The sequence below is a fragment of the Phascolarctos cinereus genome, unplaced genomic scaffold (genome assembly GCF_003287225.1).
Source record: "Phascolarctos cinereus isolate Bilbo 61053 unplaced genomic scaffold, phaCin_HiC Scaffold_5;HRSCAF=322, whole genome shotgun sequence".
In the NCBI taxonomy this organism is placed as follows: domain Eukaryota; kingdom Metazoa; phylum Chordata; class Mammalia; order Diprotodontia; family Phascolarctidae; genus Phascolarctos; species Phascolarctos cinereus.
In genome coordinates this window covers 421,977,381-422,049,469 of record NW_027555958.1, presented here as the reverse complement: position 1 = coordinate 422,049,469, position 72,089 = coordinate 421,977,381, and the positions used below count along the sequence as shown (strand labels likewise).

The 72,089-nt window shown below is 38.0% G+C and overlaps 1 protein-coding gene and 1 pseudogene across 1 annotated transcript; both read left to right on the top strand.

Moving 5' to 3' along the window:
* The first annotated feature begins 27,289 nt into the window (after positions 1-27,289).
* On the top strand, positions 27,290-53,277 carry LOC110202722 (flavin-containing monooxygenase 5-like). Its single transcript, XM_020979006.1, has 8 exons — positions 27,290-27,424; positions 31,960-32,148; positions 33,010-33,172; positions 37,887-38,029; positions 38,661-38,860; positions 45,930-46,279; positions 50,600-50,672; positions 52,926-53,277. The coding sequence occupies exons 1-8, from the start codon at positions 27,290-27,292 to the stop codon at positions 53,275-53,277; spliced, it is 1,605 nt and encodes a 534-aa protein (XP_020834665.1).
* A 9,252-nt stretch (positions 53,278-62,529) lies between these two features.
* Positions 62,530-72,089, top strand: part of LOC110202733 (flavin-containing monooxygenase 5-like) — an 18,148-nt pseudogene continuing 8,588 nt past the window's right edge.

Here is a 72,089-nt window from a genome sequence, read left to right as displayed (position 1 = left end):
CAAAGCTGATCTTGGAGTCAGAAAGAACTGAGTTCAAGTGTTGCCTCTGACATATTGACTATGTGACTGTGAACAAATTGTTTAACCTCCAGGGGCCCCCCAAAAATGCTTTTAAACTACAAGTTATAAAGAAGCTGCCTGTATACATCAGTGGAGGGAGTCTTCAAAAGAAGGATTTTCTCTCAACACTGATGAAAATCCCAAGTCAATTGAAAAAGAGTCAGTGTAAGGTCTAAAAAAAAATTTACAAGCAATCTATTTTTTAAAATTATTGCTTGGCTTGCTATAATTCTTATCAAAAAAAGTAAAATGAGTATAAAATCTAGAATTTTTACTAGAAGCCTATTTTTAAAAAAAAATCATTGTTCAGCTTACTTTTTTGTACATAGTAGAAACAGTGTAGCCAAATGCATATTTGTTTCAAAAGTTTTGTTTTTCTTTTTCCCAATTGGGGATTTGGACAGATGAGACGGAGTAGCCATAGAAAAAGGAAGAGAAAGAAAAAGTAAAGGAATCAAAGAGAGTCACTGAGGCATCTTTTTTTAAATGCAGAAAACAGAAGGAAAGCCAGAAAGAAGCACAGATAAACAAACCACCTTTGAAAGTTATGGGTTGAATTTCTTATATGCTTAAAAAGAAAAAGTAAGCTATATACAATAGACAGCTTCATTTTCATATACAATCCTTTTTTCCCATTCTACTATATATGTGGAAATGCCTTTTTTTGTTGGTAGTATTTGTCAAATTCATATTTAAAAGAAGTTTAAAAAATTTAGTCCTACCTCTGTTCTTACCTAGTTTGGAGTAAATCATTTCACCCTATGAGCCATTATTTCCCTCACATATAAGATGATGGCCACTAGATTCCCCCATTTTTTTTTTTTGCTTTTTGCTAGGCAATTGGGGTTAAGTGACTTGCCCAGGGTCACATAGCTAGTATGTGTTGTGTGTCTGAGACCGGATTTGAACTCAGGTCCTCCTGACTTCAAGGCCAGGGTTCTATCCACTGTGCCACCTACCTGCCCCAATTCCCCCCATTTCTAACATTCTTCTAGGGTATGGTATGAATCTATGGTTATAACGTTTTAAATGAACGTGGTGAAGGAGCCCGCTCTTGCTTAGTGCTTTGTGAGTACTGGACTAAGGATTAGAAGTTCTGTGTTTGAGTCTCAGCTCTAATATTTCCTATCTTTGGGACCCTGAACAAGTGCCATAATCTCTCTTAGCTTGTTTCCTCATCTATTATGATTGAACTACATAATAGGCTAGGAATACTAATAAATAACATGTTTATCAATCACTTGCATAAATGTACAATTGCTGTTAATATTCTTATCCCATTATGTACTTCTATCATAATAGTAGTATTTCATTACAATCATATATACCACAGCTTGTTCAGCCATTCCCTAATTGATGAGTGTCCCTTCATCTTTCAATTCTTTGCCACCATGAGAAGAGCTGCTATAAATATTTTTGTCATATTATTTTCCCTTTTTCTTTGTCCTATCTGGGATACATACCTAGTAGTGGTATTGCTGGGTGAAAGGGTATATGTAATTTTATAGCCCTTTAAGTATAGCTCCAAACTGTTCTCCAGAATGGTTGGACCACTCACAACTCTACCAATAGTGCATTAGTGTGCCTTTTTTTCTGCTTTTTCCCAGCATTTGTCCATTTTCTTTTCTATTGTGTTAGCCAGTATGGTAGGTATGAGGTGGCACCTCAACTGTTTTAATTTCCATTTCTCTAATTGTTAGGGATTTAGAGCGCTTTTTGATATGACTATCGATAGCTTTGATTTCTTCTTCTGAAAACAGCCTGTTCACATCTTTTGACCATTTATCGATTAGGGAATCGCTCTTAATTTTACAAATTTAGCTCAATTCCCTATATATTTGAGAAATACCTTTATCAGAGAAAATTGTAAAAAAATATTTCCCAGTTTCCTACTTTCTAATTTTGACTGCATTGGTTTTGTTTGTACAAAAACTTTTAATTTCATGTAATCAACCACAGCTGTTATCTTATCTAATTCCCTAATTTTACAGATAAGGAAACTGAAGTCCAAAGAGATGATATGATACAGCTGAGTTAATGCAGATAGTAATTGGAAAAGTAAGGATACAAACCCTGGTCATTGTGCTTTAAATTCAGAGCTCTTTCAGCTACACCATGGTTACAGAATTGCAGACTGCACAGAGTTGGTAGGGATCCCAGAAACTATTTAAAATAATATTATCCTAGACCAAACTTGACTCTGGCCAGACTGATGGTTCAATCTTGAGACTGAGAAACTCAAAAACCAGATAAACATTTAACAAAAAGAGTTGACTTCACAATAGCATGAAGAGCACATTCAGCAAAGACAGCATTGGATTACATGGACCTAAATCCCATTGTCTCCATAAGAACACTCAGAGTCCTCAAGTCTAAAGATCTCCAACTCCTCATGCATTGAACTTTTTATGCCTTGGACCAGTGGTCTCTGAACTTTTTTTTTTGATTATGAACTTTTATCCATAAAAATTTTTGAGCATATTTATTATTTTAACTTATAAATGTGTGTACTAGGGAAGTGACATGGTCAGACTTGTGCTTTAAGAATTTCATTTTGGCAGCTTAGTGGAGAATGGATAGGATGGGGGAGAGACTTGAGGCAGGGAGAACAAATAGCAGGCTATTGCAATAATCCAGGAGAGATGGGGTAAGAACCTGAACTAGGGTGGTAGCTGAGTGACTAGAGAAGAGAGTTAATGCAATCGATATTGTGGAGGAAGAATGGAAAATTTTGACAACTGATTGTATGTGTGGGATGAAAAAAAAAATGAGGATTGAAAATGACCCCAAGATAGCATTAAAGATCACAGTGAAGATGAAAACCTAAATGACTGGAAGGAAGGATGACAGTGTCTTTGACAGAAACAGGAAAGTTCATTCAGAAAAGGGGGCAGGGCTATGTAATAAGATGGATTGCATATTGCAGTCCAACCATGTTGGTTCATGCTGTGCCACTCACTCGGTCCTACCCAAAACTAAGAGGAGAATAACAGCAAGCTGACTCTTCCTGATCACTTCTCTAGGACCAGAATCTGTTCTCTTATTTCTATTTGATTTGGGTGGGAGGAGGGGAGGGGGGTAAGTATAATTATCAAAAGGGTTGTGGCTGTGCCATAAACTAGTTATGTGAACTTGGACAAATCACTTACATGCCTTTGTTTTTGCCTCAGTTTTCTCATCTATACAATGGGTTTAACACATATTTACTGACCTCACCAATAAAGACCAAATAAGACGGTCCAATGAGATAAGATATGTATAACTGATTTGTACTGTAGAAGTGAAAGTTATTATTATTGTTATTATTATTGTCATTCATTGACTTTCTGACAATATACAGAGTATCTATTGCACCACACCTACAAATCTGTGGTGGTAAACGAAATAAGAAATCTACTTAATATCTGTTAGCAACAGTCAAATGGTTCCTTGCAACATGAACAAAATATGTATCAATGCTTTGTGTGGTCTAGAAATATTTATTAGTGGTTCTTGATTCTTGCTTCGTTTCCTGGTAATATTTGCTTTTTCATTATGCAAGATACTATAACCTCTCTCTGAGGAGAGACAGGTGACTAGTTTATGACCCCAATCTCCTTTACTAGCAGGAATCAGAGCTTCCCCTGGAGAAGAGTAACAAGGAAGAGATTCTACGGATATGTATTCTTGCCCCACTGAGAGCCACATCTGCACAGACTTATGTGGATATATGCATATTCTACAAGAGCAAGAAGAACCCCACACAACACCCTCTTACACTAACAACTGACATTTGTTGTTTTGTGAGGTAGTAAGTTCTGTATCACCAGTGCAGTTCAAACCGATGCTTGATAACCACTTCTCAGGGATGCTTTAGAAGGCAATTTATGTATCAGGAAGGAGGTTAAACTAAATTACTTCCCAAACCTTACTAAATCCATTGGTTTATGCCTCTTTGGATGTCCTGCTGGAAATGTAAACTCAGCATGTCAGACTGAACCTATCATTTTCTCCCCCTTCGAAAAAAATATTTCCTCTCTAGAAGTTCCTATTTCTTTTGCTTTTTGGTGATGCAGTTGGGGTTAAGTGACTTGCCCAGAATCACACAGCTAGTGTCAAGTGTCTGAGATTAGATTTGAACTCAGGTCCTCCTGATTCCAAGGCCAGAACTCTATCCGCTTCACCACCTAGCTGCCCCTGAAGTGCTTATTTCTATTAGTCACAGGACCATTCTCTCAGTCTCTAGGCTTTAAACTTCATACTTGAAGTTTTGCTCTGGAGTAGAGGGGTAAATGAATATTAACTGTGGTAGAAAGATTTTATGATTCTTAAGCTGTCTTTAATTTAAAGAAAGAAACTTGACAAACAGCCAACACAAATATTTCCCTATGTTAAGAAGAAAAGAAAAAAGAGAACTACATACAAAACTATGAATTTCCACTATGTATATCTTGAGTGTTGTTTTGGTTTTATGTGTCCATAGAACATGGCAGTTTTAATATTTATCTACTTGTTTTTGACACCTTCTGAGCTTTCTTCTTCTTTTTTCTGTGCATACTTTAAATCAATTCAAATTCTTTTCTCTTTTTTCCCATTTTAGTATCATTGTCAGTGTTCTCCATTCTCTTCCTGAGTCCCTTAAAAATAATAATAAAAATAAAAGCCCTTTCTTGTCACAACTAAGTATGGTCAAACAACACAAATCTCCTTCGGCGTCCTCAATCATATCTTGATGCAAAGTTATATTCTTTTGTCTAAGATTTACTTCAGATGAAGAATGAGAGCCTTCCCTCATTTAGAGGATAGTTTCTTCTGTTCCTGTTGCAGCTTGAGGTGAGTATTCAAATGGTTATTAAGGAAACGAGCCTGAACTTGGAAAGGAGGGAGGGGGAGATGCTACCCTCTGACGTGACTGGTGCCATTATCCTTGGAAAAACTAGGGCTACTTACCTTTAGCGTTGATTTTTTTGAATATGTCATCTTTGAAGTTTTGTCTAATTACACTATATAGGAAAATGTGCTCACTTGTGGGTAGAGGTAGACACAACCTGTCTGCAGCCTACGTTTCCAGACTTATTTCACGCTACTGACCTTCTGACCCCTCTACCTTAGCCAAGCTTTTCTCAGAGCTTGGCATTCCACCTTGCTCCTGTGTGTCTTGGACTAGATAGGCTCGCTCCTATGTCTCAGTGAAGTCTCCTCACCTTCCTCTTTTCAAATCATTAGCTTCCTTCAAAACTCAATTCTGGTGCCACCTTCTGGGGAAGCTTTGCCTCATCCCTTTAGCTATTCATGTTTATTCCCTACTCAAGTTCTTACATACTTCAGAGAATCATAGAATAAGAAAATTGCAAGAGACCTCAGAAATCGTCCTTAGCTAGGTCAACCCCACCCAGCCCAGATTTATTTGTTTCTGTATTGTATCCCCAAGATCCTGGGTGATATATCTAACTCAACATGTACCAACCTGAACTCATTATCCCTCCCTACAAATAGTCCCCTCTTCTATTTTATTCTTTCAGTCTCTCAGGTTCCTAAACTTGGTGTTCACCTCAAATCCTCACTTTCCACCATCTCACATATCTAATTACTTGCAGTCTTGCTATTCTCATCTCCACAGCATTTCTAACATCAATCCTTTCTCTTTACTCACATAGTTACTGTGTTCACTCAGATTTTCATTGCCTCTTGCTTTAACTGTTTCAATAGCTTCCTACTTGGTCTCCCTTTTTGAATTCTGTCCTCACTTTAATCCCTCTTGCACATAGTTGTCAAAATTATTTTCCATAAGCGCAGATCTGATCACATTTCTTCCCTACTCAATAAATTCCAATGGCTTCCTATTGCCTCAAAGACAGCAAATAAATGCTTCTTTAAAATACCTTGACACCTCGACCTCAACTTATCTTTCCGATCTTATTATATATTGCTTCCCTTTCCATACTCCAGGGTCCAGCTAAAGTGGCCTTCTATCTGGTCTTCATACATGACATTTCATCTCCTTGCTCTGTGCCTTCGCATGGCTTTCCCTCATACCTAGAACACCCTCTCTTTTCACTTCTCTGTCATAGTATCCCTCACGTCCTTCAATATGCAATTTAAACATAGCCTTTACTTGATGTCATTTCTGATATGTGCCTTGGTGTTTGCAAAGACTTGTTCCAACCCAAAGACAATAAAGAAAATAGAAAAAAATATCACCCCACTTTCCTCAGAGGACGAAAATCTATTTAACAACAGGACTCTCAACAGGGGTAATAGATAGTTGACTAATCCAACTATACCAGGAGGAAATTCCTCTGGGTCACTGCAACATATAGGGCATTCCATCTGGAGATCTGACCTAATTTCTCACCAGGACCAACAGGATGGCTTAAAAGAAGTCAAATAAACTCAGGAAATCTCCCAAAGAGGTATAGTAACAACTCATAAAAGGGAGTAGACACCTGGGGTTGATTACACAGGACTTCTGGCTCATCAGGCAAACCTTAACTCATGGTCATGCAGTCCATAAGGATCCCAGGCAAATCATCTGGAATCATGTCACAATAAGGTCTAATCCTTCTCCTTAAAAAAAATATGAACTCTCACAGTATATTCTGGGCAAATTGCTAGACACCAGTTTTTTTTAGGGAGGTAACATGTAGTGCCTATATATAGGCTTCCGTCCTTGCAACAGATAAAGTAATATAATGGATATCAGCAGTTGAACACGAAACAATTCAGAAGTGACTTCAGAAAAACTGGTCTGACTTATAAAGTAAATACATTGGGGAAATAACTGTTCAATGACAATCTAAAATAAAAGAAGAAACAATGCCCATTTTTCTCTAGTGGATCTTGGGCATCCAGAAAAGAGAGGCCAGGAAAGAAAATGTCTCCAGTCAGTCCCTGCAAATGCCAAATTCCTAAGTCCCCCCCTTCAGGCTCCACCTTCAGAAGCTACATCACTCTCCATCAGCTTGGTCCTCAAGGGTTTGCAGGCTGGGTCACCAGCAGGGTCTACTCGCACAGGTACAAAGGCTACTCCATAGGTCTATACTCCTAGAACTGTAGTTTGTGAGTTCCTTCTAATGAGTTTACTTTTAGCAGTCAGCTAGCAGCTATAATTAACTCAAGGCAAATGTATTTACTAAGATGACGTACTAAAAATGGTCATTGCAAAACATTCATCCTTCACCATAAACCTCGGCAGATTCTTCCACATATCCACATGGTGTCCCTAGGAAGAGTGGACACAAATTTAGAGTGTGCTGGTAGTGAGGGACACGTATAAGGAGTACATATGGCCAATGCAACTCAAGCCTCTGATAATGTAGAGTCCTAATATCCTTTCTCTTCTCATGCTGTCATTAGGTTACTGTCTCCCATCCAATGGTGAAGGATCTCTGCTGGGCAGATTGCTCAACTGAGTTCTTTGGGTCTACTCCTTTTCTCAAATAAGTTTTCAACTGCCAGGACTAATTGTCTATTGGATCCACAGTTAACTCTCTTCTCAGCTGTCAGAGTCACATTACTTTGAGCTGCTTGCTGCCTTAAATATCTATTGAGCAGTGTAAAATTCAAATAGAAATAGGTATCACTAAACCATACATAAGGATTCCCATGAGTGCATATTGACTGAGAAAACCACATACTGACATTATCTAGGTTTTATTGTATTTTTATTTATTTTGTTAAATATTTCCCAACTCTCCTAGTAAACAGGCCTGTCACAGTCTTATTGCATTTCACCCAAGCCTCTACCTGAAAACATTGCATTCTTGAGCTTCTTTTTCCAGTAAGGGAATTTCTACCATTGTCAGCTCAGAAATGGACCTGACTTATCCAACAGCTTTTTGAAACCATCATTTATGAAGTTACTTTTCCCAAGACATGATTTTCACATGTGGGAGGTAGGGCATGCATGACAGGGTCATTTTTTTTTTACACATTTTGCCCATATTCACTATTTAAATTTTGATCTAGCTTTTGCGAGGAGGGTAATGAGCCAGGGGAAAACCTTTCGATAAAATTTTATGTGTGGGTGAGTATGTTTGTGTGTCTTTGTATAAAATCTGTGACAGACCTACAAAATACACCAGCCCTTACTCTGTGAAAAGAAAAAAAATCAACTAAACAAAACAAAACACAACAAAATTCCATGGATCTGCCTTAATCTAGATCTGCTTCAGATCACTGGTAGATTTTCAACATTTTTGTATCATGGAAATAAAAATGCAAATGAAAATTAAAGAAATTTTCATAGGATAAACATTTACCAATGATACTTAAATCTGGTTTCAGCCCTCCCCAAGGAGTGCTATGATACACATAAGGTGTTTGATGCCTCTGTTCTAGAAAGTGAACATCTCTGCTCATTGCTGGATATGGTATCTCCTAGTATGTCCAGGAACCCAGTGGAGAGAGGTACCTTTCTCATTTTTTGTCTTTGTATGTATGGCACCTGGTTCAGTGTTTGGTACACAGTGGGTGTTTAATATATGCTTTGTGATTGATTCATTTATTTTTATCTTTACACTCCTAGTCCAAGCATGGGGTCTTGTATATATTAGGTGTTCAGTGAAGGGTATGAGGTATTCTAGCCCATATTTTTTTTTCTCTTCGCTACTTATTTATTCTATCATTTTTTTTTAAATTGGAACAATGAACTCTTTTGCCCTATGTAGTTTCACTTATGATTTCTTGAAATAGAGCAATGGAAAACCAGGCTTTCAAAAGTCCTCTGGGATTCAAATGGAGTTACTAGACCATGTCTTAAACCCAAATCACCGTGGCCAACAATAGGTCCCAGCCCAGCCTCACTTACTCATTTTTTGGGCTTAGATGGCCCAGAGTGAGTGCAAATAACAATTGTTTCTGTTCTGGCCAGAAACCCTGAGAGTTTTCCACTTCCAGACTGATTTTTTTTTATAGGTAAAAGAGATCATTTTTTTTTGCCTCATTTTTTCACGTAGCTTTATTAACTGATTGAATGTTCCTTCAGATAAATTGAGACCTGGGAAAGACCTTCGCTTAAAAGGCCAAGGTCTCCCATTGCATACAGGGCCATGTCCACTCATCCTGATCTATATCTTACCACTGGACTCAGTTGGCTCTGGAGGAGAGAGTGAAGCTTTGCACAGCCCTGCCTCACTTAAATCCAATTCACTTGCCAGTCAAGACATCACCCTCCTAATGCCATTGGTCTTCTTCATTCAGAACTTCAACTTACACTATAAAATTTTAGAACATGTTACCCTACCTGTTCTTTCTCTGGATCCTAAAGAATCTTTTTTCCCCCACATTTATTTATTTTATTTTTAATTTATGGAATAAAACAAGCATTTCCATAACATAGTATAATAAAAAAAATGATTGCACATGAAATTACAAATCTATTATGTACAAATTGTACAACTTGCTATTCCTTTTAAATATATAATAAATATACAATATTTCACCCCATCCCCCTACTCAAACATGCATTTTACTGATCTTATTCCTTAGTCATGAGTCTCCTCCTGTTAAATTTCAATAATATTTATATTGTCAAATTTGCCTCCATAGGTTAATATCTGTAGTTCATTCTGTTACCCATACTTTGTGTATTTCTAGATAGAAATCTCAGATATGACATTTTGCTTCTGGCTTCTTTTTTTTCCCCCTTATGATCTTAGAGTTTCTTTCTATATTGCTGTTCTTTCTACATGGTATTTACTAGCTTAGTGGCGATCCAAGGCCATTTTCTCCCTCCACTTTCCTTTCAGTTAAAAAGCCCTTTTGCGTTAGGTATGTGGGAAGTCTAAGGAAATGCATTTTTACTTTCCTTCTTGATGTTCCAAAGTTCTGCTTTTCTTATGTATTAGTTTTCCTATATATTGGCAAGAAATTCACCTCCTTCGAGTCCCTTTTCATTTCCTTATCCATTGTTCCCTTAGACTTCTTTTCTGCGTCCTTTACTATCTACATCTCCATTTCCACCTCTCACCTGCTGCCCTGCTTAAGGCATCACAGCTAGTGTCTTGCAGCCTGGTGAAACACCCTTTCCCACTATGGATAGCATCTCAGATTTGTATCCTGAAGGCATTTTCCTATTTTAAAAAATGGTATAAAAGATGTTCAGTCTCTATAAGATTTTTATTTTGTAGCTTGTACTTATGCTTCAGGTATTTTGGGGGTTACATATGTTTTAATGGGTTGGTCTAAAAATATACCACCTGATATGACCTGGTATATTTCTGTGGGAAAATCCCCTGGGAATTCCAAGCACCTGATTCAGTAAGTCAAAAACAACCTGTTCTGCTTTCAAGAAGTTGAGGAAACATCTGTAGAACTTACTTGGTCTTTCTGCAAAAATTACCAATAGAGCTTCCTTTGCTATTTCTCAGGAAATAGCACTAATCAATGGAGAGCATTAAACTTGATGTTTTGGCATGAAGTGTTTATACAGACAGAATCACACAGCAGTCTTCACACTAATTTCTCTTCAATGGCTCTAAGTACCTGCTATTCTATAAATCTTTGGAAAGGTTTTGCTCAGTACTTTTACTACTTGTTAGTATAACAGCACTTGGAATATAGTAGACACAATGCTTTTTGATAGATTGACACTGAAAACTAGACATTTTCTCATCCTACATAATTTTTCTCAAATCAGGGTCCTTAACATAGGGTTTGTGAAACTTTAATTTTTTTTCAAAAAATATTTAATCACTCTCTCTTGATATAATTCATTTTCTTTGTAATCCTAGGTATTTTCTTCATACATTTAAAACATGCTACTAGTCATACCCCAACTGATAAATGGTCAAAGGATATGAACAGGCAGTTTTTGGAGGAAGAAATCAAAGCTATAAATAGTCAGATGAAAAAATGCTCTAAATCATTATTGATTAGAGAAATACAAATTAAAACAATTTTGAGTTATCTTATACCTATTAGAATGGCTAAAATGACAGAAGGGGAAGATGACAAATGTTGGAGGGGATGTGGAAAAATTGGGACACTAATACACTGTTGGTAGAACTGTGAACATTCTAACCATTTTGGAGAGCAATCTGGAATTATGCCAAAAGTTATTCAGCTGCCTATTCCCTTTGACCCAGCAATACCACTATTAGGTCTATTTCCCAAGGTGATCAGGAAAAAAGGGGGGGCGGGAAAAACCTTTATCTTCTAAAATATTTTTAGCAGCTCTCTTTGTGGTGGCAAGGAACTGCAAATTGAGGGGATGCCCATCAATTGGGGAATGGCTGAATAAGTTATGGAATATGATTGTAATAGAATAGTACTGTGCTATAAGAAATGATGAACAGGTTGATTTTAGGAAAAAATGGAAAGACTTGCATGAAATAATGAATAGTGAAAAGAGCAGGACCAAGAGAGCATTGTATTCTAATAGCAATATTGTTTGAAGAGTAAATGTGGCTGACTAAGCTATTCTGAGTTACATGAATATTCAGATGAACTACAAAGGACCTATGAAGAAAGATGCTATCTACCTCCAGAGAAAGAACTGATATGTGGAAGTATATACTGTATAGTTTCACACAAATGTTGGCCTTCTCTAGTGCAGGTTGGGAGGGAGGGAAACAGCTTGAAACTCAAATGTAACCAAAAAAATAAAAATAAAAGAAATAAAACATTATGCTTACAAGAAATGATTCTGTAGGAATCACCAGACTGCCAAAGAGGACTATGACCCCTCAAAAGTTAAGAACTGCTATGCTGGATCCCCAGACAGTTTTATTTTTACCATTTTTAGAAAAAAATAAATAAATGAGATTCTCTCTCACGTTTTTATGCCATATTAGGCTGTTTGTTCAGTTGTTTCATTCATGTCTGACTCTTTGTGACCCCATTTTGTGGTTTTCTTGTCAAAGATACTGGAGTAATTTGCCATTTCCTTCTCCAGCTAGTTTTTTTTTTTGGTTAAATGACTTGCCCAGGGTCACACAGGTGGTAAATTTCAAGTGTCTGAGACTGGATCTGAACTCAGGTCCTCCTGTCTCCAGGGCTGGATCTCTATCCATTGCACCACCTAGCTGCCCCCCCCTTTTTTTCTCCAGTTCATTTTATAGATGAAGAACTGAAGGCAGTGGATAGAGCCCAGAGTGTGGAGTAGGGGAGACATCTTCCTGAGTTCAAAGCCAGCCTCAGACACTTACTAGCTATGTGACCCTGGGCAAGTCTCTAAACTCTGTTTGCCTCAGTTCCTCATTTGTACAATGAGCTGGAGAAGAAAATGGCAAACAATTCCAGTATCTTTGCCAAGAAAAGCCCAAAATGGGGTCATGGAGAGTTGGAGATAACTGTAAAACCACTGAACATACACTACAGGCTGTGATTATATAACCATACCCAAGCCAATTCATCAAACTGATTGTTCAATGTACATAGATTGTTTGTACATCATTGTTTACATGTTGTCTCTCCCATTACACTGAAGGTACCTTGAGAACATAGACTTTCTTTGCCTTTCTTTGTATAACCAGCACTAAGCACAGTGCCTGACACATAGTATGCATTTAATAAATGCTTATTGACTGACTAACAAAATGTTTATTGACTGACAAAAGTTGTCTCCTGCCCCTCCTTTAGAACGTGAGCTTTTGGAAAACAGAGGCTATCTTTTGTTTTTCTTTGTATTCCCATTGCTTAGCACGGTGCCTAGCACATAGTAGGTTGTTCATACTTCCTTTTCAAAGAGGACCAATGATGGGTGATGTCTTGGCTTGTGTATGAATTGGATTTAAGCGAGGCAGAGTTGTGCAAAGTCATTAACCTTACTCTCTCTTCCTGAGTCATTGAAGCTCCAGTGACAGGACAAAAGTCAAAACAATTGCAATGACCCAGGATACAGTGGATGACCTTGTGTCTTTGATGCCCAACCAAGTTCTCCACAGCACCTGCTTCAGGTGCCTTCATGGCAGTTAGAACGGATTGTTCTCATCTGCCCAGTCCCCAGGAGGATATACTTAGTAAATATTTATTGACTGACTGACTGACTGACTCTGTTCAGCTGTTTGCTGAAGAAAGCAATTTATGAAAACCAGCATGTTCCCTTTTCAAATCCTCCACTTTCAGCTGGATCATTTTCATAAAGAATTTAAGAGGATGAGAGAAAGTACGAGCATGGCTCTGTAGTTATTCTGTTCTCCTGATTACTTGCTTTGGGATATTGTTATCACCCTGAATAAGCAGTTATTGCTATTCTGTGGGTATGACTCCCTCTCTGTTACATCATAAAATGATCACCCAGTAAGTTCAAGAACCTGTCATCTCCAACATGTATTTCCTTTCTGGGTGTGTGGTCTTGTCAGGCTGGTTATTTGTTGTTCCTGAATATGTCTCTGTAAGTGCAATTTCTACTTCTTATGTCACCTTGGAATCCAAATATAGTAGTTTTTGCCATGATGATTAAAAGTGGGTTTTGATCATTCAAGAAGTTGACATCTTTATTACTTTTCCTATACTCACCTTGCCTCTCTCAGTCTCAGTTTCCCCATCTGTAAAATGGGAATGATAATAGCACCTACCTTACAGGGTGATTGTGAGGATCAAATGAGATAACATGTAACTCACTTTGCAAATTTCAAAGCTCTACATAAGCACTAGCTCTAATTATAATCATAATTATAATAATGATCACATAATTTCATCTTTGAATGTGCTAGGGATTATGAGGACTGGTTGCATTTCAGGTCAAGCTTTCTGTAGAGTTATATTTTCCCTTACTACTTTGTATTGCTTTTTAAGCAATACTGCTCATACTATCCTGCTGTCCTCAGGATCAGACAAATGATTTTGTATGCTAAATGGGTGCTGTGCTTGACTTCCTTCTCTCTCCACTTTGGCAAGGAGATCAAGCGTTGGCTGACTGATGTTTCTGTGCTCTGTTGTTCTCCTCATTGTGGCAACTGTATCTGGATGGAACCTGTGCTTTCACTGGTATAAGGAATTCCTTAATGAGGAAATACCCTCTCCCATGGCATGCCAGCCCCTCCTGTGCAATTGATAGTCTCAGAGGATGGCCTAGGGAAACTGAGAGGTTAAGTAACTTGCCCAAGGTGACACACAGAGTATGTGTCAAAGGGAGGACTTTGAAAATAGGTCATGTTACCCAGACATTGGCTCTCTATCCATATGCCCTGCTCCTTCTTAATAGCATTTAGGTAGATAGATAGAGCAATTGATCAACATCACAGTGATTTCCCAATCTAGTCCCCTTGAACCTCCATTTAACCCACGTTGGAGCAAAACAAACAGTCAATCATGACTGACAACATATGCAACATTCTACTCCCGTGGTCCCCCATCTTTTTTCCAAGAAGAGGAAAGCTTTTTATTGCCTGTTTTCCATGAATTAAGTTTTAGAGTAAGTGGCAATAACCACGCTTATTGGTTTCTTACGGGTGTAAGGCCCTCACCATTTCTAATCTTATCCAGACGCCCTAAGCTGCTGTGCTCCAGACTCCCACTCAGGCCCAGCAACTCCACCAAACTAACCTGGGTCCCTTGTCTTCTGACTGGTGAACATTCACTCTTTCTAGCCTAACCCAGATCCCCACACTGTTTTTCCTTAGTCATCTTCATATCATACCATTGAATCCTCCACTCTCTTCCTTTCCTCCACTCCCCACCTCTAGCTCTAGGAATGATATTTAATTTAACACTATCATTCCTAGAAAGGTTGTGTTAATCAACCACTCTATGTCTCCCTTGGTCATCCTTATGACTCTCCTGAACAAAATGTACTTCCCAAACTACCAACCCCACATTTTTGTTGTCTTCCACTAGAATGCAAGCTACTTGAGGGCACGGTCTTTCCTGTTCTGTTTCTATTTGTTTCCCCATGACTCAGTGTCTGGCACACTAAGATATTAACAAGTGCCTTTTTTTTTCAACATTAACTCATTTGAATACATCATACTGAAGGTTTGTCAGCTGTTTCCAATGTTTCCTAGTCATCTTTAGATTTTCTTCTAATCTGATATTGATTTTGATCTTGTCTTTAATAAGGTAATGGCTTGCCTACACATCCATAGTAGAATTTGATACAATTCACACACAAGTAATTAATCATTTTCAAACTGAAAATAGTCAATGTAATGTAATATTTATGATAGTCAGCATTTACATAGCATTTTAAGGTTTGCAAAGGACTTTACAAATATCATCTCATTTGATCATCATAGTGACACTGGGAGATAGGCGCTATTATTACCCTTGTTTTATAGATAAGGAAACTGAGGCACGGAGTATTGAAGTGACTTGCTCAAGGTCACGCTAGGAAAGATCTGAGGGCAGATTTGAATCCAGGTCTTTCTCACTTCAGATCCATGCTTTATCCCCCTTAGTTGTCTCTGGATCACATCATCTTAAGACCACAGAATCTCATTGAGAGCTGGAAAACACTACAAAAGTCAACTAATCTGATTCCCTTATTTTACAGATGAGAACAGTGAAGCCCAAAGAGTTAAAATGACTTGTATAAGGTCACAAAGGCAAGTAAGAGGGAAAAGCCAGGGTTTGTTGATATGCAGGCTAAAAATTGTTTATAACTTGGCACTTTCTTCCCCGTTTTCTACCTGTCTCTCTGAAGAAATGGTATACTGAAGTGAAGACACAGGATGAAAGATGATGTCTTTTTTGGCTCTTTCTTGGATTGCCATGGTCAAAGATTTATCAGTTACCAACCTACTGGTGTGTTGTTCTCTAGTTAGGTTGATTCCTGGATAGCAGACTTAGATTTTACTCAAAATCTTCCCAGCATGGTAGAAGAAACTGCAAGAGCTTATGTGCCATTGGTATCATGTTGGGGAACCCAAGGTCATCTACATGACACCAGGAGGCCCTGGAATAGGATTTTATGGATTTTTTTTGTCTATTAAGCTACAGCTGTCTACCATTTCCTGCAGCCATTCTGGCCTGTACTCTATGGGCAACTCTGATGTCCTACCTGGTAGTGACTCGCCCGTTGGCTTTCTGTCAAGGATGTCACTGCCATTTCCATTGACAATTCTTAGCAGTGTCTTCTCAGGTGGTCTTACAGGAAAAGTACCTATGATCTGGGTGGGAAGGTATGAGGAAGGAGCAGTGCTACAATATCTTCCCTGGAGTCATTCACTGGATCAATAAGCATCTATTAAGCACCTAACATGTACTGGACACTGTGCTAAACACTAATGCTATAAAGAAAGGCAAAGGACAGTCCTTGCTCAAGTAAGGAGCTCAAGTAAGAAAGGACAAGGTAAATGATGGCATGCTTTTCATTAAGGCTTCCTGTGCCATGCACATGAAGCTAATCTTCGCTGGAGCTCCACTCCAAAGACCTTCATCTACATTTAGCATGGCCTTATGGGCAGCAGTGTAGTGTAGCAAAAGACACTGTCAACCTCCCTCAAACTCTGAGGTTTTATTATTGTTGATTTTGGGGCGGGCCTTCCCTTCTCTAAAAGACTACTTCCTCCAAGTCCCAAAGCTTAGAAAATACCCCGATTTCCACTAAGTTACTATCCTGAAACATTTACTGACATTAATCACATCAATTATAGTTCTGATTAACCTCAACTCTTCAGGTGGGGACTTTGTCTCTCAGCAGTAACTAAATTCCCACCATTCCCTCTAGCTTATGGGGGAAAAAAAGGAACTCAGCACTAATAGTAACAACCCTGTCATGAGAAAATGGTACAGTGAAAAACCCTCTAATGTCCAACTGATTGGCACATTTGTGTCTGTAGTTGTAATAAGTGAATCATGCTTTAGTTATTTCATAACATCTCTTAAAAACACAAACAAAAATAAATAATTCCCTGAATTTTCAGGGCACTTAAAGGCTCACCAAGTGCCTTCCTCATAAGAGCCCTATGGGTAGATAGTATAATTACTATTTTCCTCATTTTCCAGTGAGGAAACTAAGGCTCTAGGAGGTCTAAGGGATTTCCTTCTCACTAAGCCAGTTAGCATAAGAGATAAGGTTGGAAGACAAGCCTTCTGGCTAACACCTTTACGAAGCCCATTAGCTTTCTTTTGGTTTCCCTCAGTTGGCTTTTGTCGTGGCTAAAGGAAATGTCCTGAGTAACTGAGTGAACATCTCCTTGACAATTGTTCCTTAAAATTTTTTTCAATGAATTGACATTTTAGTTCATCCATTTCTTTTGAGTTTAACTAGGGCGAAATAATCTGATCACCTCTGATTAAGATGATGAACTAGTGTCCCTGGACTTCCAGATCTGCGGACTGAGACCTTGAATGCTTGGTAAGTAGAACAAGGTGCAGGCCTGCTGTGGTTCTCAGTCTGAGCTGACTCAACTTAGAAAAGAAAAAAAAAACTGATGGCATGCCAAAGTTCTCCCTGTATACTCCACTTATTAAAGCCAAAAGAAGGAGAGGAGAGAAAGAGGGAGGAGCTTTTGCAACATTAAGCATCATATAAATATAACATTGGTGGGCCGGCTCAATCCAGGAGAGAACAGTAGAGGCAATATATCCTCGACCGGCAAGCACCAGGAAGCTCCTTCCTTTGTTATACCGTTGGACACACCTTTGCTCCAGGTTAGTTTGGTAAACTCTGTTTTCTAAAATGTACAAAGAATGTACAAAAACAGGTTAAATGTTATTTTATGCCTACATCATTGCATTGTTGAAAAATATCCTTTGTTATCTCGTAACCAATAATATTTAATCCAGTGTGCAAAATCTGTTAAGTGAGAGGAGTTTTGGGACTGAAGAGGTCAAAAGCTCTCTAAACATTGATCTATGTCTTTTTCAGTGGAACTAAAGAATAGGATGGCAAATGTCTCATGTTATTGCTCTGACCCTGCAAATTACTTTCTATTTGCTTTGCATATATTTTCCATCTATTTAACAGAATACATGTTATTTTTCCCTAGTGGAATGCAATCTCTTTGAGGGTAGGGGCTATTTCCTTTTGTCCTCATATCAAATGAAATAATATTTGTAAAGTGCTCAGCACAGTGCCTGGAACACAGAAGATACCCGTATACTGCTTCATCTGCCCCAATCCCCTCCTTCCCGTCATATCCCCAGCAGCTAACACAGTTCCTGGAACATAATATATCCTTAATAAATGCTTATTAGATTGAACTGAAGTAATGATGGAGATGAAATTTGTTCCTCCTTTTCTTCTTTTGTTAGGGAAATTAGAAGTCCAGAAAAGATAAGGACATAGAAGTCACTTAAGAGGGGCAGGCAGAGATCATCGCAGAGAAATGTCTTGAAACGTTTAATAAATTGAATTAATTTAAGATTACCACTCCCACATTAATAGCACTGAATCTCAAATATATAGACAAAAAACATCAGACTAAACACTTCAACTTTTGAATACTGAATTAAAAATTAATTTATACGTCCGCTTCCGGGAGCCAAGATGGGGGGTGAAAAGGTAGTCGCTCTCACTCTCCCCTATCAACTTCTGAAAACCCAGAAAATATCACCCCAGAAAAACACCCTGGACCACCTGAACTAGAAGAAAAACGAGGAGCAGCAGTGCAGCAGCCCAGCAAATAGGTCTCCCAGTGCCTCAGCAAAAATAAGGGGCCCCAGGCAGATAAGTACCCTGCGGCATTCATCTGAAAGGAGGTGAAGAAAACAACCTAAAGGCTTCCTAAAGCCCCGCTCTTGCTGATTCCAACCCAACACCAGGTGAGCTGTAGGAGCCCTGAAGCCCCAATTGTGAAGAAATCCTGAAGCCCAGGTGGTAGAGCAGGCAAACACTAACACCTGGACCCCCGAGTGCCTCAGTGAGGGCAGGGAACCAGTGGAAACCAGCTCAGAAAACCACCAGGAGCCTTGGCACTCCACTGCAAAGGAATCTCCCGGTGCATTAGCAGAAACAAGGGAGACAACACTGCAGGGGGCCCCAGGCAGATAAACATCCTGCAGCACCATCTAAAAGGAGCTGAAGAAAGCTAAAGGAAAGGAAAAGCAGGCAACCTAGAATTGCCTGAAAGTTCCAGCCTTGCTGATTCCAGCCCAACACAAGGTAAGCTGCCAGAAACCTACAGCTCCAATTCCCAGCATAAGAGGCCCCAGAAGCAAAGCCAGTGACCAAGACCTAGGCTCCCAACACAAGAAGCTTGGGTCAGTACCCTCTGTTCCCCAGCAGGAGAGCTCAATCTCTTTAAAGGCCAGGGAATAAAGAAACACCATGAGTAAAAAGAAACGTACCATAGATTCATATTATGAGAAGAGTGAAGATCAAGACAGAAATTCTGAAGAGGACAACATTGTCAACAAACCCACATCTGCAACAACAAAAGGGAATATGAACTGGTCTGAAGCCCAAAAAGCCTTCTTAGAAGAGCTCAAGAAGGATTTTAATAGTCAAATGAGAGAGGTAAAAGAGTCCTTCAAAAATACAATTGGCCAGTTGGAAAAAAAATACACTGAAGAAAACAAGTCCCTAAAAAACACAATTGGCCAATTGAAGAAGGAAGGACAAAAACTAACAGAAGAGTACACTGAAGAAAACAAGTCCCTAAAAAACACAATTGGCCAGTTGAAGAAGGAAGTACAAAATCTAACAGAAGAGTATGCTGAAGGAAACAAGTCCCTAAAAAACACAATTGGCCAGTTGAAGAAGGAAGTACAAAAACTAACAGAAGAAAACAATCTGTTAAAAACTAGAATTGGACAAATGGAAACTAATGTCTCTATGAGAGAGCAAGAATCAGTCAAACAGAAACAAAAAAATGAAAAAATATGAAAATGTAAAATACCTCATCAGTAAAACAACCGACCTGGAAAATCGACTCAGGAGAGACAATTTAAAAATTATTGGACTACCTGAAAATCATGATGAAAAAAAGAGCCTGGACAGTATCTTTCAGGAAATCATAAAGGAAAACTGCCCGAAGTCCTAGAACCAGAAGGGAAAATAACCATAGAAAGAATCCACCGATCACCACCTGAAAGAGATCCCAAATTGACAACCCAAGAAATATAATAGCAAAATTCCAAAATTACCAGATGAAAGAGAAGGTGCTGCAAGCAGCCAGAAAGAAAGAATTTAAATATCATGGAACCACAGTCAGGATTACACAGGACCTTGCAGCTTCTACATTAAAAGACCAGGGCATGGAACATGATATTCCGTAAGGCAAAGGAGCTTGGAATGCAGCCAAGGATCAATTACCCAGCAAAAATGAGCATCATTTTTCAAGGGAGGAGGTGGATATTCAACAAATAGGAGACTTCCAAACTTTCCTGATAAAAAGACCAGAGCTCAACAAAAAATTTGATCTTCAAGTACAGGACTCAAGAAGGACTTAAAAAGGTAAATGGGACAGAAGGATACAATATGTTGTTAATAAGGGGGGGGCTGTTTAAACCCCTACAAGGGAATATGAGACTTGCAACCCTTGAGAACTGTATTGTTATTATACCTTGTTAAAGGAGTATACATAAAGAGGGTGGAGATTAGTTGACTTTGATGTAATGATAAAAAAAAATCTAATCAAGTGGGTTAAATGGATCCAAATAAGTGGATCAATCTATCTTAGAAAAGGTACTGAGAAAGGAGGAGGCAGACAAGGGTAAATTACATTACAGGAAAAGACACAAAATCCTTTTACAGCAGAGGGAAAGAAGGGAGGGGGGGAGCATTGTTTGAACCTTACTCTCATCAGATTTGGCTCAAGAAGTTAGGTATAGAAATCTAACTTGCCCTATAGTCAGTAGGGGGGAAAAGGGGAAAGAAAAGGGGGGGGAAAGAAAAGGGGGGGAAGAAGGGAGGGAAGCAGCAGTAAGACTAAAGGGGAAGAAAAGGGAAAGGGATAATAAAAGGGGGAAGGGACTGAAGGAGGGTGGTCAAAAGCAAAACACTAGCGAAGGGGAGAAAGGAAAAAGGAGAAAGAAAAGCATAAATAGGGGGAAAAAGGATGGAGAAAAAGACACAGATAGTAATCATAACTGTGAATGTGAATGGGATGAACTCTCCCATAAAACGGAAACGGATTGCAGAATGGATTAAAAAACATAATCCTACAATATGTTGTTTACAGGAAACACATTTGAAAAAGAATGACACACACAGGGCAAAGGTAAAAGGCTGGAGCAGAATATATTATGCTCAGCTGAAGTAAAAAAGCAGGGGTAGCAATCCTGATCTCAGACAAAGCAAAAGCAAAAATAGTTTTAATCAAAAGAGATAAGGAAGGAAACTACATCCTGCTAAAAGGCACCATAGACAATGAAGTAATATCATTACTAAATATATATGCACCAAATGGTATAGCACCCAAATTCTTACAGGAGAAGTTCAGGGAGTTACAGGAAGAAATAGACAGCAAAACTATACTAGTGGGGGACCTGAACCTCCCCCTCTCGGCACTAGATAAGTCTAACCACAAAATAAACAAGAAAGAAGTTAAGGAGGTGAACAGAACATTAGAAAAGTTAGGTATGATAGACCTCTGGAGAAAACTGAATGGGGATAGAAAGGAATGTACTTTTTTCTCTTCAGTACATGGCACATACACAAAAATTGACCATGTACTAGGGCATAAAAACCTCACAATCCAATGCAGAAAGGCAGAAATATTAAATGCATCCTTTTCAGATCATGTCGCAATAAAAATTATATGTAATAAAGGGCCATGGAAAGACAGACTAAAAAATAATTGGAAACTAAATAGTGTAATCCTAAAAATTAATTTATGAAGCTAGAAGAATGTTTTAAAGAACCTCTGTGTATTTCTGTTGATTATTCTCATATTTTTTTTCCTTTAAACTAAGAAATCTTACCTAGCATGACTACTAAATGACAATGTGACCCTGGGCCAGTAACTTCACCTTAGGTTCTTCAGGAAAAAACTCCTCCCCAGAGAGCTGTAACTTCATTATCTCATTATTTCTAAGTTTCCTTCAGGTGCTAACATTCTGTGATCATTCTTTGCTCTTTTCCCATTAGCATACCTTCATGTTGTTGTGAGATGACACAAGTTGTTAACTACAAAAATTTTTTACCACTATATGTAGAGGCAACTCCAGGGGGTTCCATAGTGTACAGAGTATTGGGCCTAGAGTCAGGAAAGCCTGAGTTCAAATCTAACCTGACATTTGCCAGCTGTGTGACCTTGGGCAAGTTACTTCACTGCTGTCTGCCTTAGTTTCCCCAACTGTAAAGTGGGTATCATCATGGCACCTACCTCCCGGTGTTGCTGTGAGGATCAAGTGAGATCATCTTTGTTAAGTGTCTGGTACCTAGTAGGCATTATATAAATGCTAGCTGTCATCATCATCATCGTTATTATTATATGTTATTACCACCTTTCTGTAGAGCCTGTGAGATCACAGGTACAGGACACAGATACGTAAAATCATGAGATCATACAGTAAATACCAAAGTGATTTAGGTTCTTGACCAATTCTACAGGCATAGCAGCCCTAGCAATTGTCTATAGCATCTGGATCTATTTTCAGTCCAAAAAAGTCAATGCAAGAGTGCGGCAGCTGATCAGCACTTAATCCATGATTGGAGAAGAGGGAAGGGAAAGTCCTAAGAAGTTCTCAGAGAATTTTAGAGCTAGAAGGAACCTTATACATCTACTAGTCCCATATCCTAATTTTATAGATGGAGAAACTGAGGCTCAGATGTTTTCTAACTAGTAGAAGAATCAGAATTAGATCTGAAGTACTCTGACTACCAGGCCAGTGTGCATGCCCCCATATTATACTCTTTAAGAAAATGACATTCTGCTAGGAGGGTAGAATATGTAAAGAGTCTCTATGGATCTGTGCTTTGCCCTGAAACACTGAACATTTTTAGCAACGATTTGGATAGGTGGCATGCTCTTCAAAGTCACATACACAAAGTTTCAAGCTGATGTAGAATCATTACTAACTCCTCTTTGAGTCCAGCCATTAACCAAGTCTGAATCCATCTAATTGTTTATTTTCTGGCCTATATTTTTCCTCTACAAGAATAATATAGGATACTTTCTACAGCATCCCCACCCCACCCCCTACATCTACCAGTTTAGTAACAGTGGGAAAAAAATGAAATAATGAATTTAACTCATTCATTTGACAAATATTCTGTGTGTCTAGACACGAATACACAGCTTTCAAAGAGTTACATCCTGTTCCTCTCATATCAAAAGGTCACATACCAGCCTGGACCTTATACAGCACAAAAGTCCTTCTCTGGTACCTTAACAAAGCATCAACGTAACATTTAGGTCTCAAAAACCATAGCAGGGGTATGTAGGATCATGCTATTTCCACCAAGCTAGAAAGGTTTTTGAGTATGGTCCCACCTTTTAAAGGTTAGTGTAGCCATATGTGGAAAAGTCCATCCTCAGAAAGTTATTCACAGCATGGTGAACTTTTTGGTTATAACAATGCATGAGTGTATTTGTGACCTCATCCTTATAACTACTCTTTCCAATAGTACTGATTATAATCCAGGCACACTTTCTCAATCCTCTTCCATTCCTGTCCACGTCTCCTTCTCAATCCTGCATATAATATACTAGGGATCTTTCACCAGGTCTCCTAACATATTCGAGTACCAACATAATGTGCTGTTCATCTAATAGTTCACTCTCCTATGTGATCAGCCCATCTCCTTTCCCTGTCATCTGTGTCATTAATAACAGCTTGAGAGGCAGCATGGCATAAATGGTGAGAATGTTAGATGTGGCATCAAAAGATCTTGGTTCAAATCCCGCCTCTGACATTTACTGTATGTGTGAACATAGGAAATCACTTAACTAAACTCAAGTCTCTCATTTGAAAATGGAAGCAATAATAAAAACCTTAAGCACTTACCTTAAGAGCTAGTGAGATTCAAATGACCTAATGTATGTAACAGCTTGGAATCATTAAAAGTGGTATGCAATTTCCCAAATACAATTCATCTTGTTGTTTGTCTACAATTCAGTTTTGAATCCATCTCATTGTCCAACGGCTAGCCAAGATATGTGGACTGATGTATTAACTCAATGTCCTATCTAGTCAACCATATAATATAGTCTGGAAAGAATATATTCTTCAACTATTTTGTTTTTCTTATGTGGAATACCAATGGAAACTCTTTAAATTGGTTTGAAATCTCATTAAAAGGCTCCATAGTATTTCAGGGATAGATATGGTCAGCTATCTGTGAGACCTCACAACCTATGGGGAATCCCTCTTTCATTTGGATTCTGTGCTAGATTTCTCCAACGACAGTGACAAACACCTTTGGATAGCAAATGTTTCTGGCTCTGTATCTCACTTAGCATTTATAGTCAGAATGTTATCAAAGAAAGAAAGATCTCTATTTTTTCTATCAAGAAATCTTTTCTGATCTTAATCGATGCATAGGGAACAACATTTTTGAGGAGAGACTGGTAGGGCAAAAGGTAGGATTGCAAAATTGGTGAAGGGAAGTGATATGAAATAATCTAGAACACCGCCACTTGGGGGATCATTACTGGGCTCAGGTCAGAGGCCTGATGGGGTAGGGGAGGCATGGAGACCAAGCTACATCAAGCATTGCTTAGAAAAACCAGAGATATTTAATCTGAAGAACAAACTTGGGAAGGGAGAGAGTGAAGGGAGTCATAGTAACTGTATCCAATAATACTTAAGGCCCTCTACAGAGTGACATTTTAGGTATTCCACAATCCAGCTCTAACCTAGCTTTTGAGGATTATTTCATATTACTTCCCTTCACCATTTTTGCAATCCAACTAAACTCTATTAGTGGTTCCCCAAAATTGATCATATCTTCTCCTGCATCCATACATTTGTACAGACTGTCTCCCAGGTCTGGAAAGTATAGCCTAGCATACAGTTTTTGTTGTTCAGTAATTTTAGTTGGGTCTGACTCTTCATGACTTCGTCTGGGATTTTCTTGGCAAAGATACTGGAGTGGTTTGCCATTTCTTTTGCCAGCTCATTTTAAAGATAAGGAAACTGAGGCAAACAGGAGTAAGTGACCTTGCCCAGAGCATTCCTTGAAGATGCTGCATCTAACAGTGGTCACACTTTGGGATCTATAACTTTGCTCATTCAAAATTCAATTCATTTAGCACTTATTAAGAGCCTACTGGGGTAGCTAGGTGGCACAGTGAATAGAGCACTGGCCCTGGATTCAGGAGGACCTGAGTTCAAATCCGGCTTCAGACACATAACACTTACTAGCTGTGTGATCCTGGGCAAGTCACTTAACCCCATTGTCCAGCAAAAAAAAAAAAAAAGAGCCTACTGTATGAAAAATACTATACAAGGGGCTGGGCTACAAAGATAAATTTGGAAAATTATTCCAGAATCCTCTCTGTTCCTTTTTTTGAGATCTTTCTGTGTCCCAACTGGAAGAACTGAAAAAATAACCCCACCCTGGGCCCAAGAAAGATATTATATTTTTCTGTGGCACAGCTGCTTCTTCCTCTGTTCTCAGAGTAATGAGTCATGATCCATGTTCCCTCTCCAGAAGAGTCATTTACTAGCATCCTCTTCTAACACATAGCATTTTTGTCCCTGTGATTTCATTGGCATTGAGAATGTCCAAGAAAACCCCTCTACCAATGCAGATCAGTACCTGATACACAACTAGTAATCTTAGAAATTGCCAAGGGTACTGGATGGGTAATTGATTTGCTCAGAGTAACACAACCAGCATGCTTCAGAGGTACCACTCAAACTAAGGACTATCTGATTCCAAGACCAGCTGTCTATCTATACATTATGGCAGGTTGCCATTATATATTTATGAGTTTTTAAATGCTTTACACATATAATAGTTAATAGTCAGTATTCCTACCCCACCTCCTCTAACACAAACGTACACACACACACACACACACACACACACACACACACACACATATACACACACACCAGGGTTATGGCACTATACCTGCATATTGAGAAATTTAATTATAGGCTTTCTGGTGCTTTGCACAGTGACTCACACACAGTAGGCATTTAATACATTCATATTAACTGACTGGCTTAATGATAATTCACTAGCTCCAACTGCGCATGGGGGAGGAGGGGTGGCAAGTTGGAGAGGGGAATTATGGGCCAAAGGTACTTAGAAAGATTGCAAGTAGAATGGGACTCAGAACTCATCCTGTGAGTAGGGCTACAAAAATCATAATAAAAATAAAGAAGTCAATTTGTTTAATTGAATTTTTTGACCAAAAAGGAAAATAAAATAATTAATCATATGTTGCCATTTAGATGACTTGTAATCAGCAAAACTAGCTGATTATTGTGGCCCTGACCACATTTATAACACCAATAGACTCATTTATCAGTGCAACTCTTCTGTGTGTGAAGATGGGAGTTGGGGGCAAGAGGCAGGGTATAATTCTTATATTGGAAATAAACAACTATGAACTGGAGAGAGGTTGTTAAGCAATCTGATGACTTTGGATATTTTATACTTGATTATCCTTGATTTGGAAATTCTCAGAAGCATTGCTGTTTAGCACACTGTGTCAGGAACTAAGTTTCTTGGTGTAGGGTTAGAATTGGGAAAAAGCCCTAAAATACAGTAATAAGTGAAAACCCATAAAAACTTAAACTCTCAGAAATGTGAAAGCCTGAACATAGTAACCTGTTTGCAAATAGTAACTTAGACACTAAATCATAACTTACACACTGAGTCAAAACTTGAGACTCTATGACCTATGAAAGCCAAAACAAAAATACTCTGAACAGAACATGATCAATGCAGAAATTTATTGTGCACATTCGCTTAACTCCCAAGCTCATCACTAAGCAGAAAACCGAAAATATCCACCAATCAGTGGTGATACACTTTTTAGCTCTGCCTGCCTTTGTTTTCTGTAATTACCATGGGGATTTGGGGGTTCGGGAGTGAAGGATCCACAAAACTGTCTGGCAGCCCCGCCAGATTGCCCCTGTTTGTAAGTATCCATAATGATTGATTAAACTACTACCTATAATCGATATGGAGGTACTTAGCCTCTTCCTTTGATATTAAAAAGAACACCCCACAGTTACAGCAGACATACAGGGTTCCTCAGCCAGAGGAATTCCAGACCTTACACTTGGGATTCCAATAGAAGTGACAGTGGTCTTTGATCTTATCTGATGGTTCTAAGGATGTTGTAAAAGTAGGGATTGCATGGGTTTGAGCTGAATCTAGAAATATCATAACAGTCTGTTCATTTTCGTAGAAATTCTGAAATACAGAATAAAGTACAGGGTGATAAAATGTCATTTTATTTCCAAAAGTCAGAAATAAAAGACCTCTTTCATCATGTTTCTGATATAGAAGGTCATGCCAGTGAAAAGAGTTGCAGTGATTGGAGCTGGGGTCAGTGGTCTAAGTGCCATTAAGTGCTGTTTAGAAGAAGGACTGGAACCTACCTGCTTTGAAGGAAGCAACGACATTGGGGGACTATGGAGATATAAAGTAAGTTTAAACTTTTTGCTAAGGTCTGACATCTTTCTGTATGTGAGGATTTTATTTTTTACCCTCCATTGTCAGAGAAGATAATCTGACTAAAAATCTATCGATCAACAAGCATGTATTTTAATCACTTCCTGTGTGCCAAGCACTGTGCTAAGCTCTGGGTTTACAAATAAAAAACAAAAATAATTCCTGCCCCCAAAGAGTATATATTTTAACGAAATATATGAGCTAGTTTATATTTTGATTATAATATGATACCCAACTGAAATGCAGAATTACAGAAAATATCAAGGAAAGATAAGAAGGTTTTCTTAAATGACCACTGAAAAGAAATAGAAGAAATCAATAAAATGGGAAAGACTAGTGGTCTCCAAGAAATTAGAGCTATTAAGGGAAGGTTTTATGCCCAAACTGGCATGATAAAAGACAAAAATGGTAGGGATTTAACAGAAGCAGAAGACATAAGATGGGGTGGCAAGAATACACAAAATAACTACACAAGAAAGATTTTTATATCACCAAATAATTACAATGGTATGGTTATTGACTTAGAGCCAGGCATCCTGGAAAATGAAGTCAAATGAGCCTTAGGAAGCATTGCTGACAATAAGGCTAGTGGAGGTGATGGAATTCCAGCTAAGTTATTTAAAATCCTAAAATGCTATTAAAGTACTGTATTCAATATGCCAGCAAATTTGGAAATCTCAGCACTGGCCATTGGATTGGAAAAGATCAGTTTGTACCCCTGACCTAAAGAAGGGCAATGCCAAGGAATATTCAGATTACTGAACATTTGTACTCATTTCACATGCTAGCAAAGTTGTCTTTAAGATTCTACAAGTTAGACTTCAGCAATCACTGAGAATTACCAGAAAAGCAGGCTGATTTTTGAAAGGGCTAAGAACTAGAGACAAAATTGCCAACATTCACTGGATTATGGAAAAAGCAAGGGAGTTCCAGAAAAATAACTACTTCTGCTTCACTGGCTACACTAAAGCCTTTGACTGTCTGGATCATAACAAAATGTGACGAGTCTTCAAAGAGATGGGAGTACCAGGTCATCTTACTTGACACCTGAGGAACCTGTATGCAGGCAAGAAGCAACAAGTAGAACTGACCATGGAACATGGATTGGCTTGAGATTGGAAAAGGAGTACAACAAAGCTATATATTGTCACCTTATTTATTTAACTTATATGTGGAGCACCTCATACAAAATGCCAGGATGGATGAATCAAAAGCCAGAATTAAGGTTATCAGAAGAAAGATCAACAATCTCAGATATGCAGATGATATCACTCTGATGGCAGAAAGTGAAGAAGAAATAAGAAATCTCTTGATGGAGAATATAAAAGCTGACTTGAAGCTTAAAGTAAAAAAAAAAAAACTAAGACCTCGGCAACTGATCCCATTATTTCCTGGCAAATAGAGGGAGAAGAAGTGGAAGCAGTGTCAGATTTTATATTTTTGGGTTCAAAGATCACTGCAGATGGTGAATGCACCCCAGAAATTAAAAGACTCTTACTCCTTGAAAGGACAGCTACGGCAAATCTGGACAGCACACTAAAAAGCAGAAACATTACCTTGCCTTCAAATGTCCATATTGCCAAAGCTATGGTTTTTCTAATAGCAATGTATGGCTGTGAGAGTTGAGCTATAAGGAAAGCTGAGTGCCACAAAATTGATGCTTTCAAATTGCAGTACTGGAGAAGACTTTTGGAGTCACTTGGACAGCAAGGAGATCAAATCAGTCAATATTTAATTCAGGCTGTTCACTGGAAGGTCCAACACTGAAGCTGAAGCTTAAATACTTTGATCACATAATGATAAGGTGGGACTCATTGGAAAAGACCATGATGTTGCAAAAGATTAAAGGAAAAAGGAGAAAGGAAAGAAGGAAGGAAGGAAGAAGGGAAGGAAGGAGGGAAAGAAAGGAAGGAGGAAAGGAAGGAAGGAAGAAAGGAAAGAAGGAAGAAAGGAAGAAAGAAAAAGAAAACCAGATTACATGCCTTTTGCATTACATGGAATTCAGGAATTGGAAAGCTTTTATATGAGTAAAATAAATGCAATGAAGATAAGAAAGGAAGCTTTTCGCTGGGGGGAAAAAGTCCTTGTACCAATTATCACTGAAAAGAGTCTGGTAGCTAATATATAGAGAACTAACAAAAATATATAGGATGAAAGTCCATTTCCCTATGGGTAAGTGCTCAAAAATGTGAACAAATAGTGTTTTAAATTGTAAACTATTTGTAATTATTAGAAAGACTGCTTCAAATCACTAATAAGATAAATGCAAATCTGAACTCTGAGGTTTCATCTCATAACCATCAAGTTGGAAAAAATGGAATAGTCAATGTTAGAGAGACTTGTGAAGACAAGCACACTAATATACTGTTAGTGGAGATATTAATTGGTTTAATAATTATTCTGGAAAGCAATTAGGAATTATACTAAAAATAAACTCTCCGAATGTCCATACCTTTTGGCCCAGCGATCTAATTACTAGGCATATATTCCACAGAGGTCAATAGTAGAAAGGAAGGTTCCACATACACCAGAATATTTTTAGCAGTACTTTTTGGAGTAGCAAAGAACTAGAAACAAAACAGACACCTATCATTTGAGGAATGGCTAAACAAACTGTGGTACATGAATGTAATGGGACATTATCATGCCATAAGAAATAATGAATACTAAGATACAAAAAAGTATGAGATGACATAAATTAATGCAAAGTGAAATGAGCAAAACTCAGGAAACAGTCTACAAATTCTGTGTAATGACAGCAACAATGTAAAGGGAAATAACAAAAAAAAAAGTTGGATTTTGTGTGCTGTAATGAATGCACTTAGTTCTGAAGAAATGATGAGAAAACTCATCCTCATCCTCCCTTCTTTGCAAAGGTGGGGGGGATTACGTGTTTGGGAACATTGAAAGGTAATGAATTGGTTAGTTTTACTGAACTGATTTTTTAAATGTCCTTTCTTTTTTGTTCTTTGTTATAAGAAATGAATCTCTGGAAAGGACAGATAGTAAGGATATATTTGGAAGTAAAGATTATTTGTAAAGCCCTTAACATGTTGCCTAGATAGGAGGAGTTATGTAAATGCTAGCTATAATTATTATTATTAATTATTATTATTATGTTATATATCAACAAAATTAAGCAAACACATGTAGGTGACTATAAATCACTGAAAGTTCTAAAACCTAGAACAGATTATATTTTGTCAAGTAAATTTTTTAATCAAAAATTTAAAATATGATGCAAAAAAAAAAGATTGGTTAGTACTTACATAATCAGAGGCAGTAGGGAGCCAGGCAGAAGTACTAGGGCTTTGCTCCAAGATACAGAATTTAAAGAGTTCTGATAACTAACAATCACAGTCCTTCTAAAGCACAGAAGCAATAGAGACTGGCACCTACTTATCAAGAAGAGGTCATTAAAATAGGAAACTACTAAATGGAAAAATGGAGAGCACTCCTCACCTAACCTACCCTGGCCCTCCTTGCCCTTCCTTATACCTCACGCTTTCAAATGAGTATGTTATTCATGACCCTGGACCCAGGCACAGTTTGTGGTATTTTCCCTATGTGAAAAAATTCCAAGTTCTAGATCTGGTATGAAGGATATCCCAACTAGAGAAAATAAAAAGAATATGAGGGGAGGGGAGGAGATGGTGAAATGCACATAGTTTATTAATTGAACAATAATTAGACTAGCTGGTCCTTGTACAGAGGGTGGAAGAGAGGGTTGTAGAGATAATTAAAGCAGTCATCCATAATCCTTGTGATCAACTTCATCTCTTCCCTTTTTCCTGAAAATAGCATGGAAAACCTCTGTCAAAGGCTTGTTAGTACCTTGTGAATTCTCTAGCTGCTATATTTCTCCACCATCTAGGTGGTATAGTGAATAGAACATACGGCTTGAATAGAACATAAGTTAGAAAGAGCTGAGTTTGAATTCTGCCTCAGACACTTACTAGCTGTGTGATCCTGGGTAAGTCACTCAAATCTCTGTCTGCCTCAGTTTCTTCACCTGTAAAATGAGGATTATAATAATACCTTCTTCCCAGGATTGTTGTGAGTATCAGATGAGATAATATCTTTAAAGGGCTGTACAAACCTTAAAGAATTATATAAATGCTAGTTGTTGTCACTATAATTGCCAAAAGAACCATAATTATAATATTATCCCCTCTTCCCCACCCCCCCATTGAATAGATTGCATGTTACTCTGCCTAGAAAAAGCAGAGAACAAAGCCAGTTTCTTAACTTTTAGCTGTGCCCCTGAGCCATTTCAGTAGGTGAATATATTTCCCAGCACAGGGAAGAGAAGGGCTAAAGCCTCGAATTAGCTAAGTGTATTATTTTCTATTTTCAGTTATTTGTCCTATGACATTTCTTTCACTACTGCAGATAATTGAGAAGGATGACTTTGTCTCATACAAGGAAAGTAGGAGACCGTTGAGCTTCATGTCTTATATCATCTTTAGTGCTTTCTTCACATTGAGAATCCTTTTTTTTTTTGGTAGGAAAAATCAGAAGTGGGGAGACCCGCTATCTACAGATCTCTGACCTGCAATACTTCTAAGGAGATGACAGCCTTTAGTGATTATCCTTTTCCTGATGATTATCCCAACTACATGCACAATTCCAAAATGATGGAGTACTTACAAATGTACGTCAAGCATTTTGAACTTCTGAAGCATATTTGCTTCCTGGTGAGTAAGGCAAGAGTGAATACATAGATTTGCAGATTGCTCATGGGTAGCATAAGTAGTCTTATGTGATCAGACCATAAATGGAGAGAGTTAGTTCAAATTTTACTAATTTACTCATTTTACAAATTTACTAATAATGAGAGCATGCCATAGAAAACAAAGCGGGGGGGGCGGTGTTAATCTAGGGAAGCTCCAGTTTCCAGGAGTGAAGATCATTTCATTTTGAATAAATTCTGCAAGGAAATGTTGAACTAGAATAAAGCCTCTTATTTTATTTTATTTCTTATTTAAATAACTTTTTTATGTTTCATCCTTTGATAGATGAGAAAAATACATTATAAAAAACGTTGGTCAGGGAACATCGCATGGAGCACACTCCATTAAAACACAGCCAGGGCTGGTAACAGATATTAGAAGAGGAAGCAACAGAGGCCTTGAAAGCCAGATTCCTCCTCCTCAGAATGAGATTTCCACTATGTTCCCTGTTCTACAAAACTCATCTTATTCTGATGAAGGTGGGGTTAGAGCAGCATAGAATAAAGACTCTCAACCTGGGTACATGAACTTGGCTTAAAAAATTTTTAATAACTATATTTCAATATAATTGATTTCCTTTCTAATTCTATGTATCTTATTCTATGATTTGAAAACATTATTCTGAGAAGGGATCTGTAAACTTTACCAGACTGCCCAAGGAATCCAAAAGAGATTAAGAATCCTTGGACTAGATATTATTATCTGAACTAGAGAGTTAAGAAAAAGATGGTAGTAGGCATATACCAAGGACTAGAACTCTACAAAAACAGTAGAGATTTAAAGATACTAGGCCAAGTGATCTGTGTTTTTTCCTTTTTTTCCCAGTCAAAGGTATGCAGTGTGAGGAAGCGCTCTGATTTTTCTTCCACTGGCCAGTGGGATGTTGTGGTAGATACTGATGGTAAGCAGGAATCCTACATCTTTGATGGGATCATGGTTTGCAGTGGCCATTATACTTACCCTAATTTGCCACTAAAAGACTTTCCAGGTAAGTCACCCATAAGGTTACAAAAAGCCATTAAATTTTTAAAAAATATTCCATATGTATTCTATTACAGATCAGAACAAGAAATGAGTGACCTCTGTATTGCTAGTCATTTGGAGTAATTGAATAGTATAACAAAACCCATAGAGAATCTTTGTATTATTTCAATTCTGAATAAATTCAGATTTATTTTAGTAGGTAAGAAAAAGATCTTATATATTCATGGGTCAGCTCACATTATAATGTGTATGTATATATATATATATGTATATATGTATGTATATATATATATATGTATATTATATATATAGTACATATGTGTGTGTATACACACCCACACACCCATATATATGTGTGTGTATGTATGTATAATATATATATATAATATGTATATTATATATATTATATATATATAATATGTATATTATATATATTATATATATATAACATGTATATTATATATATATATATCATATATACATATATTAGAGAGAGAGAGAGAGAGAGAGAGTGTGAGAGTGGCTACTACATGGCTTAGCAGTAGAGCGCTGGGCTTAGAGTCAGGAAGACCTGAGTTCAAATCCAACTCAAACACTTACAAGCTGTGTAAGCCTGATAAAGTCACTTTAACCTCTGTTTGCCTTAATTCACTGGAGAAGAAATGGCAAATAAGTCCAGTATCTTTGCCAAGAAAACCCCACGGACAGCATTGGTATGCTAAAGTCCATGGTGGGAGGTACAAGTGGTACAGTAGATAGAACGCTAGCCCTGGAATCAGGAGGACCTGAGTTCAAATATGGCCTCAGACACTTACTAGCTGTGTGACCCTGGGCAAGTCACTTAACTCTGTTTGCCTCAGTTCCTTAACTATAAAATGAGCTAGAGAAGAAAATGGAAAACCACTCCAGTATCTTTGCCAAGAAAATCCCACATGGGCTCACAAAGAGTCAGACATAACTGAAAAATGACTGAACAACAAAAATGGTCCATGGTGTCACAAAGAGTCAAATATAACTGAATAACAAAACAGCAACAACAATATATATTTATAATTTATATTTATTATATTATATATAAATTTATATAATTACATATTATATAATACATGTATTATAGAATATATATGTATACATATACATATGTATATGTATATGTATGTGTGTATATATATATATATATACATGTATTAACAAAATACAATTATCCAATCTACATTTTCAAAGGCCCAAATGCTGCCTTATACAGTGTGCATAAAAATTATTTTAAAAACAAGCAAAAATCTCAGAGTGCAACATATAGTCCAGGAGCAATTTATTTACTTAGGACCTCATTGGTCATCTCCAAAAGCTATAGACTCCCCTAAAAAAATTGCTCAGTTCTTCCTAGTGCTCTATCCACTCTATCCACAGAGCCCCCAGCTGCCTCCTTTCCTTGGGATGATTGAATCGTAACTGCATTCATGTTCCCTAATATTCTGTTGTCTCTATAAAGCAGTTAAGCCATTATTAATTAACATTCTAGTAAGTTATTTTAGGTTTCTCTAGAGAAGATACCCTCCACCAAGGTCAATTCATAATGAGAAAAAGAAAATGGCCTCCCAAACTCAGCAAACAGAATAGCTTATGAAATATCTTCCAGCTCCCGATGATTTTAGATACTTCTCACTTTGAATGGTATAGTGAACCTTGGAGCTTGGAAGGCCTAGAATCAAACCCCACCTCTGACTCAAAATGGCTATGGGATCCTTGATAAGTCATTTAACCTCTACCTGTTCCAGGAAAGTCTGTAAGGTTCTAAGTTGCAAAGACGGTGCCCCAACCTACAGTAAGGGGGTTTCCTCATCTGGGAATTCCTTGTATCAGTGAAATCACAGTTCCAGTTTCTAGTTCTACCCTCTCAACATTGAGTAGAATAAATAAGAATTGTGACATGACTGAAAAAAATAAAAGAATATTGTTAAAGGGTATATGGTAATCAGTCAACTAGCATTTATTTATTAAGCATCTCCTACATACCAGGCACTGTGCTAAGCACTGGAGATACAAAGACAGTTCAAAGACAGTCCCTGCTCTCAAGGATCTCACAGTCTAATGGGAGATGCAATATGTAAATTGCTGTGTATAAACAAGCTATATGCAGGATAAGTTGGAAATAATCAATGGAGGAAAGCAGTAACATTAAGGAAGATTGGGAAATACTTTTTGTATTCTTGTAAATACTTTCTACAAGTAGTATTTCCCAATCCCCCTTAATGCCAGTGCTGAGTTGAGCCTTTAACTGAGTCTTAAAGGGGTATAGGGAAACCGGGAGGTAGGATGAACAGGGAGAGCATCCCAGGAAGGGCAGCCAGCCAGAGAAAATGCCCGAAGTAGTAAGATAGAGTGTTAAGGAACAGTAAGGAGGTCAGTATCACTGGAACACAGAGTATACGGAGGTAAGAGAAAGGGCTAAAGGAAAAATGGAAAAATAGGAAGGGATCAAGTTGTGAAGCTCTTTAAATGACAGAGGATTTTATATTTGATCCTGGAGGTGCTATGGTGCCACCAGAGTTTACTGGTCAAACAAATTTGAGGAAGATCACTTTGTCAGCTGAGTGAATGATGGACTGGAATGGGAAGAAACCTGAGGGAAGGAGACCAATCAGCAGACTCTTACACTAATCCAGGCTTGAGGCAAGGAGGTTCTGCACCAGAGTTGTGGTCAGAGGAGAGAAAAGAATTTATATGAGGGTAGAAATGAGTGGACTTGATTGTATGAAGGGTGTAGCAATGTCAATATGAAAAGCAACTTAAAAGCACATATCTGACTATTTACAGATGGACACAGGTCAAAGTGAATGCAAGACAAAAAAGCCCAAGCACTAAATCGTTACCCTCAGGTTATTAAAAGATGCAGAGGAAAGCTTCTGGGGTTTTGGGTGATCCCTGTCCATGGAGCACTTATGGAAAGACATAGATAAGAATCCCACAAGATGAAAAGGCTTGAATGGATTGGAATCTGACCAGCGAAAGGATCACTGATATCTAAGAGATTATGGATCAATCTAGTTAATCAGCCAACAAACATTTATTAATTGCTTACCACTTGCCAGACACAGTGCTAGGTGCTGCACATACGAAGAAATGGTGCCTGCCCTCAAGGAGCTTACATTCTAATATGGGAGATAACATGCAAATAACTGTACATAAAAAAATAAGTACAGGATGTCCTGATAGTCTTAGTGAAGTTTTAAATTGTAATAGTATAAAGCTGCACAAAGGCTATTTGGACACCATATATGTTATAAATGGAAAGTAATCTCAGAGGCAAAACACTAGCAATAGCAGTAGGCAAGAAGGAGAGACTGGGAAAGGCCTTCCTAATTCCTTAATCTCTTTCTTTGCTTGGATAGTAGATCTTAAACATACCCTGACTTGACTGGGCTTGCTGTTTCCTCTGGGTGGCCATGTTGTACAGCACCAAAGAAGTTTGTTGTACCGGCAAAGAAGTTTGAGTAGTGTGTATTTTAATTTTTAAAATAATTTCTGTTTATAATGAAAAAAAATGAAATCGTTTTTGGAAAACATATACCCAGCTCTCAAGGACCTGCAATATTGTCAGAGTCAGAGTTCTCACCACCAATGCAGACTGCCACTTATCTATACATCATAGAATCTTGAGACTTAGATATCGTCTTAAATCTTGGAAGCCTAGGACTACTGGAGTGCTTAACCGACTTGCCTCGGGTCACGACGATCAATTAATTAATCAACAACCAGTTCGTAAGCACTTTCTAGTGTCAAATACTAAACTAGCTGCTGGGGATACGAGTATAAAGAATGACACTATCCCTACTCACAAGAAACTTACATTCAAATGGAAAAGGCAACAAATACTAATATTATGATGTAAAACAAGTAAAAAGTGAACACATGCAAATATGTTTATATTAGTTCAAAATAAGGTAGTCTGGGCTGGAGGGCACTGGAAGTTGGGAGATCAAGAAAGGCTTCAGTGCAAAGGAGGACACTTCACCCAACTCCTAATGCCTTCTCTCCCTAACAACCTTGTATTTAACTAATTTGTATATTTTGTTATTTATTAACTTTAATGTGTATATACATACATACATACTTGCATACATATATATAGGTGTGTGTGTTTGTGTGTGTATGTGTGTGTGTATGTGTGTGTGTGTGTTTGTGTGTGTATAGTTGTCTCCTTCATTAGAAAGTAAACTCTTTGAGGGTAAGGATTGTTTCATTCAATGGAATGTACTCATATTCCCTAGAAGCTATAAGGTGGGGATGGAGAGAGAGGGCATTCTAGGCACTGGGGACAGCCAGTGCAAAAACACTGAGGCAGGAGGTGAAGGGGAGTGTCTGAGGAATAGAGAGAAAATCTATTTCACTGGATTCACTCTCTCTCTCTCTCTCTCTCTCTCTCTCTCTCTCTCTCTCTCTCTTCTCCTTTCTCTCTCTCTTCTCTCTCTTCTCTCTTTTCTCTCTCTCTTCCCTTCTCTGTTTATCTCTCTCCTCTTCCTACTCCTCTCCCCTCTATCTCTGACTTTCCTTTTTCTTTCTGTCTCTGTGTCCTCTCCTCTTCTTCCCTATCTTCTTTCCTCTTCTCTCTCTGACTCTGTCTCTGTCTCTCTCCTGTCCCCTTTCTCCCCTCTCCTTTTCTCTTTCTCTGTGTGTCTGTATGTGTCTGTCTGTCTTTCTCTTTTCTTTCCTCACAGGAATCAGGAAGTTTAAAAGACCCTATTTCCACACCTGGGAGTATAAGAATCCAGAGAAATTTTCAGGGAAAAGAATCGTTGTGATTGGCATTGGGAATTCTGGAGCAGATGTGGCTTGTGAGCTCAGTCATGTGGCTAAACAGGTCTGACTTTATTAAATACACTATTCTTCAAAGGAATCCATTCACCACCATCCATGAAGTATATGCACTTCCAGGCATAGCTGGAACCCAAAAGACTCTCTGCTTCCCATTTTTGTTTTGTTTAAGACCTTGAGAATATAGTACTCCAGGAATCTGCTCCTACTATGAGGAAATAGTTTGGATCATGCAGAGGATAACTTGATGAAATGTGACTTTAATAAATGTATTTCCGAAAGACAGTATGGTATAGTGGATAGAGAGCTAGTGTCAGAATCAGGAATACCTGGTTCAGGTTCGCTCTGACACATACAAGGGATTAGCTAGGTGGTACAGGGCATAAAGTGCTGCATTTAGAATAAAGAAGATGAATTCAACATGCCTCGGATACTTATTAGCTGTATGACCATGGACAGGTCACTTAACCTCCATGAGATTCAGTTTCTTCATCTGTAAGTGGAGCAAATAATAGATCATCTACCTCCAAGGATTGTTATGAAGATTAAATGAAATAATATAAGTAAAGCACTTTGCAAACCTTAAAGTGCTATGCAAAATCAAGCAATGGTGAGAATGAGGATAAGGATGAGGTAAGGAAAGTAGGTTATAATATAGCAACTTCTTCCTCATCTAGGTGTTCCTCAGTACAAGGCGAGGTGCTTGGATATGGAACCGTGTTTGGGACAATGGGAATCCCATGGACACTGTACTCTTCACACGCTTTTATAACAACATCAGTAACTGGCTAACAACCTCTGTGATCAACAACTGGGCAGAGAATAAACTCAATTACAAGTTTAATCACACAAATTTTGGTGTTCAGCCTCAGCACAGGTATGGTCAAGGGGGGGGGCTATTTTCTTTTGTTTATTGCAGTGGGCTAGTCAAGTAGGAAAATTGGAGCTGGATTAAAGTTACTATAAGAAATCCACCAGAGATCATACCCTAGGCACAAAATGCCAATCTTAAAAATGGGAAGCAAAGGAAGATGACCACTTATTGGGTGGGTAGTAGAGTGTTATAATACAGCCTTTGGGGGAATGTGTTTTGGATTAGATGACTGTTGATATCCCTTTTGGTTCCATAACAAGAATGACCACCATAGCCTCTTCCCTCATGAGTTTCTGGGCCATCTTACTCTATTTTTACTTAGAATGAAGAAATGGAGATGTTACACTGCTATTTTTCACATAGAATTACAGTGTCACTTTGAGAGTGTTTGAATCCAAAGTGGTCATTATAGATGGTTCTTGTGCAAGTCAGGAATATGTTCCTAGATCCCATCCATAATTGTCTACCCTTAACAAAGGATCAGATCTAGATAAATTATAAATTAAGAATAGGCTGATGGGGGGGCGGAGCCAAGATGGCAGAGTGAAAGCAGTGACTTTCTTGAGCTCTCCCTGAAACCCCTCCAAATACTCATAAAAAATGGCTCTAAACAAATTCTGAAGGAGCAGAACCCACAAAAAGACAGAGTGAAACAAATTTCCAGCCCAAGACAACCTGGATGATTGATCAGAAAGAAAGGTGTATCGCACCGGGCTGGGAGTGCAGCGCAGCATGGTGTGGGCGCGCAGGCCGCAGCAAACCTGGAGCAGGCCTCAGAGGACTGAATTGCGGGCAGCTGTGGAGGTTTCCAGACTCCTCAATCCACGAATGCCAAAGACAACTTAGAAGGTCAGTGGGAAAAGCCTGTTTCTGTCAGTGGTCAGAGAGGAAGGCGGGGTTTCAGCTCAATTCCCCAAGAGCATGGCCCTGGGGGGGCAGCTGCTTCCCCAGCTTCCGGCCCACAGACTGAGAGGGAATCCAGTGGCTGATCAGAGAGGGACTGCAGGGATCTCTTTGCCAGTGCTGAGGCAGGAATCGCTTGCTTTGCCCGTGTGTGGATCTGGGTCACAGTTCTGGGCGGCAGTGCTGGGGTGAGGAGGATTGCTGGCATGGTGGAGCTTGTAGTGGCTGTGGAGAGGAACCCTCCTCACAGTTACAGGACAGAAAGGAATACTTGTGGTCACAGGCCAGGAAAGGAGTAAACACCTCGCCCCTTATACCACCTTGGAAGAAATGAAAATTTACAGGTCCCTGCAAGTATCTCTGAAATCAGCTACACAAACCCCTGAAGCCTGGGACAGTACACTCTCCACATTGGAAGCAGACTCTTAAAGAGTTTAAAACTAAAGTAATTGGCTGGGATCATGAGCAAGCAGCAAAAAGAGTCAGACTATATTATCTTACTTTGGTGAAAAAGAAGATCAAAATATACAACCAGAAGAAGACAACAAAATCAAAGCTCCTACATCCAAAGCCTCCAAGAAAAATATGAATCAGTCCCAGGCCTTGGAAGAGCTCAAAAGGGATTTTGAGAAGCAAGTAAGGGAAGTAGAGGAAAAACTGGGAAGAGAAATGAGAGTGATGCAAGAAAATCATGAAAAACAAGTCAACAGCTTGCTAAAGGAGACCCAAAAAAATACTGAAGAAAATAACACCTTAAAAAACAGCCTAACCCAAATGGCAAAAGAGGTCCAAAAAGCCAATGAGGAGAAAAATGCCCTAAAAAGAAAATTGGCCAAATGGAAAAGGAAGTCCAAAAGATTACTGAAGAAAATACTTCCTTAAAAATTAGAATAGAGCAATTGGAAGAAGTGACTTTATGAGAAATCAAGACACTGTAACAAATCCAAAAGAATGAAAAATTAGAAAACAATGTGAAATATCTCATTGGAAAAACAACTGACCTGGAAAATAGATCCAGGAGAGAGAATTTAAAAATTATTGGACTATCTGAAAGCCATGATCAAAAAAAGAGCCTAGACATCATCTTTCAAGAAATTATCAAGGAAAACTGCCCTGATATAGTAGAACCAGAGGGCAAAATAGAAATTGAAAGAATCCACAGATCTCCTCCTGAAAGAGATCCCCAAAGGAAAACTCCTAGGAATATTGTAGCCAAATTCCAGAGTTCCCAGGTCAAGGAGAAAATATTACAAGCTGCCAGAAGGAAACAATTCAAGTACTGTGGAAACACAATCAGGATAACACAAGATTTAGCAGCTTCTACATTAAAGGACCACAGGGCATGGAATATAATATTCCAGAGGGCAAAGGAGATAGGATTACAACCAAGAATCACCTACCCAGCAAAAGTGAGTATAATCCTTCAGGGGGAAAAACGGTCATTCAGTGAAATAGAGGACTTTCAAGCATTCCTGATGAAAAGACCAGAGCTAATAGAAAATTTGACTTTCAAATACAGGACTCCAGTGGAACATGAAGAGGTAAACAGGAAAGAGAAATCATAAGAGACTTATTAAGATTGAACTGTTTACATTCCTGCATGGAAAGATGATATTTGTAACTCATGAGAACTTTGTCAGTATTAGGGTAGTTGAAGGAAAAAAATTGTATGTATGTAGATATAGATAGATAGATAGAGGGCACAGGGTGAGTTGAAGATTAAGGGGTCATATCTGGAGAATAAAATTAAGGGATGAGAGAGGATGATACTCGGAGAAGAAAGGGAGAGGTAGAATGGGGTAAATTATCTCACAAAAAAAAAAAACAGAAAAAAAGTCTCTCACAGTGGAGGGGAAACAGGGGAAGGTGAGAGGGAATGAGGAATCTTATTCTCATAGGATTTGGCTTAAGGAGAATAACATACACATTCAATTGGGTATGGAAATCTGTCTTACCCTACAGGAAAATAGGGGGAGAAGGGGACAAGAGAGCAAGGGGGTGATAGAGAGGAGGGCAGATTGGGAAAGAGGTCAGTCAGAAGCAAATACTTCTGAGGAGGGACAGGGTCAAAAGAAAGAATAGAATAAATGGGAGGGCAGGATAGGATTAAGGGAAATAGAGTTAGTTTTTCACAACATGTCTATTAAGGAAATGTTTTGCATAACTGCACATGTACAACCTATATTGAGTTGCTTGCCTTTTCAATGAGAGTGGGTGGGTGGGGAGGGAGGAAGGGAGAAAAATTGGAACTCAAAGTTTTAAAAACACATGTTTTAAAAAAAATGTTTTCACATGCAACTGGGAAATAAGAAATACAGGAAATGGGGTACAGAAGTCTGTCCTGCTCTACAGGAAAATAGAAGGGGAAGGGGATAAGAGAAGGGAGGGGGGAGAGATAGAAGAGAAGGTAGACCAGGGGAAGGGGTATTCAGAATGCATGCCATCTTGGGGTTGGGGGACGGGTGAGAAATTTGGAACTCAAAAACTTGTGGAAGTGAATGTTGAAAACTAAAAATAAATAAATTTATATTTAAAAAACAAAACAAAAAAAGATCACTAATGTGAAAACATGTTTAATAGGAATGTATCTATATAGCCTATATCAAATTGCGCACCATCTTGGGGAGGGTGATGGGGAGGGAGAGAGAGAAAAATTTAAAACTCAAAAGCTTATGGAAGTGATTGTTGATAATTCAAAATAAATAAATAAACCTAAAAAAAAAAAGAATAGGCTGATAAACTGAACCTGTGGCAATTCTCCTGGCCCTCCCCTTCTTTTCTCTACTAGGTATATCGACCAATGTAATTTCACCTAGTTTTCTTATTTCCTTTCCTCTTGGATTTGTGGGCTTCTTAATTAAAAGTTTAGAATAGCAAAGGAAGTCAAACTCTTGAATCAATGCTATAAAACCTAGTCTGTATTGTGGGTAAAATGTCTTTCTCACCTATCTGTGTACTACGACCTTTTTTCTAGAATGAAGGGAATTCTTTTAAATACAGTTCCAAAACCTGAATGCCCAGGGTATCATCAACTTTTCTTCACCTTTATTTCTATTCTCATCTCACGTCAAACCAAGTCCCAATAAATCATGAGTTCTCTACTATTTAAAGTTGATTAAGCGATAAATAAAGGAGCTTTTCCATCTCTAAGTGGTTAATAAACATTTTAACACATCAATTTTCACAACTAGCATAAAATGACCTTTGTATTATGAAGTCACAGAGATCAGAGATCCAATGTGCTGCCCAAGGGGACAGTGCACATATACACTGTGTATATGGGTCATTCTATGCTACTTGTGAAAGTTACTGTATTTTCAAAAAGTGTGTATATATGTATATCATATCATCTGTGTGTACATCTGTGTGTGTATATACATGCACACACTGTCCTCATGGGCAGCACATTGGGTCTCTGATCTCTCTTTCTATGACTTCACAACACAAAGGTTATTCTGTGCTATTTGTGAAAGTTAGTGTTAAAAAAAATGTTTATAGAAATACACAATGTATGTATACATTGTCCTCTTGGGCAGTACATTGAGTCTCTCATCTCTCTTCCTTTGACTTTATAACACAAAGGTCATTCAGTGCTACTTGTGAAAATTGGTGTGTTAAAAAAGTTTACATGTGTGTGTATAATTTTTACTTATACCTATGCAATATATTATATACAGTTATTTATAATAATCATCTTAAGAATACATATTTATTTAGTGTTGCCCAAGAGAACATCAAAGAAATGGTAATCAAGAAAATTACTAATGAACTAAATAAGTATTTCTATAGTGCCTGCTATATAAATACTATAGGCACTGGGCTAAGCCACTTTTATGCAAATATTATCTCATTTGATCTTCGAAACAACCCTGCAAGGTAGGTGGTCTTATTATTCCCATTTCTTCAACTGAGGACACTGAGGCAGACAGAAGTTGTGAGTTCCACACTTCCACACACTTTCACACAGGGTCACATAGTGAGACTAGATTTGAACTTAGGTCTTCCTTACTCCAAGACCAGTGCTCTATTTCTTTTGCTATCAGCTGCATCTAATTACTAGAAACAAATTACTAAATTCCTGGAAGCAAAAGAGAAAACCCAATTCTAACCTCATAGAAAAACAATCTTGGGCTACTATATTCAGTTCCAGTGACTGAATCTCAAAAAACACAAACATGAAGCCTCAGAAACATCAAAAGTTACCCACATTAGTTAAGAGAATTGAGGGACTGCCATATGTAAGCCAATGAAAATGTTTAGGGATTATATGATCATAAAAACATAGGATCAGAGGTTTAGAATGGAAAGAGACATTCAAAGTTGTCTAGCCTAACCCTGTCATTTTATAGAGGAAGAAACTGGGGACCTGTGTTTTGCTCAGTTATTTTCGACCATGTCCAATTCTTTGTGACCCCATTTAAGGTTTTCTTGGCAAATATAGTGGTTTGTCATTTCCTTCTCCAGTCTGTTTTACATATGAGGAAACTGAGGCAAACAGGGTTAAGTGATTTACCCAGGGTCACACTGTAGTAAGAGTCTGAGGCCAGATTTGAACTCAGGAAGATGAGTCTTCCTGACTCTAGGCCCAGCATTCTATGCACTATGGCACCACTTAGCTGCCCTAGGTGAGGGCTAACAAGATGTGATAACTTTCTCAAGGTCACAATCAGTTGCAGAACCAGGATTTGGTTTGGATCCTTTGATCCTGAATACTGCATGCTTCAGATCTTCGTTCTTGGAATGCAAAGGCTCAGAGAAAGAGTATGATATCACTTCACAAAATCCAAGAAAGTATGGATAAAATAAACATGAGCTTACTCATCAAAACCTAGACTAGGGACTAGAAAATGTTCCTTGAGACTTGTAAGAGATGAGCTCATAACCAAAAAACTTACTACTTTAAATTTATAAAACACATTACATAGAAAAGGTGTGAAACATATGGACAGACTGGGAATAAAATTTGGTTAAACATATTTTGATGGATTCATTGATGATAGCCTGTAACAGAAACTAACATATTTGAAGGAACATCTCTAGGTTCTCAGTTTCTTGTCAGGGAAGTCAGTCATGAGCTCCCCTAAAACTGACATTGGTTTTTCTAGTCAGAAATAGACTAATGCACAAGATAAGATATAAGTCAGTGTATTTCTTCTTAAGTCTCTACGAATACATGAATTTTTTCAATGAAGTGGGAGTGAAAAATATAGTCAGTTCTTCTCAATTCCAATTTGATGCTTTCACTAGTAGATAAATATATTTTACTTCTATAGGTTGTTTTTTTTTTTTTTGCCAGATAATTATTATGCATTGTAGCATGCCTATTTGTAATCTGCAGTTCTAATATTTGGACTTTCATCTCTGTACACCGTTGGTGATCAGGAAATTTTGAATTTTTTCCACTTAACGGCGTTTTATTTTTTCCAATAACATGTAAAGATAATTTTCAATATTCACTTTTATAAGATTTTGAGTTACAAATTTTTTCTCCCTCCCTCCCCTCCCCCTTCCCATCTCCCTTCCCCAAGACAGCAAGCAATCCGATATAGGCTATACATGTACAATCATAGTAAACATATTTCCACATTAGTTGTGTGTGAAAGAAGAATCAGAACAAAAGGGGAAAATCAGGAGAAACTTTTAAAAAGAGAAAGAAAATAGTATGCTTTGATCTGCATTTAGTCTCCATAGTTCTTTTTTTTGGATATTGATAACATTTTCCATCATGAGTGTTTTGGAATTGTCTCATTGTATTGCTGAGAAAAGCTAAGTGTATCATAGTTGATCATCACACAGTGTTGCTGTTACTGTGTGCAGTGTTCTGTTTCTGCTCACTTCTCTCAGCATCAGTTCATTGCAAGTCTTTCCAGGTTTTTCTGACGTCTGCCTGTTCATTATTTCTTATAGCACAATAGTATTCCATTACATTCATATGCCACAACTTATTCAGCCATTCCCCAATTGACGGCATGACCTCAAATTACAATTCTTTGCCCTGGTGAATTTTAATAGTGCAGATGTAAATAGCCATGGTAAAATTAACCTGCCCTTAGGAAAGTACTAAGAGTGGTGGCCTGCTCTGGCAAACTGAAGTTCCTCCTTAAAGCTTATTGCTCACCTTTACAAAGATGTACATTCACTTTTTAGGGTTATCCTCATTTTCTCATAGATTTCTGAGTCATCAACCTACTTTCGGCGATGATATGCCCAACTGCATCATTTCTGGGAGACTACTAGTGAAACCAAATGTGATGGAATTTACTGAAAACACAGCTATATTTGAGGATGGTACCGAAGAGGAGATTGATGTCGTGATTTTTGCCACAGGATATACATTTGATTTCTCTTTCTTAGAAGATGACTTTAAAAATATTGGCAGCCAGAACTCCACTTACAAGTTTGTATTTCCACCTTTTCTCGAGAAGCCAACGCTAGCTTTTATTGGCATCCTCCAACCAGTGGGAGCCACCATTCCTACATCAGAACTCCAGAGCCGCTGGGCTGTACGTATATTTAAGGGTAGGTGTGAGGCCCACTTTTTTTTATTATAATTTAGATCTATGATTCCATTGATATAGGGAGCTCCCAATGATTATACTTCCTGTTGTGTATAATCAGAGATAGTTGTGTGAAGCACTGAGACATTAAGTGACTCGAGCAGGCTCAGAAAGCTAGTGTCTATCAGAGTAAGGACTTAAACCTCCTTTTTTTGGACTCCCCAAACCAGCGCTTTAGCTATTATGCCATATTGCCTATGAGTATTTGTGAAATAGGGAGCCCCTATTGGGATATGATTTGAGAGAAGGACACCTACACCCAATATGTCTTTGCTATTGACCTGTCATAATGCCTGAAATTCAACCTTTGGACTTTCATCTCTGTACACCATTGGTGCTCAGGAAATTTTGCCAGCACCAAATGTAAACAGCTATACTAAAATTAACCTGCCCTTAGGAAAGTACTAAAGACTGATAAACTGCTTTGGCAAACTGAAGTTTAATCTAATCAATGATTAGAGAATCAGTTTCTTGGACCTTAAAGAATTCAAGAATTCCAAGAGTCTCATTATTTATCTCTCCCTAAGAATGTAACATATTAAGACATCCTGAGGTAGCATCTTAATACTATAATATGGGAGTTGTAATAGCACCTATCTCCTGAGATTGCTGTAAACATAACATGATATAATGTTTGGAAAGCAAATTGTACACCTTAAAGTGATATATAAATACTAGTTATTATTACTATTATTATTATTATTAATTTAATCCCTTGATCCTAATGGTGATTGCTGGTTGAAAACAAGGACCTATTAGGTTAGGGCATAGGTAACATACCTGAGGAGACAGAAATTCCAATATCAGAGAGAGGACTGATGAAATAGGAAGCTGAGAAAGGGCAAAGTTAGCCAACCTCACAATTTTGCCAAGACTTAATCTTGCATCTGTGATAAGAAATAAAATTGCTACCCTTTAAAAAAAACACTTCTGTTCAAAGGACAATTAATAATGTGCTCTCCAACTAAAACTAAAGGTTCACATTGAAAATGCATTATGGCTAAATCTGGCAGAGCTACAAGGCTGTTATTGAAGCTCAGGAAAATAGAGAAAGCAAATTGAAGCTCTTGCCTTGCTCTTCTTTTCTGAATCACTCCCACCTTTTCTTCCATTTCCACTGTATCAAAAATTACAGTCATAGCATCTTACAGAACACACAAAATATCAGATTTGGAAGGGACTTCGGAGGTCATCAGGTCATTTATGCCTGATCTGGGTCCCTTCTGTTATATCTCTGGCAAATGGTCGTTCAGTTTCCACATAAAAACCTCTCATTCAAATGAAAATCAACTAATGGAGGACCAGAAACCATACATTTGTGGAAGTGCATCTGTCCAAATGGAGATAACGGATAGGGTTCAGGAAACAAATTGCAAATCTTCATTTTGGCATTGCATTTGACAAGGTTTTTCACAATTCCCTTGTAGACATGATCAAACAGTCAGTGGTAATTAGCTGATTATCTAATAAAGTTCTCTCAGTGACAGAGGCAGAGCAATTAATACATTTTTTTTATCTTGTCTTTGTGATAATTTTATCCTTTGCAAGATGGAGGCAATAATGAAGGGAACTGCTATTCTGGGCATGATTCAGGTCAATAAATGGCATTTGGTTGCTGACATCAAAATATTAGAACTTTAGAAAGTAACATCAACTTTATCTTAGAATTTGTGATGAAGAAGAAAACCAGCCATAGCTTTACATGCAACATAGTTTTAGCAAGAACAAATGTCAAAGAATTAAGGAAGTGTTAAATAGGATCTTTTAAAAGAAGGAAGTATTTATTAAGTCCCTACTATGTGCCAGGCACTGTGCTAAGTGCATTACAAATATTATCTCATTTGATCTTTACAACAACCCTAGGAGGTAGCTGTTATTATGATCCTTATTTTGTTATTGAGGAAACTGAGGCAAATAGAGGTTAAGTGACTTTATCAGGGTGCCACAGTTAGTATCTGAGACTGTATTTTAGCTCAGGTTACCCGACTCCAGGCCCAATACTCTATCCACCATGCCACCTACCTACCTTTATTTCATGACCTAAAATCCTACCTGGCAAGCCTTCCCAAGAGTAATAGGGAGCCCTCAATAATGAAATATTGTGACAAATACAAAAAGATGCAGTGATGAACAAAGGGGAAACAATCTGAAGATACCAATCTACAAGGAAGGAACCCACCAACAAAGACGTTAAAAAGACATAACTAGGACATAACTAGAACACAGAAGCAAGGGCAGGTAAGATTTGCACATTTCACATTTGTTATCTTACAAGACTGATGGATCATGAGTATGTTACACTCATTGCATATTCGGGTTTCAGCTTAGCATTTGTCAGAGTCTCTAATGCTGTCCTTGCAGATAAGATAGAAAGATATGGGCTGGATGAGAGTAAATTTTAGTAGATTCAGAACAAGCTGAATGGCTGGAAAGAAGAGAGGTTACTGTCTACGTGGAGGGAGGTCTCTAGTAAAGTGCTTCAAGGATCACTCCTGGGCTTTAAGCTATTCAACACTTTTATCATTACCTTGTATGAAGACAAAATGGGAGGCTTCTGGAGGATCTGTAAAAGACATAAAGCTGGGAGAGATAGATAACATGTTGGATATTAGATTCAGAATCCAAAAAGATCTCAATGGGCTAAAATGATGGGCCAAATCTAATAAGATGTGATTTGATAGAGATTTACTCAACACTCTCACATTTGAGTTTTTAAAAAATCATTTTCATCGTACAGAATTAGGGGATATGTAGCTAGACAATTTCAGTTGTGTCTCAGTAATGTCCAATTCTTTGTTCATGTGAAAATTATGTGGAAATCTTAGTGCACTCCATATGAGTTAACAGTGTGACATGACTGCAAAAAAAAAAAATTAATGCTATCCTTGGGGCAGAAGGGGCAGAGTGTCCAGATGGAAGAAGATAATCCTTCTACACTATGCCCTAGATATCCACATCCAGATTGTGATGAACAATCTCTTTGTTTTAAGAAGGGCACTAATAAACTGGAGCATACTCAGAAAAGGGAGACCAAGACAGTGACTAAGCTGGAGATGAAGGAATTGAGGATATTTATCAAATGAGATAATAATTGCAAAGTTCTTAGCACAGTGCCTGGCACATGCTAAGTGCTATGTAAATATTAGCTGTTGTTGCTGTTGTTATCATTTATCATCATCATCATGGAGATCTGTGACAATGATAACTGTCTTCAAGTTTTTGAAAAACTGTCATATGGAAAATGTTTGTAGGTAGCTGGGTGGTGCAGTAGATAGAATACTGGACCTGAAGTCAGAAAGCCTTGAATTCAAATCCAGCCTCAGACAGTTACTAGCTGTCCAACCTTGGAAAAGCAACTTTAATTTCTGTTTGCTTCCATATCCTCAATTTTAAAATGAGGATCATAATAGCACCTACTTCCTAGGTTGTTGTGAGAGTCAAACGAAATAGTTTTTGTAAAGCGCTTAGTACAGTGCTTTGCACATAGTAGGTGCTATATAAATGTTGTTGTTATTATTATTATTATTAGTAAAGTGTACCAGACTTACTTGATCATGTAGGGCAGAACTGGGATCATTGAGCAGAAATAATAGGAAGGCTTATTTAGGTTGAATGCAAAGAAAAAACATAACATACCAATTAGATTTCCCTAGTAATAAGTGCTGTCCAAAAGCAGAATGTACTCATGGCCAACTGCAGGTATCTTTCTTATAGATAAGCTTCCCATCATTAACAGGAATGCTTTGGAGTAGTGTTTCTCAAAATATTACTTGTGAATTCCCACCTGGAGATAAAATTTGTCTCCTTGCATTAGGATCTCTAGTTCCCTTTTTTTTTAAACCTATACTTTGTGTATTTGTTTATAGATGTCTGAGACCATGGGATATATTACTACTTCTTTTCTTGGATTTTTGTCTCATGGGAAAATCTGGGTATCTTATCTATATTTTTCTTTGTATACTATCTTTTCTCTACCAGAATTAGCTTGGTAGATGATTGGTATACTTCCCTCTAAAATAAAGAGGCTAGAAAGCTCTCTATCTACTAAAATATTTGCTTTTTGTTCGATGAATGAATTATGGCAACATTATGAGGAGGATAACTCATCTTTCTGACACTGGCAACATGCTGCCTCATGCTTCTTTAGGAACTCCTCCATGGGAGCTTTGGCTTTGAGTTCCTGATATAGATATCACAATTTCCTCCTAAAACTGCTTCCTCTCATTCAAGGATTTCCCTGGTCTCTCCTGCTCAAATTCTCTCCCTTTTTTTTCTTACCTAGGATTGAACAAATTACCTTCGAAGAAATATATGATAGCAGACATTAAGCGGACCAGAGGCAAACTGGACAAACAGTAAGCAACTTTGTGTTGGTGAAAGACAATTAAACTTTCTTTGTTTGCTTGTTAGATCTCATTTACATTTACTCCTTATGGCAACTAGGGTTAGAAACATATTTAGAGCTCTGCCTTCAGGACAATTATATTAAAATAGTCCTCTATTTGAAAGACTATGGACATTCTTCTGTTAAAGTCTTAGTGCTTTTTATCTCAGGTTCACTTGGAGAGCTGAACCTTAAAGAACAGATAATTTTGCTCTTGAGGGGGAGAGAAGTACTTAATTCAGGTTAGCAAAAACCTGGACTTCTGTAGAAATTTCTGACTCTTTAAAAATATACAAATCCATTGAAATGAGTTCTATAAATTAAGAATATGAATAAATGAAAAAGCATTTTCAAGTACTTACAGTATACTAAACTAAACACTGAGTTATAGGGACAGCTAGGTGGTGCAGTGGACAGAGTGTCGGGCCTGGAGTCAAGACCTAAGTTCAAATCCAGCTTCGGACACTTATTAGCTGTGTTACCCTGAGCAAGTCACTTCACTCTGTTTGCCTCAATTTCCTTATCTGTAAAATGAGCTGGAGAAAGAAATGCAAAAACCACTCCAGTATCTTCACCAAGAAAACCCCAAATGGGATCACGAAGAGTTGGACATGATCAAAACAACTAAACAACAAAAACACTGAATTTACAAGTAGAAAAAGCAACACAGTTCCTGATCTCACTGGGGGCTATACCATATAAAAGAAAGTCCCACTATAGGGCAGATAGAAAGGCCTGGAAGTCAGTAGAGTGTATGGCTAGTACTTAGGTCCTTAAGTTACACCAGTAGGTCAGCCAACAGTGCTGGGGGTCTAGAAGTCATAGCAGCAGGGTAAATGATAAGCCCCGGTGATATTACATCTCCCCAGGAAGGAATAGAATTAGTAACACCTATCTCAGTCAAGAAGTCCATATGGGAAGCCCAATACATGGGAAATGAGTATCAGGAGAAGAGTCTGACCATGAAAGTGGGTCTTCCTGCCTCCCTGCCAACCTGAATGGATTCTCAGAGGCCTAGGATGATGGCCAAGGGTACTGATATGGTGTCAGACAAATCAACTCACAGTAATCCTTGATGGGTTTTGGGAAGCCTGCTGGAGAAGGCAAAAAGAAAGGAAATATTAGTGGTGTCTGGCCTTACTGCCTATCCAATGTCAGTTATGAGAGTTCCAGTCAGGGTTAACTTCAATGCAGGGCTTCTTCACCCTAGAGTTAGAGTCTACAGAAAGCTACAGAATCCTCTGCTACAGAAAGCCGGCTACTACATTCCCTTATTAGAATGCAAGGTGCAACATGTTTAGTGTGTTTCTGTCTCCTGGGCAATCTATGGTTTTATGAATGAGGTCCATTAAGGAGGGGGGAAAAAAAGGATTGAAGCAGTATTGTATACATAACAGCTGAGACAAGCAAAATGGTATAGGAAACAAATTGATCGTTCTTCAGAATCTGTTAAACATATCTGAAATGAGGGTGAAGGATGCTTATTAAACTGAAGAGTAAAGGACTGATTCAGAATGATACTAACAGGACAAAACTTGACTTAATGGAGACCAGTGAACTCCATGAACTTTAGAATCCAGCAGTTGTTCTCTTTGCTGTCCCATGAACAAGACTCCATCTCCAAACTCCATGCATTTTCACTGGCTATTGCATATGCCTGCAATCTTTTCCCTGCTTACCTCTACTTCCTTTGTTCCCCGGCTTCCTTCAAGTCTTACTGTCAGCAAGAATCCATTCCTAGTCCTTATAATTATTTCCCTCTGAAAGTATCTCCAATTTATTATATATATATATATATATATATATATATATATATATATAATATATATGCATGTTACATATATATATATATATGTAATTTGAATATAGTTATCTGTATGTTGTCACCACCACCATCCCCATTAAACTGCAAGTTCCTTGAGGACAGGGACTATTTTTGGCCTTTCTTTGGATCCCCAATACTTAGCACAGTACCTGTCACATAGTAGGTACTTAAATAAATGTTTGTTGATTTGATTTGACTAACAATACCAAAAACACATTTTGCTTAAGGATAATTTCATAACTTCTTAGAAACCCTGACAATGGGATAAATTTCATTCATTTCCTCATCCTGAAGATCTCCACCAACCAACCTTTACATATTATAAGTGGAAACAACTGCAGGAAGGGGACACAGCAAACCTCTGACCTGGGACTTCTCTTTTTTCTCTTCCTGTTTTAGGTTTTTGCCAAGCCCACGTGATGTTAATCGAGTACCATATGTTCAGTACATGGATGAAATTGCTTCTGAAATTGGTGTCAAACCTAATGTGTTCTGTCTCTTTCTCCGGGATCCCAAGCTGGCCTTAGAAGTTTTCTTTGGTCCCTGCACCGCATATCAGTACCGCCTGCAGGGACCTGGGAAATGGGCAGGGGCCAGGACAGCCATCCTCACCCAAAGGGAACGAATTATCAAACCCATAAAAACTCGAGTCCTCTACCATAACCAGCCTCCATCCTCTAAGTTATCTTGGCTATTAGGAACCTGTCTTAGCCTAGCTCTATTTATCTTTGTTTTTCTAATGAATAGATAACACTGGGATCATTCTTGCAAACAGTAGCACAGAAAATTGAGGGGTAATTAGGGACCACTGGTTTCTGCTTGGTTTTGACCAAACTATAGTAGCTAAGTATCCTGCAATGCTAAAATTTCTCATGATTCACAAAATAGTCTTCAATTAAAGTCTATGGCTACTTGATCAAGGATTTTCTCTAAGTTTCTAGAAAGAGAGGTTTTCTTTCTTTCTTATTTTTAAATGTCTTTCTACAAAAGCATTTGAGAAAAAAAATGTGAATAGAGATTCCAGGCACACTGGAATCTGCCTAAACTTATCTTTTCATTAACACCCAAATTACCTATACTTTTCACCTGGCTATATCCCACTTTTGCAAAACAAATCAGGGTTCAATAAAGAAAAAAGCTTCAAATAACCCAGAGACTTTCAATAGTAACTGAATGATGCCACCCAAGAAATTTGCTATGCACTATAACCAAATTCCTTTAAAATCATCATCATAATAGATAACTTTTATTTAATCCTTTAAGTTTTGCAAAGTACTTTACGTGTATTATCTTATTTGATTCTCACAACAATCGTGTGAGATAGGTACTATTATTATAACCATTTGGCTGACAAGGGAAGTGGAGCATAGCTAAATGTCTTGCCCTGGGTCACCCAGCTAGCAAGTATTTGAGTGGGGATCTGAATTCAGGTCTTCCTGACTCCAAATCCAGATTCAATCAACTCTACAACCTAATTGCCTAATATAAATATGATGGGCTCCCTCTAAGTGATTGGGCTTTATTTTTACTTTCTCATTTTTAAAGGAGGGAGGTAGTGCAGAAGTGCAGGGAATATTTGAAAAGCTCGCATTATAAAGAAAAGCCTAGAATCAAGAGGACTCTAAGCCTCATTAAAATAGGAGAAGACAAGCTGGAGAGTATTTGTTTGTGTTGTTGTTCAGTCATATCTGACTCTTTATGACCCCATGGATCATAACACAGCAATACTGTCCATGGTATTTTCTTGGCAAAGGTACTGGAGTGGTTTGCCATTTCCTTCTCCAGTGGATTAAGGCAAACAGAAGTTAAGTGACTTGCCCACAGTCACACAGCTGATAAATGTCTGAGGCGAGACTTGAACTCAGTTCAAATTTGAACTATCTGCTGCACCACCTAGCAACCTTTTGTTTGAGGTTTAGAAATCTTCTAGTTTAAGGCTAATAAACGTGTGGTTACCCTCTCATCAGCCACCAGGCATTACTAGGAAAGGAAGTGGGTTTTTAGTTACCACCTCCTTCTCCCATAATCTATTGAGATCCATAACCCACATCTAGGTTTTTCCTAGCTATCAGATATCCACCACTGTGAAATCAATGGATTTTTTTTCACAAGGAACATACAATCAAGTGTTAAATTCCTCTGAGGAAATGATATGGAGATGGGACCAGATATTAGCAATTAATTTTCTTTTTGGGATAAGGTCAAGGTTTTTAACCAAGCCAGGCCATAAGGCAGAATACTGAGAGATTTAGACATTAAGCATAAGGCCACTTTGGAAAAAACTCACACAACTCATTTTACCCAACTAGAGCAAATGGCTATGGAACTGGGAATCTGCTGCCAGCTTTATCCCTTCTCTACACCTTTTTACTTTGGCTTGTCCTTTCACTATTGTCAGTTGCCATTTCATTTTCCTTTGCTTCCTTTCTCCTTCACTCTACTGCCCCCCAACCCATATACTTTTCCCTCTTTCTGGATCATTCCATTAATTGTGTGACAAATATATTGGTTAGTAAATTGTGTTTGGCTATTAAATAAAATGCAATGTCCTAGAGACAGCTGGTGACATAGTAGATAGAGTGCTAAGTCTAGAATCAGAAAACCCTGACTTCAAATTTGGTCTCAAATGCTTACTAAGTAACCCTGAGCAAGTCACTTAACTTCTGCTTACCTCAGTTTCCTCAACTTAAAATTGGGAGAATAATAGCAGCACTTATCCTACAAAGTTGTGTTGAATATCAAATAAGATAATATTTGCAAAGTGTGCCTGGTTCACAGTAGGTGCTATATAAATATTCATCTGCCTTCTTTCTCTCCCTACCTACACCCCAAAGTCAGAACCCTGGCAAGATGATTTAAGAAGATGCTTGAGAATACCATTGCATTTTTTGCAAAAAAAAAAAAAAATAGCCAAACTCTGCAAGGGAAATTAACCTGACACTTGACTGTCCAATTTGTTTTCCTATTATTGATATTTTCTTTTTATACTTTTATGTTGTTAACCTGATGTTCTAGATTTCGTGTAGGTTCTAATAATCCTTTTCATTTATGAACTTGTCTTTTGTAAATGGAATTATAATGTCTAGATGATCTGGGGAAATGATTGTAATAATGACCCAAACTTTTTCATCTTGTTTCAATAATTTCAATGATTTTTCCATCAAATTAAATATAATTTAAAAATCCTAATTTGTGTCCAGTGATATTTTAAATAAAATCTATATAATAAGATTCCAACATCACCTATTGAAAGGTGGAAAATTAATAATTGAATTGCTTTGTTTGTAGAGTACCAGATAACCAGTTTATTCACCAGTCAGTTCTAGAGACAGTTAATTCACTAAATTAACTTTTTTTTTCCTCTGAACTATGTGTCTCATTCTACCACAAGACAGAAACAAATCAAGAATTAATTTTTGCCCAACTTGGGAAGTGTAGTGTAGGAATATGTATACTAAGAGCTATAAACGGTTATCATGGTTCAATCCAAAGAATCTGGCCCTAGGGGCTAGGAAGCATCAAATTGCAGGCTACATTTCAATAGTCAAAAAGAAAAGCATAAAACCAGAAGGTTACATGTAGTAAGGAATGTAACAATATGAGCCCATCAATGGGACAATAGTTTCTTGCACATTTGGGCTGACATGGTGTCCTTTTACTGGCCAGCTACAAGAATGGCTATATAACATTCAAATGCTTTTGTTTATATCCAGGTTTAAAAAACCATAACCAAATGGACTATATGATCAAAATGTTTGGTCCATCCAATTTCCCACCTAAATGGCACATGCTTATTGATTCTAATATTTCTCAGTCCCTCATATCAAATCAAAAATATCTGTATACATTTACCATAATTAATTGGAGAGATCACATGTTTTAGTTACATCCATTTCAAATATAGTGGAAATAGCATCCTGGGGGTGGGAGAGGAAGCATTGGATCTGAAGACCTCAGTAAAATCCCAGCTTTCTTATTTAGTATCCACATGACTTTGGGCAGGATAATTCACTTTTCTTGGCCTCAGTTTCAGGGATATTGGGTTTCTAAAGCAGTCTACAGGCAAAAGATAGATGACTACTTGTCAGATATGTTGTAGAGGGAGTTTTTATGAAGGTATCAGTTGAAATAGATGCTCCCTGAGTTTCTGTCTAACTGAAATTCTTAGATTCTACATAATTATCCCCATTTTAGTTTTAAGGAAACTAAAACACAGAGAAGTTATATGATTTATTCAGTCACTCTGATAATCAATGTCAAGGCCAAGATGAGCCAGTGGCCTTTTACCTACTTTTCCCACAATGTCTCCTGGGCTAAAAGGAGGAAGAGCTGCCATCTATCCATATCTACCCAAGGTGTATTCTAGGGAAAGTCCAAAGGAAAGAGAACAAATCCTAGGATCATAAATTTAGAGAGAGAAGTCATTTACAACTCTCTTCAGTGATTTATACATCACACAATAACTTGGCAGAGCCAGTATTTGAATGTATATCTCCATAGGTCAAAGGCAATACTCTTTCCACCACCAAATGTTTCCTCTTGGATTAACCTAGACTCCTTTATTACATTAAATCAAGAAGAAGGGCATGCAAAAAAAAAAGAGAGAGAAAATCATTGTAAGTAGAAGGTAAATAAAACAAGTCACTGAGAGGCTGAGGCAGAAGAAAGGCAATGATTGTAAAGGAGGGTAGTACCTAGAAATGTGGTACCATCCAGGATGATATTGGAAGGATGGGGCTTTCGGTCAGAGGGTTAGGGGATGTTTTGTTTGTTTCTGTTTTTGTTTTTAGTTATAAGTTAAGCAAACACCAAATAAAATAGGCATTTCCACATACATAATAGAACACAAAAGAGTATTGTACCTGAAACAGTTGGTTGCTCTTAGACGCAGCTTACTTTTTATTTTAAAATATCTAATAATTAATTCAACATGTAAGTTTGAAAACTGTCCTTACCTGTGACTTTTTCTGGTTTTCCTTCTATTCTCTTTTGTTCTTTTTTTTTTTTTAGGCAATTGGGGTTAAGTGACTTGCCCAGGGTCACACAGCTAGTAAGTGTCAAGTGTTTGGTCTGAGGCCAGATTTGAACTCAGGTCCTCCTGACTTCAGGGCCGGTGCTCTATCCACTGCACCACCTAGCTGCCCCGTCTATTCTCTTTTGTGAACTAAAAAAGATCTTCAGTAACTCTATGTTCTTTATTTTCTTTACTTTTTTCATTTCGCTATCCTGACTCTCCTTCCTCCTGCTGCCCAGTTGAAAAAAATACAAAGATCATGTAACACATATGCATACTCAAGCAAAACAGATTGCTACATTGGCTTGCCGAAGAAGTATACATTATTCTGCATTTAGAATCTATCATTTCTCTAGCAATAGGTAGATAGTATGCTTCATCATCAGTCCTCTGGAATCAAAATTTGTCATTGTATTAACAATAGTTCTTATGCAAACCAATCTAACTCAAGCTTCAAGGCAATCATGAAGGAGAGACAGGAAGCGGTACCGTCAAGGGGAGCAATCACTGTGGAAAAGGTACCCACATGCCTGGACACCACTAACACCAAAGGCCAACTCACTGCCACAGACTAGCAAAGAAGCCCTCGAATCCAGGAATAGCAGAATTCTCAGAACACCAGTTTTGCTTCTAGCCCAGCCCCTCCACCCACCATCTGGGGAAGCAACTCCTGTGAAGAAAGAGTCAGCCATCCCTACCAATTGCCACCTACAAGACATGCAGGCCAGCCTATATGAAGCAACCCTGAAAGAGAAACAGGAATCAGAATGTACTGGGGAGGTCCAACCACTACTACCACCTCCACTGATACCTCACTGGAAGTAACCCAATACCCTAAACCCAAGAACTTTGGGAATCCCAGACCATCAGACTTGCTCCCACCCAGATCCAGCAGCCATTAATGAGTAAAGTTACCACTTCGGAGGAAGGGCTCAGCCTTCCTCATTACCACTAATAACAACTGCTGACCAACTACCACCAATAGGAAAGTAGGCCCAAGAGCCCAGGAATGGTGGCACCCACCAGACAACAGACTGCTTCCAGCCCAACCCTAAAGCCATTAATCCAAAAAGCAACTGCAGCAGAGATGTGGCCTAGCTACTGTTTCCTCAGGTGCTGCAATCACAGCCACTGAAAATTCAGAAAAGAAAAATTTCGCCTTTGATGTCCTTGGCACCATCAAATGGTTCAACATCAGAAACTGATATAATGTTATCAGGGAATGGCATTAAAGCAGACACAGCTTTGTCACCATAACCTAATGAACATGGGACCTTTTTTTTTCTGACTTGTAGTTGAAACTTCCCTTTAGAATGTGAGCTCCCAAAGTAGACATTGTCTCCAACTTCTTTCTTGTATCTCCAGTGCTTAACCCAGAGCTTTATACATAGTAAGTGCTTAATAAATGCTTTTTCATTCATTCATTGTCTTTCAAAGTGTTTTTTCCTTTATATTATTGTTATATATAAATTGTCCTGGTTTTTCTTCCCTTAATCAGTTCATACAAGTCTTCTCAAATTTCTCTAGAACCAGTCTTTTTTATTTCTTACAATATAGTAATATTTAATTATATCCATATACCATAATTTGACAAGCCATTCCCCCAGTTGATGCATACCCCTATTCTCTGCTAAAACAAAAAAGAGTTGCTATAAATATTTTTGTACATATAAGTCCTTTACCACTTTCTCTGATCTCTTTGGAGTAAAGGTCTAGTGGTGATATTATTGAGTCTGAAAGAATACACAGTCCAGTGCCTTTTGGGGCATAGTTTCAAAATTGCTTTCCAAAATGGCTGGACAGTTTATAGCTCCACCAACAGTCCATTATTGTGCCCATTTTCCTGAAACCTATCTAATAATTGTCAATCTCCCTTTTTCTTTATCTTTGCCAATCTGATGGGTGAGAGATAGAACCTCTTTGCTGTTTTAATTTGCATATAGGAAAGATATATTTTGGGTAGAGAGAATTGTTTCATGCAATTTTACCAAAATTAGTCATTTTTATTGAATTTCTAGGATTTTACAAAACTGTAAGTGACTGTCTGACCTCCATTAATACATTCAGTCCTACAAGGTGTATTGTCAGGGTAAGGAGCTCATAGGGAAGCCCTTTCTCTCTCCCTCTCTCTGTCTCTCTGTCCCTCTCTAGATAGAAGCATCTAAGTGGCACAGTAAATTGATCACTGGGTCCAGAGTCAGGAAGATTTGATTTCAAATCCAGTCTATGATACTTAACTAACTCTTTGACCTTGGGCAGGTCATTTAACCTCTTTCTCAGTTTCCTCAAACTATAAAATGGGGATGATAATAGCTAGCAGCCACTTCCCAGAGTTGTTGTGAGCATTTCAAAATATTTCTGAAGCATTTAGCACAGTGCCCATTAATAAATGCTTCCTTCCTGCCTGCCTTCCTTCCTTCCATCCTTCCTTCTCCTATTTGTGATGCCCAAACTGGAAGGGAGGAATGGGGAACTTAGGACTGGCTTCCCACATGGAGGAATAAACCTCCATGTTGTGGGAGAAATGAAGGACCTACATTTCTCAATGCATTAATGAGGAGAAAAGATAAAAAGCCTAGCAGATGCTGGATGTTTTGAATCTTAGGACAGCCTCTCTGAAGGACTGTCACTAACTCCCATCCCTCCTCCTGTCAAATCCTAAGGATCCTCACACAGGAAGCTCAGAGCACTTCATCAAATCACAACCAACTTTTGGTGACAGAGACCCAACTGTACCCATGTCCTCTGGTGACTAAGACCCAGTGGTTTCCTTTGCCCTAAATCCTTCTTTTGTCATTGTCCCCGATAACAGGTATTTCATTTTAGGCCTTGAGCTTGTCTCTGTAGAAGGTAAAATGATCCATAATGAAAGCCTATTGCTTTATGCATATCAGCATACCAGCCTGTAAGACATTTTGTGAAAATCATCTTATCTCTAGGGATGCTGAGACAGTCTAGGATAGGAACATGACAGAAATCCTGGGTTTCTAGTAATTAGAACAGTAAGCCTACCTTATTGTAAATCCATAGGTCTGAACATAGCTTTTTTCTCTCCATACACGTCAAAATAGTTATGGATAGCCTACTATTTGCTTAGCACTGTTATAAGCACCATAAGAGATATCTGTGTTGTTTTCCCTCTGGAGACCATGCAGACCAGGAACTTTAAGTGTAGGTCTCCATCATTCCCTACTCTCTCCTTTACTGATTACGTATTCTGATCCCAGCAAGGATCACATTCCAAAGAAGATCTTTGCTTAGTCAAAGCAATTTATGTGCCTTCTATTTGTTCCTTTATCCTGGACTTAGCACAGTCTGACACATAGTAAGCACTGACTAAGTGCTTGCTGACTGGACTTTCATGGTTCTCAGCTCATTAGAAAAGCTGAATTCATGGATATTCTGAGGTCAAAGAAGACTCCATAGCTTTCCCTGGATTAGCTGTCTGCTCCACCGATCTCTTTATGTTGTCAGGTTAATATTCACGGGTCATAATCTTATCCTTTTCCCCAGAGAAATTATTTATAGAAATTTCCTACTAATACCTATTGATAATAGAAAAATGCCCTTTACATACAGTAATTGATAAAACGCCCACAGCCCATACACATACACATAACATAACAATAATAACAAGGTCATAAACACTCCTGGAATTAAGAAAATTGATTAGTTTTGCTGTCTAGCTTTTGGTCAGTTTGTCAACAAGCATTTATCAAATATCTATTGTATTTCAAGCACTATGCTAGGCACTGTAGACACAAAGACACACTAGATAGATAGATAGATCAATAGGTAGATTAGATAGACAGACAGACAGATAGACAGATAGACAGACAGACAGACAGACAGACAGACAGACAGACAGACAGATAGATAGATAGATAGATAGATAGATAGATAGATAGATAGATAGATAGATACAAATAAACAGACAACTAGATAGCTTTATGGATAGATGGATAGATGGATGGATGGATGGATGGATAGATAGAGATACAGACAGCTGGATGGATAGGTAGATAGATGTATATACAGACAGATAGTAGATAGATACATGAATGAATGAATGAATGAATAGATGCAAGTGAATAAATAATAATCTTTCTCTCAAGTTGCCTACAGTCTAATTGAGGAGGAATAACATGCAAACAACTGTGTACAAGCAATATATATAAATACATAAGGTAGATTAGACATAATTTTAGAAGGAAGGCACTAAGATTAAAGGGAATGGAGAGATCAATGTCAAACCCATGATTATGGCAAAAAAAGTGAGTGAGGTATAAAGTAGTGGGCCAACAGGAATGCAGAAAGACAGTGGAAAAGAAGGGGCTTGTTATTTGTTTTTAACCAAGACTTAGCAAATCTTGATAGTATGTAAGGTAGGTTGGTTTAGAAAATAAGGAGCCAGATTAAATTGACCCTCCTTAAAGAGTCAGAATAAGAAAGAAAAATCAAACTGAAATAATAGCAGTCATTTTAGTTGGACAGAATGTTTTTGACCAGAAGGCCAAAAAAATTATGTATATTCATAAAGCTATATCTATATCAATCAAATCAAGCATTTTCTAGCAGCCCTATCAATAATTACAAAACCATTAGGTTAGGCCTCTGAGGGCAACAGTTCCTCAGAAAGTCACTAACCATTTGTTTGAGAAGGATTGTTCAAAAATCCCAATACTTTGAGCATTTTGTGCCTGAAACTCCTCCTTCTGAAAATTCTCCTTTCTGCTTTTAGTTCACTGAGGTAGAAGTTGAAACACCTAAAAGTAGAATTTTCAAAGTTCTCATAACTTGTTGCAAGATTCCACAGAGCCTTCTTATCTATCCAGAGAGCATTAGAAGAATTAAAGCTGGAATTAAGGAACTTAGAATCACTAAAGTTGATTCTAAAACAGAATAAAGGGCATGAGAATAAAATCCTATGTTTATCTTCAAAGGCAGAGCTAAAAGACCTCTTTGACATTCTTCCTTCTCCAAGAAATCATGCCAGCAAAAAGAATTGCAGTGATTGGAGCTGGAGTCAGTGGACTGGGTGCCATTAAAGTCTGTCTGGAAGAAGGACTGGAACCCACTTGCTTTGAAGGAAGTCATGACATTGGAGGACTCTGGAGATATGAAGTAAGTTCAAATTTTCTGCTGATCTTGGTGATGGTGGGAGTCTTGATGTGAATCAGGGCAGAGGATATTCACAGCAAAGACATCATGAATCCTCAAAAGAATCAAAAAATGGTAGATAAAGTTGGCACCAATTTTTTGTCACCCAGGACAACAGCCAGACAGTCCTAGAGCCATAGACAGAATTAGAAGGGAACTTGGAAGTCATCTCATACCCACCATTTTATGAGTGAGGAATTTAAGTCTCAAAGAGGGTTAGTGACTTGCTTATTAAAGTAGCAGAGTCAAACTGCTAAATCCAGCATCCTTTCCAAGATGCTACTATGCCTTTAGTGCTGGATTATAAAATTCAGAAAAAGAATTCTTTAAATGTTTGTGCTGTTTTGAAAATTCTTCTAACCCTAACCCTCTCCCTAGGTCTATACTCTAGTAGGTCATGAGAATAAAAACGTCCATTTAAAGGAATTACACTCTAGCTAATGAAGCAGTACATATACTTATGCAAGGTAAATGTGAATACATTGTGAGGGCAGTATGGCGCAGTAAAAAGAAGGCCAGCCTTAGAGTCAGAAAGACCCAAATTCAAGTTCTTACACTGACATTATAGGTCCATGACCTTGAGCAAGTCATGACCTCTCAATGCCTCCAGACCACTATTAAAAACCAACAGATATGTCATTGAGCTACATTGGTAAAGGGAGTTTCCACATCAGTATTTCTCCACACTAATAAAATCACAGGTCTGGACCAAAAAGAGAAAAAACGTATTTACTATAAGTCATAATGAACAGTATACACAATGTGTTCTATGAGAATTTGGCAGTAGGAGGTGTTCAACTCACCACAGGCTATGACAGTGAAGAAAGACTTCATTGAGGATAAAGATTTGGATTGGGACTAGAAGAATGGGGATGTGTTAAATAGAAATAGTCAAGGAGACGTTCCAGATAGGGTAAACAAGAACAAAGGTTCAGATTCAGAAAGGCTATGTGGAAGAAAAAATCATCTGATTAATATGAAAGAAGCTCAGAGTTGAAAGGGACCTCAGAGGCCCTCTTCTCCAATACACACCGTGGAAAATCTCTTCAACATTCATAGAGAAGAGATCTTCCAGCCTTGGCGTAAGAACCTCTAGTAAAGAGAATCCACTGTATCTTGATTTAGCCTATTCTATTGTTGAATAGTTCAAATTATATGAATTCCCTATCTGTTTTAAAGCACAGGGTCATTGTGGGAGAGTAACATAGGAGAAGGTTGAAGAAAAACAGTCATCAATAAACTTTAAAAAAATAACCATTTTGCCCTTTTGCTAGAATGTGTGTTGCTCAGTCTCTTCAGTCATATCCAACTCTTCATAACCCCATTTGGAGTTTTCTTGGCAAAGACACTAGAATGGTTTGTCATTTCCTTCTTCAGCTCATTTCACATATGAGGAAACTGAGGCAAACAGTGTTAAGTGACTTGCCCAGGGTCACACAGCTAATAAGTATCTGAGACCAGATTTGAACTAAGGAAGATGAGTCTTCCTAACTTCAGGCCTGGCATTCTATCCATTGTGCTACCTAGATGCCCATAGAACTACAGAGTACCTTTAGAAAAAAAAATTATTGATTCAGTCTCTGAATCCATTAGCTATTGCCCTCCTACCATATGAAACAGATTCACAGCACTGACTCAGATGGAAAGTAGAATCAATCTCCCATTGTCTAGATAGATATGTAAGTTCATGGTGAATAAAGTATATAAAACTGTGCTATGGAAATCAGAGATGCTCTTAGAAACAGTTGCTTTGCAATTAATAGCCATACTCTTCAGCAGGTTCTAGTTATTGTGATTTTGTCAGAGTTGGGAGCTCATGTGGAGGAAGCTCACTCTACCAATACAAATAGGCAACTTCAATTAATGGTCTTAGAGAAATGCCTGGGCTAGTGTGAAGTGAGAGCCATACAGCCAGTATAGGTCAGAGGAAAGATTCCAAATTAGGTTATACTGATTCAAAGGCTAGGCCTCTATCCACTGTGTCACCCAGATTCTCCTGTATAGCATTATTCCTTAAGACACATTTCTAATTATGGGGAAACTGAACCAAAATCTCAAATAAGTTCAGTGAATTAATAACATATTTTTCAATTGCTTCCCCAAAGGACTCTTCTCTTTTAGCAGTAAACCTGGAAGCCTCAATTTTGCCATATCTAAAACATCCTTCATTAGGCATGGACCTTGTTTTTTTTATTGATACAATGAAGTCCTCTGTTATCCATAGGAAAACTATGAACCTGGAAGGCCCTACAGTGTCTACAAGTCAGGGACTTGCATCACTTCCAAGGAGATGACAGCGTATAGTGATTATCCTTTTCCTGATCATTACCCCAATTACTTGCATAATTCCAAAATTATGAAGTATCTTGGGATGTATGTCAAGCACTTGATCTTCTGAAGTACATCCACTTCCTGGTAAGTAAGGAAAGAATAGCCAGATTTCAAGCAGATTGCATATGGACAAAGCCCACGCAATTGAATAGAAAGAGATGCCCAGGTTCAGTTCATCTTTGAAAAACATCTGATTTTCTACAAAGTATTAAAGCTGAGACTCTCCCATTAGCATCTTACAAAGAATGCAAAGAGTTTTCTTCTGCATTTCTTCGGGAAAAAGATAGTTGCATAGCTAGAATTTTAAACAGAGAGACTTTGAGTTCAGATTCATTGTTGTCTTGATGTGGGTTAACACAGGTTAACAACAAACCAGGTGCTATTTTTTTTGTTCAGTGTAGCAGATGCCTGCGTCCACTACTGTGTTTAACTTCCAGTGAGGTGAAAAAGAGAGAGAGGGAGAGAGAGAGAAAGAAATCATGTGGACAGGGGGTAGCAAGTTATGAACAAGCTCCGTTTATTGATCTGAGAGTTAAGATATTTATACCCCACTCACGGGAACAGCACCCAGAGTGGAAAAGGCAGAAGTATCAACAATAATTTTTCTCATGGGAACCGTAACTTGGGGGAGTCCCTCCAGAGTCATCTCCTCGCTTCCCAATTACCTTTCAAGGCCCTTCTGTTCTCAAGGGAAAGGCAGCACAGGGGAGGGGTCGGAGAGCCTATGTTCTGACTTACGTGGCTCTTAGATTTTAGAACAGGCTGGAAGTAAAACCCAGCCTGGCCTAAATCCTCAAACCCATCAGTGCAAGCCCTCAACAATTCAGGGAAATTAGTTTCCAGTAGAGAGTGCAGTTACCAGAGCCTCATGTAGGCAATGAAGCTTTTCAGGTTGCAAAAACAATGATCTACTAGATTGAGATCTGGCATTCTGCAAAAGGATGGAAGCTGAAGACAGAGGGCAAAATGACCTGTGTTTGTCCATTTGTTCCCAGTCAAAGGTATGCAGTGTGAGGAAGCGCTCTGATTTCTCTTCCACTGGCCAATGGGATATTGTACTAGATGCCAATGGGAAGCAGGAATCCTACATCTTTGATGCCATCATGGTTTGCAGTGGCTATTATAATGATCCCTATTTTCCATTAGAGAACTTTCCAGCTAAGTAACACAGAAGGACAAGGAAAATTGTCATATTTCAAGAGAAATATACTATATTGTCAAAAGAATGGCCAAGAAATTAGTCAGTTTTCCTTGTTGATAATTTAAAATAATGAAATAGTACTAGTTCTCAACGACTCTAAAGTCAGCCTATGACTCAGGAGTGACTGACAAGTGTTTGAGGCCCCCTTGCTTAGCTCTGAAGCTAGAGATAATTCAGAAGAGCATTGGCTTTTAGAAATGACCATCAATAACTGACTCCAAATACTGTGTTCTCTTGACTGTGCCACTCAACTGCAACTTGGGTGGGTGCTCTGTGGTGGTCTTATATGAAGATACGGTCAAAAGAAGATCAGGATGGGCAGGCATGGATGGACTGTGATCATCAGAGGGAATAATCACCCTGATGAGATTATAAATCCACTTAAATGGGTTTCTGAAAAGTAATACATACCTAACTTTTCCCCTAATCCCTTCGTATTGAAATACGAGATTGAAAAGCAAGATGTGAACAAAGCTGCCAATATGCCTAGACTTAATACCTCCAGAGCAGTATTTCCCAACTTCCTCCATAGGATTCAGGGAGGCAGTTCTCCCTTATAAGACTGATACCTAGATAGCCATACCTAGAGATACAATTCTTATCTATTCTAAAAAAAAAAATCAGAGTTGGAGTTTTTATGTATTGTTGAATTATAACTGCTTTTGCCTTCAAGTTGTTGTTTCAACTTCTACAATTCTTCTTAGAATCTTCTTGGCAAAACTGATGGTTCATCATTATCCAAAGTTCCAGGAAAAGTTATTTTCAAGTCCATTGGTACAAAAATATGGTCTTTCTCTGATGTTACTTTATAGTAAGAAAATGGACTCCAAAGACAGCTGAAACACAGCATAGCAATCCATTCATCAAATGCTTTCTTTGGCATTCTAATGGAAATCACTGATATTAGAAACCTTGTGTTGAGATTTTCCTTAATGTTAAGTAACATGTGGGTTGAAAATGAGAGAATTGTTATAAGATTTTTTTTTAAAGAAATAATTACACTTTGTTTGTATACAAGCTGTGTCACTGAGCTTTGACAATGGCCAGGTTGACTATATCTTGTTTCTTTTCTGAATGAATAAACGCTTATTAAACCTATTTTCTGCGCCAAGCACTATGATAAGCACTGAGGATACATAAGCAAAAAAGTGAGACAGCCCTTGATGTAAAGGAAACTACATTCTAATAGGGAAAGATAGGATGATATAGAACACTGCTGACTGGGAGAGGGACTACAGAGAAGGTGAGTTAATCCATAGAACAGTCAACTGGCATGCCCATTCCAGAGCAATATTATTGATTTTATTTTTGAGCCCAAAGCAAGAATAAATCTGGATATATGTATATATTTTCGGGGCTGTGGAGGGAAGACTGTTGCAGTGGTAGGGCAGACAGCAAGATGGCCTGGGTGGGTGGCTAGATGGGATGTACAGCATGCTCTGACCTTGGGCCAGCTAGGTACGATAGAGTAGGTAAATTATACACAGTCACCAATCAAGATAGCTCATTCCCAGGGCAAGGCTCCCAAAGTCAAGTGGACTAATTTCCCCAAAGACTGGGAGCCTGGCTTCTGGATGTCTGGCCCAAAGAAGGCTACTGTTCTAAGTGGAGAGAAGTGGGGCAATAGTGACAGGAAAGATGGGAAGATGGCTTGAGTGGACATCTGGTTGAAATATGAAGCTAAGTGGACATAAAATTGCATGGGTAATCAAAAACCAACAGGAAGTTCTATTTAAACATTTAGTTAAGAAATACATTTTGGAAAGCACATAGAAGCAGCTAAGTGGCACAGTGAATAAAGTGTTAGACTGGGAGACAGGTAGTATGGAGTTCAAATCTTGCTTCAGAGACTTAGTGACTGTGTGATCCTGGGTAAGTCACTTAACTTCTCTGTGAATCCATTTCTTCATCTGTAAAATAAGGATATAATCATGCCTTCCAGGGTGGCTGTGAGGGCAAAGTTAGTTATATGTATTTATAAAACAAACCTTTGCAAACCATAACACTGTCTAAATGCTAGCTATTAAAAGAAGAGAAAACACATAGCAAGAGATTACCAAAGATAAAACCCTTCTGATTCCACTGTTGAGGCCAGATGCTAAGCATCTTGGTGTTCTTTCCTCACAGGCATCACAAACTTCAAAGGCCTTTATTTTCACAGTTGGAAGTATAAAAGCCCTGAGAAGTTTTTAGGGAAGAAAGTCCTTGTGGTTGGCACTGGAAATTCTGGAGCAGATGTGGCAAGTGAGCTCACTTGTGTGGCAAAACAGGTTTGGCTTTAAAAAATTACTCTTTGCTTTGGAACCCACCCATCACCATCCCTGATATGCTAAGTATATCGAACCTTCTATCCATTACTAAGTAATAAATGTTACCCCAGTTTAGGCTGCTACTTCACCTGTTTCCTCAGGTAAGATTTGGTAAACATGAGGTAGGATTCCCAATAACTTAAAGTAATTTTAACCATCTATGGAATTTTTCTTCCCTATTTTATTTGGAGAAGAGAAATATAGTAAGAATAATATGATGGGTCAGTTTTTTGAGATTTACTATAATGGAATAACATAAGATATGTATTTAACTTGTGTGAATTGAACTATATGTGTTTGAGGGTAGAGGAGAAAGAGATAGATAGAGACAGAGAGATATCATAAAGAGAGACAGTGATAGAGAGAATACAATAGTTTAAATAACGTACTGGAGTAATTCTGAGACAGATGAGAAATCTGACTCTGCCCTCCAACTCAATATTCTTTTTACCCCCTCAAATCTCACTGTCCACTTCTCAGTTCAATCCCAGGAAGCCTGGAGGGCAGATGAAGGGAAAGATGGAAGAAGGTTGGGAAAGGGATAAGCAGAGCACCTCATGCTCAACCCTGACTAACACCCCGACCAAACTATTCAACCCCTAGAGTTAATCCTTATCCTAAATCTAATAGCATGCCAATTTCCCTTATCTACTGTACTTTATGAATGATTAAACAGAATTAAGAAAGTGTCATTTTGATGATGATTTTTGCCCTCCATCTCAACTTTAGAACCTAACTTATGTCTAAGATGTGACTCTATATCTTGACATCAAAAAACAGTTGGTTAACTGTACAGTCTCACTGCCTGCTACCTAGAGGAAAGATTTTTTTTAAAAAAAATTGACTTAAAAGCATAAAGATGAGAAGATATTGCTTATAATTATAATAGCCCTAATATGACCTATTTAAATAAGTTATTAGGGAATAAGCATCTATTAAGCACCTGCTATATGTCAGGAACTGTTCTAGTGCTTTATAAATATTGTCTCATTTCATTATTAGTGTTGAAAATTTAAAAACAGAGAAAGGAAAATACATCCATTCAGATTGTCAACATTTCCCATAGAAATTTCACAATATGAAGCAATAAACAATGCATAGGCCAAAAGAATTCAGACCATCTCAGCCAGTAAACATGATCTCCTAACCAAACAGAGAAACATGTTAGGCAAGGAAAGCAATAGTTTACAAAATGAATTTATTTACCAAATGTTAGGGAGGAGTATGGTGGAAGATATTGAGCCACATTGTGGTACAAAATAATGGAAGAATGGGATAGAGGAAAAGGAGTTTGGAGAAAGCTAGGCATAACATACAATTGAGCCAGATCATCTCAAGAAAATGTGTAGATGAAACCAGAAAGAGGAAACCAAATTAGCAAAATGGAACCAATTTGGTGGTGTTTCTATAGCCTGGTCATCTTTGATCATCAGTGACAGTAGAACCAATACGTTTGGATTCAGACAGCTTTTCCAGTTTTCCATTGTACAGCATATCTTCTCCGTTTCACAATTTCCTGAAACCTATGAAGTAGTTACTTTTGTTGATTATTTTAAAAGCATTAGACTCAGTAGAAAGATAAAATTTCCTTAAAATTTTTCTTCCAACAAAGTGTCTCCCAGGAATGCAATTTTATATGAGATTCCTTAATAGATATAAATACACAATTTACCCTTTTCAATTATATTCTAATTATCAATATCATGTACGCCTTAAATGGGGAGACACATATTTACTGAAGATTATTTCCAATGTCCTGGGAGATGTTAACACAGTGTTCAGATTGAAGCCAACTTCCTTATAAATGAAGAGATCATTCATATGCTTCTTTTTTTTGTAGACAACATTGTGCTGATTTTATCAAACTCTGAAATACTGCAGGGCCTTCTCTTTTTTAAATTTATTTTTATTCTTAACAAGCATCAAATAAAATGAGTGTGTTTCCAAATAATCAGTAGAAAAGAAAAAGGGGATTGTACATGAAACAAAGAGCTACATTATGTGCAGTTGGATTTTCTTTTTCTAAAGTATTTAAAATAACTTGTAGTTTTCAAAGCTGTCCTGACTCTGCACTTTTTTTGGCCTTTCTGTTTTCTTATACTTTTTTTAAAAGATACTTCAATGACATTCTTTTGTTTTCTTTTGTTTTCTTTCTCAATAAAATTCATAGATGTCCATCATAGAGTGACTTCATAATACTTGTAGAAAAAACAAATGGGTAAAGAATATCTGTTGTCCAGGTTATATGTCTTTGGTTAGGCATTCCATTAAGTTAGTCTATCAGCACATATATCTTAGACAGGCAACAGCAAGAGACAATGAACTGGACCCAGAACTGAAAGTATAGATTGGGTTGGATTCCATTGGAGAATTACAAATAATCCCAAAGCACCTCTTTCAATCCCAAATCCATCTTTTTCAACACCAATATTCTCCAGAAGATACTATATGGCTGTGAATCATAAAACACTACTATGCCTGAAGATTCAAAGCTTCATGTATCCCAAAAGGCAAAGGAGATAGATACATGGTGGACATAAGTGGACTGTCACATTTGATAAATATGTGCCACTATATACGTATGTATGTACATGTGCATATATATGAACAGATGTATGTATAGTTTTATATATAGTGTATACATCATACAATATCATATAATCACATGATACATAGATATGTATATATAATGTAACATCATATAATTATATATTGTATAGAGATATATAATGACATTATATAATTATATGTTATAACACATTATTCAGCAATGAGGTAACAATGCAAGAGGTAACATAAAAAGATATAATTTGTCAAATACATGTTCAAGAGGAGGAAGTAGAGTCCTTATTTAAGGACAGCAAATGCTAATGGATGAAAATGCCAAAGGATGCCCTGGCTTGCACGAAATGTTAAGGACCTGGAGGAAGGTATCCAGTACATTAGATAGAGCCTCAATGAGGGATCCATGGGAGGACAAGGACAAGGGTGGCATGGGATGAGACAATACAGATGAGAAAATACAGATGTAATTTGCCCCCCATTGAAGGGAAATCCCTACAGCAATTAGATCAAGGATCCATTAAAGTACCTGCAAACCTTTTGGCTAGAGGGGCTAGGAACACAAAAATAAATAAAAATCCGTCTTCTCAGGAAGCTTTTAATCTAACAGGTATAGTCACTGAGTAGAGTCACATGTTATGATTTTTCTTAGACTGGAGGAATAGCTTTCCAATCATCTCTTACTCTTGTTAGAGCTACCCCTAGTGGCAGCTAGGTGAGCCAGCATATGAAGTACTGAATCTGGAGTCAGGAAATTTTAGTCATTTTCGGTTGTACCCTTCTCTTCCTGACCCCTTTTGGGATTTTCTTGGCAAAGATACTGGAGTGATTTACCATTTCCTTCTCCAGTTCATTTTTACAGATGAGAAAACTGAGGCAAACAGGGTTAAGTGACTTGCCCAGGGTCACATAGCTAATAAATGTTTGAGGTCAGATTTGAACTCAAGTCTTCCTGACTCCAGGACCAGCGCTCAATCTACTGTGCC

Coding starts and splice junctions, on each gene's coding strand:
- LOC110202722 (XM_020979006.1), top strand. CDS start 27,290: ATGCCAGTGAAAAGAGTTGCAGTGATTGGAGCTGGGGTCAGTGGTCTA. Junction 32,149..33,009: donor TGAAGCATATTTGCTTCCTG/GTGAGTAAGGCA, acceptor TTTTTTTCCCAG/TCAAAGGTATGCAGTGTGAG. Junction 38,030..38,660: donor TCAGTCATGTGGCTAAACAG/GTCTGACTTTAT, acceptor TTCCTCATCTAG/GTGTTCCTCAGTACAAGGCG.